General features: G+C 31.3%; 6 protein-coding genes and 1 long non-coding RNA gene across 7 annotated transcripts in view; 4 read left to right on the plus strand and 3 right to left on the minus strand.

The window, feature by feature from the left end:
* LOC122592805 (transcription factor MYB106-like) overlaps nucleotides 1–1,216 on the minus strand; it is a 1,601-nt gene extending 385 nt beyond the window's left edge. Inside the window, exons 1-3 of the mRNA XM_043765123.1 lie at nucleotides 910–1,216; nucleotides 516–645; nucleotides 1–375 (exon numbers count right to left, since the gene is read on the minus strand). The exon at nucleotides 1–375 is cut by the window's left edge and continues 385 nt beyond it. Coding sequence (XP_043621058.1) covers nucleotides 1–375; nucleotides 516–645; nucleotides 910–1,087 — 683 coding nt within the window. The 5' untranslated portion in view covers nucleotides 1,088–1,216. The remainder of the gene's footprint in view (nucleotides 376–515; nucleotides 646–909) is intronic.
* An 11,825-nt stretch (nucleotides 1,217–13,041) lies between these two features.
* Nucleotides 13,042–16,429, minus strand: LOC122584950 (mitochondrial uncoupling protein 3). The gene is made up of 2 exons (XM_043757042.1): nucleotides 15,945–16,429; nucleotides 13,042–13,711 (listed from the first exon to the last, which is right to left on the minus strand). The coding sequence occupies exons 1-2, from the start codon at nucleotides 16,305–16,307 to the stop codon at nucleotides 13,169–13,171; spliced, it is 906 nt and encodes a 301-aa protein (XP_043612977.1). The 5' UTR covers nucleotides 16,308–16,429; the 3' UTR covers nucleotides 13,042–13,168.
* Nucleotides 16,430–17,170: 741 nt separating this feature from the next.
* LOC122578837 (anaphase-promoting complex subunit 2) lies at nucleotides 17,171–25,118 on the plus strand. Its single transcript, XM_043750888.1, has 16 exons — nucleotides 17,171–17,466; nucleotides 18,724–18,813; nucleotides 19,238–19,466; nucleotides 19,550–19,806; nucleotides 19,905–19,976; nucleotides 20,842–21,083; nucleotides 21,161–21,577; nucleotides 21,925–22,126; nucleotides 22,203–22,317; nucleotides 22,403–22,485; nucleotides 22,561–22,680; nucleotides 22,775–22,863; nucleotides 22,945–23,026; nucleotides 23,103–23,282; nucleotides 24,204–24,272; nucleotides 24,676–25,118. The coding sequence occupies exons 1-16, from the start codon at nucleotides 17,191–17,193 to the stop codon at nucleotides 24,796–24,798; spliced, it is 2,646 nt and encodes an 881-aa protein (XP_043606823.1). The 5' UTR covers nucleotides 17,171–17,190; the 3' UTR covers nucleotides 24,799–25,118.
* Nucleotides 25,119–26,657: 1,539 nt separating this feature from the next.
* On the minus strand, nucleotides 26,658–27,684 carry LOC122583376 (mitochondrial import inner membrane translocase subunit TIM23-1-like). Its single transcript, XM_043755791.1, has one exon. The coding sequence runs from the start codon at nucleotides 27,525–27,527 to the stop codon at nucleotides 26,964–26,966; it is 564 nt and encodes a 187-aa protein (XP_043611726.1). The 5' UTR covers nucleotides 27,528–27,684; the 3' UTR covers nucleotides 26,658–26,963.
* Nucleotides 27,685–31,203: 3,519 nt separating this feature from the next.
* On the plus strand, nucleotides 31,204–32,103 carry LOC122585043 (mitochondrial import inner membrane translocase subunit TIM23-2-like). The gene has a single exon (XM_043757143.1). The coding sequence runs from the start codon at nucleotides 31,300–31,302 to the stop codon at nucleotides 31,861–31,863; it is 564 nt and encodes a 187-aa protein (XP_043613078.1). The 5' UTR covers nucleotides 31,204–31,299; the 3' UTR covers nucleotides 31,864–32,103.
* Nucleotides 32,104–34,844: 2,741 nt separating this feature from the next.
* LOC122585044 lies at nucleotides 34,845–37,901 on the plus strand. The gene is made up of 5 exons (XR_006321643.1): nucleotides 34,845–34,892; nucleotides 35,061–35,220; nucleotides 35,366–35,421; nucleotides 36,564–37,292; nucleotides 37,575–37,901. It is a non-coding gene; the product is annotated as an uncharacterized LOC122585044 (long non-coding RNA).
* A 959-nt stretch (nucleotides 37,902–38,860) lies between these two features.
* Nucleotides 38,861–40,745, plus strand: LOC122585042 (methyltransferase FGSG_00040). Its single transcript, XM_043757142.1, has one exon. The coding sequence runs from the start codon at nucleotides 38,973–38,975 to the stop codon at nucleotides 40,560–40,562; it is 1,590 nt and encodes a 529-aa protein (XP_043613077.1). The 5' UTR covers nucleotides 38,861–38,972; the 3' UTR covers nucleotides 40,563–40,745.
* The last annotated feature ends 27,790 nt before the right edge of the window (nucleotides 40,746–68,535 follow it).

Raw genomic sequence — 68,535 nt, forward strand, 5'->3', positions numbered from 1 at the left:
TCATTGTTGATAGAGTAATTTGACCATAAGTTTCCTTGCCATACTTTAAGCACATCAAGGCATTGTGGATGAGGTGGTTTTTGGAGCTCATTGATAATAGAAGAAGAAGAATGTGAAACAAGATAGGGTAGTTGTTGGTTTTGGTTGTTGTTCTTTGGCGGTTTTTGAACAAGTCTAGCTTCTGCCTCGAGTCGAGCAGCCTCCCATTGAGCCATGTGGCTTAGGTTGGCACCCAGGAGTTGGGTGCCACTCTTTGGCTTGTGGGTCATTGGATCAATACCCATTTTGGTCATCCTTTTCTTGATGTGTGAGTTCCAGTGGTTCTTGATCTCGTTATCTGTCCTTCTTGGCAAGTGAGCAGCAATTGTTGACCATCTAAAAAAGAAAAATAGGATGACAACATTATATATATTAGAAATATTAATAATGATGATTAACCATTGATATATTATGTTTACATGCAATTACCAACTCTAGCTGGCTAGGGGATTTATATATATATTTTTAATTATTACCGGTTACCAAGAAGAGCATGAAGTTGAATAATGGTCCTTTCTTCTTCCAAACTAAACTTTCCTCTCTTGATATCTGGCCTCAAGTAATTTGTCCATCTCAATCGGCAACTCTTTCCACATCTTTTTAGTCCTACATATATATATATATATATATTGCATAAAAATTTACACCATATATATATATGCATGAAAATAATAAGGAAGAAGAAAAAATTAAGACTTTGCATGTAAACTACTAATACTTATCGTTCAAAAAGAACGCGCGTAATGTGCACTAAGAATGCCTAGCTAGCTAGCCTATATAATGAACATATATACAGATTAATTATCTTAATTAATGCATGCATCAACATATTGGAAGGAACGATTGTATGGATCTGAGTATATGATTTACCAGCTTTAGCGGGCAAAGAGCGCCAACTTCCATGGCCAAATTGTTGAATGTAGGAGAGTAGCTTCCGGTCTTCCTCAGGTGTCCATGGCCCTTTCTTCACCCCAACGCCTAATCCGGTCAAATTACTATTGTTTTGTTTCTTCATCTTCTTTTCGACACTAGTAACTGATTTTCCCATTGATCTTAATTAATTTCTTAATATATATTACTAGCTAGCTAGTTGTGCAAACTTGATCGAGAAAACCAAACCTATATTTGTACGTACCGGCCGTACGTATTCTTACTATATATATGTGTGTGTGTATATCTTACTTGTAAGGCTGTCTACTCTAGGTATTATGTTAAGACACAAAAAAAGAATACAGATCGATGAGAAAGTAGATAGAAAACAAAGAGAACTAAGTAAGGGAAAATGATAGTTTTGATTATTCGTTTGAAAATAGGAGGGGGGCTATATAAGGGGATCGGAAGCAATGGCATGGGGTCATGTCAATTATGATTGGCTGGCCATATATATCAACAGTTGAATGCACCAAATATTGTGGTTCATAGCCCACCAACTATTTAAACTCAAAACCAATTCGTGCAGCAAAGAATACACGACTCTCCCAACCACTATATTTTCTTCATGCACAAACTCTCATTTAACATGCACGTGTTTGCATGAATGCATCATTATGTTTTAGTTAATGGCATAAACTAAGCAAATTCAACGAATTTATTATTATTGACATAATATATATGATGTACGTACTTACGTGGCAATTCATTCATATATATACAGGATATCTAGGCAAAACGAATTTCGGAGGTTCTAGCTGGCTAGCTAGATCACGAAATACTATACATTGTGATATATATACTCCTAAATTATTATATGTATATGAAAAATAAGGGTAATATATTCAAGTATAGCTAACTACTAGCTAGCTAGTTCAAATTCGCATAATCAAAAATTGATTAATTAAACAATAAAAACTATCCGTATTTAATTTACAAAAAAGTCATCGTCAACAAACTCAAAGCAAAACCACGTACATAAGCTCTTTGATGACATCGTTGTTGCATGCATCATTATTAGAAGCAAGAATTATCATCCAATCATTAATTGTGAAGGGTTTTATTGTACATGCCAAGATCTTTGGCTGGCAAATTATGATAGTGATACTACTAATTAAGTAATAAGGATCTGTTTACTTCTGCTTGTTAATGAATTTGTTCACGTGTAAATGAATTTGTACAGATTTTAATTTATATGTGAACAAACGAGTATATAATGTTTTGTAAAATAAAAGTTATATCCTACTAATATGACACAAGTGATCGAAGAGCAAAATCGATAAGACCGTTGAGACTAATATGATCAAACTATATACAACCAACTAGCTATATAGTAAATAGTAATAAATCATGAGCTACAGAAAATTTTTATACTGATTGATACGGTGTCAGTGTGAATTTGAAATTTCAAACGTGGATTCGTCTCTTTTTATTGGACAATACTGACCAAATACATTCTAAAATATTTACTTCACCGATAACTACTACTGGTACAAATGCATTATGGTAGGTTGTTTTTCACTTCCCCCTTTACTTTTTTGCGCGCGGGGTAATTAATTAAGTTCTCTCTACTTTTTATTTCATTTTTTCAATCTAGTTGTTAAAGTTATGCTGTCATGAGTAGTAATTTATAGTAAAAGTAGTGAAAAATGTAGCAACTACCAAATTTAGAGACGACAATTAGGGGTGTTCTGTGTTCAACTACCAAAGTTAGAGACAACTGGCAACTTATGGAAATTTACCCACACGTTATTCTGGGGAGAAAACTAGTATACCTATATGATACGAAGTTCCAAATTAAAATGAATAAAAATATTAAGTTTAACTTCTTTTTTTCTTTTAAGGAATAACTAGCTAGCTAGATAGGTAAACTTATTTATTTCTCTGTAACAAAGTGTATCTGTATATATGCCTTCAATTCGATCGATATCAAAGGCCTTAAACTCAAGAACTTTCAAGTTACATTACATATTACTAGCACGTTACCCGCGCAATGCGGCGGTGGTCGTGACAATGCCGTTGTAGTGGGGCCGAGTGTTGGTGGTGGAGACGGCGTCGAGTGGTGTGGATAACTGATGTAAATGGTTAATGAAAAAATATATTAAAGAATAAAGAATTGGTAGTGTAAATTAATCATTAATATTATGGGTAGTGTGTTGAAATATTTTAAGGGGTGTTAAGTGAAAATACTACATATTTTCAACACTTCCATAAATAAAAGGGGCTATTTCTTTTATAATAAAGTATAGATATGATACGAGAGATAGTACCCGCGCGTTGCGGTGGTGAGATGGTGGGGTTATAGGTATAGGAGATGATAAGTCATAGAATGTGATAGCTAAAAGTCTTAGTCGTACGGGTTCCGCCCTCGGATTTAAAAATTTGTCAAAAATATATCGAATGACATCTCTAATGAAAGAGCATGAAATTTTTATAACACTCATTCAATTTTTGTAATTTATCAATATACGGTTTTTGAGATAAAGATTTTGAATGAGTTAGAGAAATAAAATGATTTATAGGGGAGGGACAAAAAAATGAATAGTTGAGATTTGAGGAAAGAGAGAAAAATGAATGGTTAAGATTTAAAGTTATTATTATAGGTATATTAAATAGAGATGTTTAAATTCCATGCATCCTCTTAAAAAAAATATATGCATCATCAGAGATAAATATGCTCATAACTATGAGAATTGTTATGCTCATAACTATGAGAGTTGTTATTAAATAAATTTCATGCATCCTCTTAAAAAAATTTATAACCATTTTTTGAAAAATACTCCGTATATGAAATGCTATCTAATACAAAACGGTGATTTTTATATATATTTCTTCAAAGCAATGGCGGATTCAGATCGATATTTACTAGCGTCCAACTTAGTTTAGATGACAAGAAGAACGAATCTTACTTAAAAGTTAGAAAGTTAGAATACAAACTACAGCATTGAGCATACATTAACAACTTTTTAGAAAACGTGGGAACTCTTGGCCCAAACTAATAATTATGGACAGCCTACTGCCTACATATGCTTTTACTTACATTGTAAACCCAAAGCCCATTGGATAGCCCATTGGGTAGCCTGCATATGAACAACCTACCGCCTACGTATGCCTTTACTTACATTGTAAACCCAAAGCCCATTGGGTAGCCTGCATATTTTTAAACCCGAAACCCAGCGTTCCGACATGCATTAAACTAAAGTTTATTAAATTCCTGCTTTAATGACTACTCCAATTTATCAAAGGCACTCTCAGGTTTTAAATGATAAGTCTTGTGGGTTAAGCTACATGCAAGGATTCACCATTATACAGTGAGATTTTCTCTAATGTCGTATCACGACTGAATGTTCGGACAAAAAATTAATAATATAAACTTACAAAAATATATAGATAGATATATAGATAAATAGAACTTTGAACAGACGTACGTGTTGCTCCAAAATTATTTCAATTCTTTATAGTTACATTAGAATGGTACACGCAAGATGCGGCGGTGTAATAAAGACGATGGCGGTGGCGATGATAGGTGGTGCAGCGTACCAGTGGCAGCGGTGATTGGTGGTGGTGGTGGTGGCGGCGGCGGCGATGAGTATTGTAGGTTATTGACGTAATGTAGTTTTGATTAATTGTTGAAAGTTGAAACATAAAAATTAACAAAAACCCAAACTTACTTTATAATATAATATAAATGTTTCATCATAGGTATGTGTGGTTCGAACTCTGCATATTGTCTGATTGGATGTCACTATGGTGTCTCAAATGATAAAAACTACCTAGTAACTCATTCTTTAAAAAAAAAATTGTAGATATATAGAGAGATTATATATATTGTATTGTATTATAATATGTTTAACTGTTTAAACCTATCGTTTATGATGAGGATTCCATCAAGCTGATTCTCCAACTTGAGTCAAGTTGGAAAAATCTCAACCCTTGAATGAAAATCAAAGGCCAAGATTCAAAAATCATTTTTGCATATTGACTCTTAATTTTTATCTAAAGGGCAAGATACTCCTAACTTGACCTCTCAAGAAGTTAAAAGTAAATTGAGGGAATCTCTACTCATCATTTATTCGTTATTTAATAAATATCAAAAATTAGTATATGAGAGTTTCTATATTTAAGCTTAGGTACATGTCACCCTTGTATTCATTTTTTTCATATATATTTTATATTTATGATATGATTAATATATCTATATAATTATTAAAACAGTAAGAAAACGAACGATGCCTTTTAAACTCAAAACCACCTTATAACATTGCCACATAAGATTTAGTCTTATGTGACATCTTTATACTTTTCCTACATTATTTATTTTTATATTAAAATAAAAAATAAGAAAAAAAAAAGTGAAATAGAATTATGATCATTATATTAAACGTGGAATTGATCGAGCAAAACAAATATAATATTATAGATAGATATCTATCTTTCATATATAATTATACTAGTCTTAATACCCGTATGATATACGGATTGACTAAATTTATATGATTTTAAATTTATATTGAAAATCATAGTTTGTGCTCTTAAAAAATCTTTATTAAGCATTTATAAGTATAATAATGAAATAACGATATCTAACACAAGGTGAAATAACTATTTTGTCTAATCAATGGTAACAAAAGTTATAACATATAATAAGAAAAAACATAGTATAAAAGCTAAATCCATCGGCCTAAATATAAAATTTCTAATCATACATTTTTAGCCAAATTAAACATATAACCTAAAACTTCATAAATGCAAAAATCGTACATAATATGAAAAACAACATGATTGTTCTGAAAGAATAATTTTTTAAACCCTAAATCAATTAACTTTGAATACTAAATAACAACAACAACAACAATAATAATAATAATAATAATAATAATAGGCAAAAAATCATCCAAAATATAAATAGTGACATAATTGTTGTGGTAGAGTAATTCTTTATGCCCCAAATCAGTTATTATAATAATAATAATAATAATAATATAATAATAATAATAATAATAATAATAATAATAATAATAATAATAATAATAAATATGTTAGAGGTCTGGAAACCCAGATAGTATTACGGCTCCATTCTTATTTCTTATAATTTTTCTAAAGTTTTAATAAAAGTATTATTTTAATAAAAACTAAAATAATAATAATAATAAACAAAAAATAAATAAACGAAAAGGATTAAAAACTTACCTACATTGGTAGAATGATTCCAAATAAACATATAAACATACATATATATATATATATAGGCATTGGTTTTGTTACTAGATCGTGTATATATATAATTAATAGATAGATATGGGTATCCTATATCCTAGTTTATATAGGAATGACATTCTAATAATTAGGGATGTGCATGGTTTGGTCGAAACCAATAAAACCAGTTAGACCAAACCAATTGTATGGTTTGGTCGGTTTGACATCAAAAATTTAAACCGACGGTTTTTTCTCTCAATAAATCGTTCTTACTGTTTGGTTTGCGGTCTTAAAGATTGAACCAACCATTTAAACCAAACCGGACCATTAGATTAAAAATATGTAATTATAAACATAACTTTATATTTCTACTCAAGTAAATATGTCATCATATTAATTATATCATGATATTGTTTTATATCTTACAAGTATACATATCAAATACTTAATAGTTGTGACATGAAGAAAATATAATTTCACTATATCTTAGTATGTTAGTTAGCAATAACCACATGATTTTATTTATATATTTATAAAAGATAAACCGGCCAAACCAAACTGGTTTAATTGGTTTTGGTTGGTTTGGTTTAAGATACTAATCTGGACGGTTTGGTTTGAAAAAACATTAAACCGTTATTATTGGTTTGGACGAAATTCTTAGTTAAAACCGTCCAATCCGGACCATGCACATCCCTACTAATAATCAAGTTATCGAATAGGATTTTAGTTAATTAATCAAAACTAAAAAGACACATGTCGTTTTAATACAATGTCACATCTCGATTAAAGAATGATATAATCCTATTTTAGTTTATTGGTAGATATGGGTGTCAAATTACACATAATCTCTAATAAAAATAATTTTATATAAATAGAAAAAATTCGGGATCATATTTATCAAATTTGGTGGCCTTCCTATACTACATACCATATTTATCATATTCATATAAAAATAAACTCAAAACCACCTTATAACATTGCCATATAATATTTAGTTTTACGTGACATATTAATACTTTTCCTACAACATTTATCTTTATATTAAAATAAAAAATAAGGAAAAAAAAATGAAATAGAATGATGATCATTATATTAAACGTGGAATTGATCGAGCAAAACAAATCATAATCATAATCATAATATATACTATAAGACAGTTAAACTAATGACTAATTAACCAATCACATCGTTCGATTTCATCAAATTGACTTTTGATGATGTCATCATTTAGATAAACTACAAATTAAAAATCCTAATAATCATTATCCAAATATATTATTATATTAATATTTATATTAATTTGTAGAAAAAGTCTCATTAATTTACACTTTTTTGTTTTCCATCAATAACTTACACTTTTTATCCCTGAATACTTAATTTATATTTATTTTTAGTCATCAACTTGAGAAAATTTTTTAAAATTTACAATCATTTAATTAAATAAAAAAAATTTAACATATAAAATATTTTCTACAAAAAAATATTTATTTGAAAACCTAATGACTTATTAACAAATATTAGAAGAGTCCTAATTGTTATCAAAAAATATAAAAACAATCCTAAGTATTATCATATTATAATACAACAAGTGATTGAAAATAAACATATGCGTGTTATGAACGTGCATCGTGATTAAATACATATACTTGAATGTCAAGTTCGGGATCACAAATATGTTTATATTTTAGTTCTTAATTATTTTTTCTAATAATATCATATTATGAGTACATCTGTTTCACAATATATATTATAATGGAGAAATTATTATATATAGCATGTGCCTTGTGAAATGACTACGGCAAACAATTCCATCAATATGTCTAGGCTAATAATGACAGTGAGGAACCTATGATTATTGTACTACAACTTGTAAAATGTAACACTTAAAACCGTATTTTTTTTAAAATTGTAAGCTTTTATGACTTAAATGTATGAAGATCTAATATTTTTAATATCGTAAATCCCGTATCCAGTATTGGACACAGGTCTAAAATCTAGTATAATATTATAGATAGATATCTATCTTTCATATATAATTATATATGGGTATCAAATTACACATAATCTCTTATAAAAATAATTTCATATAAATAGAAAATATTCGGGATCATATTTATTAAATTTGGTGGCCTTCCTATACTACGTACTATATTTATCATATTCATATAAAAATAAAATAAAAATCCACCAACGGCTATAAACAAACTCTCAAAATTGAACTTGCCTAAAATATAAAGATATTAATTTGTCTTGAACAAAAAGAGATCTAACTTGCTAAAATAACAAAAATCTATAAATATTTTAAAGAACGTATATTCTTTTTCTCATATATTCATCATTTTATTTCATACTCTCACAATTCGATCTCTTCAACTTTAAATGGCTCCAATGTTTAAATATTTATATCCACTTACACCCATCAAATGTTGACATTAAATTTATGGGTTTTATTACATTATAATTTTTTTTTTCATCCCGGTTGATTAGACGTAGATGTTTAAGTTTATATATTCTTCATCAATTTCCACGTTATTTTTTGGGTTTTGATTTGTTTATGATTATATAATTCTATAATGGTTTTACGTATTTGTTATGTTATGTTTTAGGTTGCTATTGTTCATAAATGTGTTTTCGTATGTGTTAACTTTGTCCCATATTTTTTAGACCTTTAATTATAACTCCTCTACCATGAGAAGTATATCATAAATTAGGACAACATTTTTCTTTAAACATTAATGAGTAGTCGTTGATGCAAAGAGTTGCATACAATGGTGCCACAAAATTTTTCATTGTTTACTTACCATTTACTTTCACATCATTATATTTCTTATGAGATTTATGCATGAACTTCTATAATTTTTATGTTTTAATGCATTATTATATATTGATTCATGTTTATTACGTATGATATTTTAAATAACCGCATATCGTACGGGTAAAAAACTTAGTTTGTATATAAATTATTCAATATTAATTTACCAATAAACCAAAATAGGATTGTAGACCTCTTAAACCGACAAGTGACATTATCTTTATGCGACATGTGTTATTTATAAATTAAACTATCTATATTTTATTTTTTTGGAAAATAGATAATAATCAAATTCTATAGTTATCTAGATTCTATACAAATGTAAATAGATAGATATTATAATACGGAGATTGCATTGGTTAGAATATATTTTCGAATTTGTTACCGTCATTAATATAATTTCTTTTTATAGAGATCATCCTAATCCTAAATGGAAACAAAATCTTAGTAACTAAATACTGGCTTAGTTGGTTGTATTTCTATAACTTTATTACTTTATATATTACCATTATAATTTATAAGTTATTTAGTATTTTTTATAAATTATTTTATATTTATAGTATTAACACTAGTTTACATATATACTTTGTACTAAATATATGTATACAGATTTCGGATATGGTAGGATTTAAAAACATGTATGCTTCATAGGATAACATGATTTTCTATTTGTCGTAATCTTATTAAAATGTTTTCTACACATAATGTAAATGTATTAGTATATCAAATATTTTTAACCAAAATAATTTACTTAGGAAAAGTGTAAATAGACCGTAGTTGTAAGGGCATCTTCGATGGTAAAAAAAAATTTTAAAAGCTTTTTATTTTACCAACTAACTAATTTATTAATTAAAAATAAGAAAAAATTATTCACTCTAATGCAAAAGCTTTTTCTAAAGCTTTTTTTGTGTGTGAATTGAGAAAGTTTTTCATCAAAGGGTTATTGTCAACCTTTTGATAAAAAAAATGTCTTTATACTAAATGGTATCAAACTTTTCAAATACTTTTTTTTCTCAAAAAAAGTTTTTCATCAACCTCCATTGGAGATACTCCAAATAACTAGTTCATCACTTCATCAACAATAACCCCATTAGACTACGTATTATTTATTTAAATTGTCTTATTAGAAATGTTATGTTTTGAATACTTAAAGTGTTTATTTTTTAGTCTTAACTTTAATATTTTTATATGTATTATAATATTTTATTAAAATTATATAAAAATTCGTACCACTATGGCTGACCTTAATTCCTTAAATATATTTAACTTTACATGTTCCGCCTAGGGATGAGAAAAAAAACCCAAAACCCGTGACCCGACCCGGAACCGGGTCACGGATCAAGCTTTTATTTTCGGGTCACGGTTTGTGCGGGTTGGGCCGAGCCGGGTCAAGCCAAAAACCGAAAAAAATGAAGGAAAGCCGTGACTCGTCCGCGACCAGCGCGAATCTGACCCGAACCATCATGGGCCGGGTCACGATTCTGATTTTCATGCACTTGCGGGTTGCGAGCTGAGCCGGGTTTTCACGGGTCGGCCGAGTCGGGCCATTTGCACATCTCTAGTTCCGCCTCTCGATCAACCGTTCTATTGCGCTACCACATATGGGCACCACTGTGGCTGATCATGCCAATCATCCACCATTGGGGCATGCTAATCATCCACCATTGGGTCATGTTGTAGTGCTGTACTCGTACAGTCTTACATCATTTCTCGAAACCGTCACAAAAATCCAAAAATTGCAAACATTTAAAAAAAAAAAATTTCGTCACATTACACTGGATGTCGGATGATATGCTACTTAGTACTTTATCATAATTCATATAACTGTATACATATATTCATTGCATAACCATAAATGATATAAATGCACACAACCATCAAGTCATTATGTCTGACTTATACATGATAGATCCATCATCATGTACAAAAAAAAAAAAGATCCATAATGTCCATATTAACTGTTTTTCTTTAACGGCAAATTGTGATCGTATACTAACGGGCTATTAGCCCACCCTTTTTGTGATCATATACTAAAATCTTTCATTAGTGAGAGAAAACCTTTTGACTTGACATAAAACTTTATTTTTTATTACATGTGAAATTAACTTGAACTCATAGCTTCACCATTACACAATAATTTGGACCGAAAGTGACTGATGCGATTCCCATTTTGTGACTATTAAATAATCTTGAAAGTTATTGAATGGTTGGTAGGCATTGTTTATTTTACGTCTATATCTTTTAGAGGTGTGGCCTATTAGAGTTTAAAACATTATGTCACACTCTGAATGTCAATAAATATGTCAATATCTTTTCTGGGTGTTATATATATTCAGTTGTTTTATGCACTCGTTGGTTGTAAATTAATAAATGATACTACTATACAGATACAGAGAAGTTAGAAAATTAAAAATATCATTGTCCTTTTGCCCTAAATTGTATCAGCGATGGATGATAATTGGTGATAAATAGATATGATAAATTGATAATTGATGAGGATCCAATGTAACAAAGAAATTATGAGGTTCCATCAACTTATTGCCCTAAAAATAATGTTGTTTTTTGGATAAAATGCACGGGAGGAAGATGCAAAGGCATGAAGGATCATTTTGGCGTGTGGCCTATCAATTCTAGTTTTAATTTATTGTGCCTTTTAATATAAAGTTTTTAAGATTATTACAAGCTTATGTCTCTACGATTTTAATCTTTATTTGCTTGAATGATGCTATAAGCGTATAAATCTCCCATAGTATACAATGAGGAAAATAAAGCCACTTTATCGAATTATAGAGGTGAAGGATTGAGGACTTCCTCCCAATAACACATCTACTCAAATTATATCTTGTCTTTAAAAGATACCTAAGAAAAATTTTCACTACGGATTGATAATGCATGAATATTCCCCGCCAAAACTCGAGTGCCAAAAAGCACCCAGGGATAATAATAAATATTTCCTTATTAGTAGCGGTGAGTGAGAGCGGATTGAAGCTTTGAAGGATAACAAAGACGAAATTCACCAAAGTATTTATTTCCTTTTCGCAAGGTTTTATTCTATCTTTTTCTTATTGGATGATGAAAAAACCATCAAGCTACGGCTTGAAAGCTCAGAATGAACTTTTCACCAAATTTCCACAACAAAGTGTGTATATATTTAACAAATGGGATCACTATCATCTTTCAAAATTTCCACAACTAAGTGTCTCTATGTAACAAATGGGATCACTATCATATTTCAGATGGAAAATTATCAAAACCACCATCAACGTGACCTAGTAGTTAGGACATCATGTTTCTTCATAAAACATTTAATCTTCGAAGCCTCTATAGATAATTATCTTTGAAGGTGGTCAGCAGAATACTCGAAAACAATCATAGGTATACCCAAATTAGGCCAGATAAATTGAATTAGAAATAATTATCATCCAGGATAACCTAATCAAGTTCCTACTCCCTTTACACTTTTTTTTTTTTTGAGCATTCAAAACTTTTATTAATATAAAGCTAACAAGATGCTAGCAGAAACATACAGAGCAGAGATACAAGAGACCGGGAGCCCTTTACTCATCTACTTATCTTTTTAACAAACACAAATACACATTACATTTAGACCATCTCCAATGTATGATAATATGGTATAATATTTGGTTCAATACTCCTCCGATCAAGGCATCAAAGTATTATAAAAATTTGGTGCAACACTATCCATTCATCATGACAAATTAATTTTTGTTAAGATTTAATGAATAACGAATACTTAAATTGATGTTGAAATAATGAAGTTTTTGATATAAATTAACATAATAATCTAATTCAAATAAAGTTAATGTAATAATCCTTAGTTTTAAGTCTACAAAATGTTTTGAAATTTATTTGGTGACTTGGTGTAAGAATTGTATTATACATACGAGATAAATCTGATTTTTGTGTCAAAAAGATGCTCTTTGTGCAAAAGTTTGATGCATACATTTAAATTACCCTTAAGTCTGTATTTTCTATAGTGGAATTATATATATATATAAAATATGGATAGCCCATCCATTATCGGACAAATCTCACGGTCAACATGAGAAAAAATAAATCACGTAAAATTATAATTTAAAAGAACATTGGCGTGATTTGAACTCCTAGCGAAGAACTATTAGGAATCATACTAACAAATGTAACACTATATATATCTACAAACAAAAAATGTCAAAAAGGAGGAAGACCTGCAATTAGCCGAAACTTTTCATAAGTTACCCAAAACACAAATTGCCATGGGCCAAGCCTAGCCCAGGTAGGAAAGAAACCTTTCCATAATGCTCTCAATCCTTCAATTCTAACAGTTTTCACAAGACAGTCATAAGAATTCTTATACTTACTCTTACCTTCTTCATTGACCCGCTGATTCATCATTCTTGTCTTGACCACGTCTGCAGGGCAGCTTATAGTGGTAGCTGAAAGGCCGGACATCATAGAGGCCAAAGTGTGTGCATATATGTTATCATTAGCAATTTGGTTGCTTATAACAAAATGTTTTGCATGATCATAACAAGCTAATTCTCCCATGTTCACTAGAAATGCTCTTTGAACATTTGGAACGACTCCTCTCCAAAGTCCTTTAAAGCCTTCGGATTGAAGGATCTTAAGTAGAGCATCTAGTGGGCCTGTGTACCTTGGCTGGAGCCCTTGGCTGACCATACGACCGTCTGCTTGCATCCTGACTTTAACCAGATCAGCAGGGCTGGCAACTACCTGCACTTTTAGGGTGAAAAAAAGGATTTGTCATACTATTTTAAAAGATAAATGAAGGTAATTTGCTCTGAGTCACTACTATGCAGCAAACTAGGATGACTGCTAACGGAATTAACAATCAAAGACTTTGTAGGGGAGCTTCTTGTCAAGCAAATTGACAATTACATTTTATAAGTACAAGAAAATGCTGAAAAATAATCAATTTGCAAGTTATTAAATCCTTCTTCAAGGCCAAATGTATCAAGTTAATTCTCTTGCTTTTCCATCACAAGACACCTAACTCATTCTTTGGGCATCTCTATCTCATTGGTTGGTCATTACCAAGTACATCACCAAAAATTCCATTTAGTGAGCAAGAACTTTACCTTTCAATTTTCAAATATACACTTGGCAAGCAAAGTCAATGACGATAACTTATAAATGTGGTAAAAGATCTAAAATCACCATGTGTTGTACATTTAAAGTAGTTTTAGAAAGATAATTTAATTCAGATGTGGCAAAATGGGCGGGTCAGGTGGGTCGAATAACTGATCAAAGGAGTTTGGTTCAAAAAGGGTAGTTTTAATGCGGGTCAATGCTATATGTAAATTTCATCTTATGAGAAAATTTGAAATGAGGTTACTAGTTGTTTATCTGATACAGTAAAGAATTCGGGCTTAAGACCATTGACTTTTCAAATCAAAATCCCAGGAAAATAAAAAATATTTATAATTATCTTGTTAAGAGCCTGCAAGGCTACAATATCTAAACAACATTCCAAAAAGTAGTTTGATCTAGGCGATCAACTAAATAAGCAGTGCCTAGTTTGTCAATCAAATGCGATAAGCAGTGCACTTCTAACGTTAAAATAACCTCTGGTGTTTTTGGTCCCTTTTTGTTTCTTGCAATCATCAAAAAACAATAGTCAGAGTTCAGCCGTTGCCTAGACCTAAAGCAGCATTATCAAAGTCGTAATTGTGGTGGACAGTTTGTTATTTGTTTAATAAAATGTGTGTTGTAATATATGGGCATATTGGACAGGGTACTTTTGTCGTTGTTCATCATTTTAATCCCGTCAGGGATATTCATCGGTTCATCCATAGCATATAAAACAGTTAGAAACTTCAAATGATCTAGTGGCCAACCGAAGACAGTTCATCCTGACATTATTCAATTCTACCAAACCAACAAAGCATACCTCCCACCTATTTCACAGGGACATGTAAAGAAAAAAGAACAAGAACAAAACACACACACAGTCGCAAACAAATCTTTTGTAAAAATCACATTTCTGATCCAATGGGTATAGGCCAACTAAAAACAACAGTTACTTATTTACAATGGAATGACCCGTTTCTGTTTTACTCTAAAGTTGTTACCTTTGTTTAAAACAAATTCTAAAAGGTATGCCTTTGTTACAAGATTGTTATATAGGCCATAATTTACTCCCTACAGGTAGAAGAGTACTCTCATGACACTCAAACTAGTCATGTAAGGCCAAAAAAGTTGCAGTATATATGAAGTCTTACATACTACTTCCCGGCTATATCACACCAATCTTGTATGGAACCGAGCAAGTGATCACTCTCAAACTTTCACCCAACTTAAAGACACTTCATTTAGAGTTAATATGAACAAAGTTTATCTATTTTACATACTTTGAAAAACCAATAATAATCCCGAAGTTGTTGCTCTCATTTAGTGCCTAATAAAAACTTGAGTGTGACTTTGAATTCTCTGATTGTAAGTTGTAACCCTACAAGTGTTGGGTGATTGAATATAAATACTACTTGTTGTAAGTATTCTCTGAGCAATTTAGTCATCTAAGTCTATAAACACCTCCAGATTACTTTGTTTTCCATCCAAAACAAACCAACATAACTTACACATTTTCTATCCATCGCTTCCGCTGCACCCAAACACAAGTCATCATATGATACACTAATTAATCACCCTCTACTTACACTTTACGATTTATATGCTTATAGCTTTCAAATGCCTTTTATATTCCCATATGCAGGTATGTTTTTATTTCTTGGAACATACAATATTTTCTTATATCCATACATACACATACTAATGCCACATATTTCTAACACACACTTTAGCCGCACGTCTTTTTGAAAGCAGTCTCTCGGCCTACGGTCAGATGTATGACTATCTACGTCTCACCTCCCTAATCCATTGACTTTCTATGTATCTAACCATAGCCAAATCCAAAAAATTTAAATAAAATTGGGGGTTTGAAAATTACCTGAGCTATAACGCCGGAAAGCCCGCCAATGAGAGCTTTACTTGGTAAAGAAAGAGAATTACTAGTGTCAGTAACAAAGAAATGACGTAAATGTTCATAACCAACAGTTCGAATAGGGGTGTAAAAAATGTGTCTAATAACAGCAGGTGATAAACCCTTGTACAGTCCTGTCACGCCTTCGTTGCGAACGATACCGGTCACGACCCGGAATGCAGAGACAGGGTGGGTTGTAGTAGTGTGTAATTGCAGTCTGGTTTTGGTTATATCGATTGGGAAAGTGGTGGTTTCTGCCACCATTGCGGATACTGATGCTAATGCGATCTTGTTTATGGTTTTGGATTTGGATCTTGGTTCTGTATCCATGGAAAGAAATTGCAATTCACACGGGGATCTGATTATTGATTGTTGATTTAGATAGACAGACAGACAGAGGCATACCACGTTATTGTTAAAAATAAATTGTGTTGTTCAGTTGTTGTGGTGTTTGTCTGGTCTCCAGAGTTTTATTTTGGGCTGAGTGAAATTTTTACTTCTTTATATAATTTGTATAGATTAACAATTTAACATAATAGCCAATTAGTATAATCTATTAATTATTTTTTCCTAATTTCATCCTTAAGTTCCGTGATATGATTGTATTATTATAACTTTTTTAAATAAATATACTAAAAGAATTAATCATCCTCCGTTTAATATATTATTAAAGATGTATTTTGTATATTTAACAGATTCCGGAATTAATAACCGGATAAAAACACCTAAATAGATGGCAACGGTCTAAGTATAGACTGGGTTTGTATTAAAATCAAATTTCTAACTGTATGGGTCAAGTTTAAACTTTAAATCATAACTAGATTTCAAATTTATTTTTGTCACACAAAGATTAAAACTACCCCTATACCCAGCCTTAAACCCGTACACTCGGACTCGAACCCGATGTTGGTTTTTGGCTTGATATGGATGAGATCCGTCAAAAGGATAACAAGTGCGACAAAACAAAGTTTTGGACCAATTTTGAAGAGGGGTGGAACATGTTTAACTGAACAAACCACAGTAAAAAAAAATACAATGATATATAGGTCACACTGCAGATACAAAAAACCACTGTTTTGAATGACAAAAAGTAGCGGCAAAATCACATTATTTTGTTTCCATCTTGTAAAAAAAACTAACCCACCCAAAATAACTAGGGTTTATCAATCTCAATCTGAAATTAGGGTTTAGATATACTGATATAATTCATCAAATGGCGATGGACGCTTTATTGTCAGTTTGTAATTTGGGGGTTTTGGAATCGCTATCCGAAACTTCAATCTCAGAGATTTTAGATAGCTGGAACAGCTTCTGTTTGATTACAGAAACCATCATTAACAGTTATCATAATAATAATAATAATGATGACGCAAATTTGTTAACTTTTTCTTCTTCTTATATTTCCAAGTTTCGATCCAATGTTTCGAGTCTATGCAGATACGGCGGTCTTTGTTCGTTAGTCGAACAACATTTCCTTCAATCCCTTCAGGTATATTGTTGAAAAAAGGGGTCTTTTTTATAAATTTAATTTCAACTTGCTTAGAGGGGTTTGCTTATTTTATGGTGCATTATGTTTACTTATTCAATATTAGAGAATTAGATGATGTGATATAATCGGATAAGTTGCCACATTCACAAGTCGTATGAGGTTAGAATGTTAGATACATGAAACTGAAGGCTAGATCGATACATACATACGAAGACGGATATTAAAGTATACATTTTTATAGTGTATTGTGTAAAGTTTGATACACCCACATACATTTTAAAGAATTGGTTGTGTACCACTTGGTTCATTTTGTGATGGGTAATTTTAATAGGGGAAGTCAAATTTTGTAATTAACTTATGTGTATTGTCTGTTTTGGTTAGTATTACTTTAGTAATTGTAACTTTAGGTGATTGACAAGTTTGTCGAGAATATTGATTTTCACTTTTTGCAATAGGTGGTGTGGATTAAACCCAAAAGTTATAATTATCCGGGACCTCTTTGCAAGAGGTCTTGTGTTTGAATCTCGCTAGGTACAATATTGGAGGTGGCCTGGGAAAGGTTTGGAAACGGTCATGGGATACTTTGGTTAGGCCATGTACATCTGAGTCATAAAAGACCCGCCTTCTCTGGGTAACTGTATAACGAAAACCTCATCCTGGCTAGTTTGCCTACGTGCAGTACTTTTTAAACGTTGCATGTCGATGTGTTAAGCTACCTCAATGAAATTGTTGGTTCAGCTATGTTTCCTGTAAAGATTAAAATGAATGGATTTGTTAAGTGGTTATCTAAAGCTTTATATACCCTAATGGACCTTAAAAAGTTAACTATCTAGACGGCAATCTGCTAAAGTTTATTGGTACTATGTCATTTGCCACTAATTCATATAAAAGGTTAAGTTTACATGTTACAAAAGGATCCAAACGGTACATGAAACTATCTTTTAATGGCTCATATGTGAATGGGAAAAAACGCATGAGCTTCTGTTGTCATCCGTGTCATTAGACCGCATTTCATACCTTAGAGGTCTATGTTTGAACAAGGATTACTTTTACTTTAATGACAGACACAATGAAAAGGTAGATTGGTGTTTTTGAAGGGGAAAAACCCCCTAGACTACCCCGAGTTAGGAATACTAGATTTTACTGACGCTGCTCTTTATAGTGTGTCTAGATATGCATTTGTTGGATTTATTGCTTTAATGTGTTTTGAATGTTAATCTTTATACTGAATTATTCAATGTTGTTTGATGTGAGCAGGACGTTTTTGAGAAAAATAGTGCTCCAAAGTTTTGGAAGAATTTTGATGCTTATAGCAATGTCCTGGACCATGAAATGAATGGCGGAGATGTATGTCAACACTCGCTAGAATTTACATTCTGATGATGTGGCATTGCCTCATATTCGGTTTTTATAGTTCAATACACTTCTCTGAAAGTCCTTTATGGGCATTAATATGTTTGCACGGCTCTTCTTCACAATGCATGGCTTTAACTATTTTGTTTGTGTATATATCAAGATGTTTGGGATAAATAAACTTTCAGCACTTTTTTGTGGCTCATTTTACATTTTTGTCATAGACCATCCACCTAGATAAAATCCCTGGGGGTAACATGGTCAAAGTAAAAATGGAATATGATATTACTAAGTTCAAAAATGAATAAATAAATACTTTTGTGGTAAACTTCAATCACATCGGTAGTTATGATGGTCGACGGATTATTAGTAGTCAATCCATGTATTTTCTTCATGACTTTGGTGTGTCTTCAAACAGATGCAAGAAGATGAGGTTGAATTACTACTTTGTAAAGCTTTGGAAGAAATATCACTGGAAAAACAGTACCAAGAGAAGTGCTTAGTGATGCTGGTTAACTGTTTACAACCATGCCATGATAATGCACCAATGGAAGGGCACCCCTTAGATGTTGAAAAGGTCCTCTTTTCTAAGTATCGGTTAATTGTCTCTTCTGTTCTCATGACCACTCTGCCACGCGAATTTACTGGTATTTTTTTGAGATTCTGTTTATACACTCTACTACAGACAATGAGTTAGAGTTCTGATTTTTTGCTATTGACATGTTTGTAGAGGTACTCCACCGGTACTTCAAAGGAAGGTTAGAGGAGTTGAGTACAATCATGACTGGAGATTATGAAGACAGTAATGAATTCCAAGACAATAATCGACCTGGAAAAATGGATATTGATGGAACTTATGTTAAGAATAAAACTTTGGAAAACAAGTTAGTGAGGAACATAGGAATGGTTGTTCATAATCTAAGAAATCTTGGATTCACATCTATGACGGAAGACGCCTATGCGTCTGCAATTTTTTTGCTTTTAAAGGTCCGTACTTATTCCATTCATATTATATGATGTACTTAATAAATGCCATATGTTAGCTTCTGCAATTTATCTTACTTTACATATATGAATCATGGCAGGCTAAAGTTTATGATCTAGCTGGCGACGATTATAGGAATTCTGTTTTGGAGTCTATCAAGGGTTGGATACAGGTTGATTTATATTTTCATGCTTATATAATGATGAAGGTGGCAAGATGGTGAATTTGGTAATGGGTCAATATGGATTTAGATCATAATGTGCCTTTTCTAGTAAAGGTTGGGTTGGGTTGACCCACAAACACTTCTATGTTCATTTTTTTTAAAACACGTGTTCATTAGCTATAATTACAAACACAATATTATCACAAAAATAATCCAAATCTTCAAATTATGTGATTTAAATGGATGTCTACACTAAAAAATAACCTTGTAGACTTTTACCCTGGTTGAGCTGTTCGATTATTTGACATGTTCCACTTTTAGCTAATTCTGTTTTTACTCCTAGTCAGTAACGGAGTTAATGCTCCCACATCCCTAGCATGAAATCATTGCACCTACGGTCCTTACCAATTGGGAGAGAATCAATAGTTTCCTTTTTGGGAGTGGTTCATCCTTCCTGAACACACCATACAACTTTCCATTGTACTGCGCTCTCCAAGTGTGCCTGTTCCCCCATTCTTTCTTACCATGGCAAGTGTTTGTGAAATAACTCCAATGAGAAGAAAAAAGAAGGCGTTAAAAGACCCTCTTGGCTCAACCCTAGACACTCTAAGATCCTTTTTGCTGAAAGAGCAGTAATTGCTCCAACAGCTTCTTCTTGCATACGCATGTCACCGCCCCTTTCTCGAAAAAGAAGGCATTTTCGCTGCTGAGATAATACACAAGCTAAATGTACCCAGACCTAGATAAATGGGTTGAAAATCTGTATACTTTCTAAGCCTGTGTAAAATTTATTTTGCTGTGGAATTTACATCCTTTTATAAAAAACTAAATGACATCTTTGATCAAAGCTAACTTAGGAAGATACTTTTTTCAGGCTGTACCTCTGCAGTTTTTGCATGCACTTCTTGATTATCTTGGTGATTCTATGAGCTGTCTTAGCCCTTCCAGTACAAAATCACCTCTAGCATCAACCCCTTCATCATGCTATTCAGAAACCGGTAAACTCTCTGAAGGAATCATTAGATGGCAGTTACGATTGGAGTATTTTGCTTATGAAACTTTGCAAGATTTAAGAATAGCCAAACTTTTTGAGATTATTGTGGATTACCCAGACAGGTTGAGTTTTCAACAATTCATTAAATATATACAATGAGCTCATAATCTTTTAACAATGTTAAATATTGTATTTGCAGTGCTCCTGCCATTGAAGACTTGAAACAATGTCTGGAGTACACTGGGCAACATTCAAAACTTGTTGATTCGTTCATTTCTGCACTGCGATACCGGTTATTGACGGCTGGAGCTTCAACGAATGATATATTGCACCAATATGTTTCAACTATAAAAGCACTTCGAACAATAGACCCAGCAGGAGTGTTTCTGGAAGCAGTTGGTGAACCAATCAGGGAATATTTAAGAGGAAGGAAAGATACTATAAAATGTATTGTGACTATGCTTACTGATGGTACTGGTGGGAATAACAGTGGGCCTGGAAACACCGGGGATAGCCTGCTTGAAGAATTAAATAGAGATGAAGAAAATCAAGAAAGTACGCCTCTGGATGATGATATTACTACGGACGACAAGCAAGCATGGATTGATGTGCAACGGTAGGAAAATGTTACACAAATGATAATATTAGGGGTATCACACTTTGTTTGCGACTTTGCGCTCACGTTAAGTCTCTAGCTTCCTTAAAAGTTTTCATTTAGGTTGATCATTAAGGTAACTGGTTTCCAGGTGCCAAGTCAGATTACCTACATTTGCAATTGATGATAGTTGAGGCCCTCTTTCTTTTTTAATGGCTTGAGCCTTTCTATGCAAGCAAAGTGTCACCTAAAATAGAAATGAGACTTAAGTTTGTAATCTGTATATACAATAACCCCTTATAAAATCTTGTGATGTATTCTTCTTTTATACATTATATCTCTAATATTGATTTCCGAACCATTTTCAGCTGGGAACCCGATCCTGTCGAGGCTGATCCTTTGAAGGGGAGCCGGTATGGAAGGAAAGTTGATGTACTTGGAATGGTTGTTGGGATAATTGGTTCAAAGGATCAGTTAATAAATGAATATCGTGTTATGTTAGCTGAAAAGCTTCTGAACAAAACTGATTATGACATCGACACGGAAATACGAACGCTGGAGCTTCTCAAGGTAGGTGATTTGCAAATGGATTTTCTGATTTCAATAGTTAACATCAAGTTGATTAAAGTTTTGTCATCATATCCAGATACATTTTGGTGAAAGCAGCATGCAGAAATGTGAGATCATGCTCAATGATCTGATTGATTCAAAAAGGACAAACACAAATGTTAAAACCACCATTAATCAGTTATCTCAAACAGGTAAATACAGCAAACTAACAGTTCGTGTTATTACAAGAAATATCATCTGCAGTCCATTTTTTATGATCTTGTGATCATTTTGTAGGTGTTGAGCCTCTGGAGCATGAGATTTCGTTTGATATTCTTGATGCTACTATCATATCTTCAAATTTCTGGCCACCTATCCAGGTATGAATTATAACTTATAACTATTTCTATTTAGTATTTACTCTCTGCGTAACTTTGCTCTGTTTATAACCGCAGGATGAGGCTGTCAACATACCTGAGCCTGTGGAACGGCTTTTAAGTGACTATGCTAAGAGATTTCATGAAATTAAAACTCCTCGCAAGCTATTATGGAAGAAAAATCTTGGTACCGTGAAGGTCAGTTACATGATTTTTCTTCCCTTTATCCATGTAATGTTACTAACATGATTATATCTCAAACTGAAAAAGAATTGTCACTTGTTTGTTTCAGTTAGACTTGGAATTTGAGGATAGAACTTTGCAGTTCACGGTCACTCCTGTACATGCTTCAATCATTATGCAATTTCAAGATCAAAAAAGGTAAATCTTGAATTTAATCTTACCACAGTAAATAAGTGCTTTACCCCCTTTTAATATACATTAAAAATGCTGTAATCACAGTTGGACTTCCAAGAATCTTGCATCTGCTATTGGGGTGCCTGTAGACACACTTCAAAGAAGAATAAACTTCTGGATAAGCAAGGTTGGTCCAACTAATTAGTGTAAAAATTATGTAGTTATTAATTCTTAGTCTGGCCTTGATTTTTTTCCGGGTGTAGGGGATCATTGCAGAGTCTTCAGATGGTGACTCTAGTGATCACATGTATACTCTGGTGGATGGCACAGATGATGGTGGTAAGACTGCCATTAACAATGAGGAGTTGGTAGCTGATGATGATGCCGATAGATCAGTGGCTTCAGTTGAGGATCAGTTACGAAAAGAAATGACTGTATACGAGGTATGCTATATATTTCTGCTTATTTAATTTCTAAATTAACTGCACCAAAGTTTGGTATTACTGTATTAGAAGCCTTCTGCATGACAAGTATTGAATGGTGTTAAGGACATTTAATTAATTGTCAAACATTTGTCCTAAACTATGTATCAAGTAAAATGTTGCAATTTACATGACACAAAAGGTATATATGTTTGTCTGTGGGGCTGTTTGAATGTGTCTTATAGTATCTTTATGATTGTGAAAAATCAGAATAAAAAATTCATCTATAATGACATAGGTGATAAATATGGAGTATGGATTTGGTTGTGTTGTTTTATTTGTAGTGATGAGATAATGAAATGTTTGAAAGTTTTGATTATTTTAGAAATTAAGGTTGTCTTATTTCTGTTCCTGCAATCCTGCCTACCAAACATGGTTTATAATGTATTAAATAGAATAACTCAAACCGATAATATGTGAAAAAAGAGATGGTTTGCTATATATTTATATATATAGGGAAATGTGAATAAAAGGTTGTCCGGCACCTAAGCTTAGGTGTGGATGTGGAACCCCTCACATACAAATTTTTTAATATATCTTGATTAATGAATAAATACTTGGGCCCCCATGAATTTTATGGTTTTAAAAAAAATATGTGAGTGTTTCACACCTAAGCTTAGGTACCTAACAGCCTTATATTCCCATCCCCCCTATATATATATATATATATATATAGAAAAGTGAATATGCATAAACTGTTTGCCCTAAAATTGTACTGATTATCGCATCCAAGATAATCTGGTCCACAACACAAGTATGCTAAGAATTAATAAAAGCAAGAACATTATTTGTGGGCATTATCATGACAAATCCTTCGAGCATCATTGACATGATTGGCAAATTCTGCTGCATACTTATATAGAATGTTTCCAACTTTTGCAGAAATTCATCTTGGGGATGCTTACAAATTTTGGCAGCATGGCGTTGGATCGAATTCATAATACTCTCAAGGTAAACAGTATTTGTTATGATAAGAAACCACTATTATGAAAAGAAGTTCAGTTGATTAAAGTGGTGACAATTTCAACCTTTTGCATCAGAAAGGGTCAATTTGGGTTGTCTTTGATTAATAACAGGTCACATGTTGAATAACAAAAAATGATACGGGTCAAATTTGTTGATAAGTCAAATGTCAGAATGGACTATAACATGCATTAAAATGTCTACAAATGGTAGTTTTGTATAGTAAGTAATTACAAAAGAGTAATTCAAACGACAGCAAGTGTAACCTGACCAGGTCTGACCGCAGAAAATTTGCCCATTTTGATCTGCTAGCCAAACTCTTTTTTTGCTAGTGAGATAAGTAAGATTAAATTTGAAAAATATAACAAACAATGTGTGACGTATATTTCAGATGTTTTGCATTACTGATCCCACTTACGACAAGTCACTCCAACAACTGCAAAGCTTTTTGTCGGGCCTAGTTGTAGAAGAGAAGTTAGAACTTAGAGACGGGATGTACTTTCTAAAGAAATGATCAACCATGGGAAAAGCATTTTCACATATTGTTATAGGAATCTATTGGTAAGTGTCAATGGTGAGATCTTCATGGAAGCTGCAGCAAAACCCTGGTGGAGCATACCAGGGGTCTAAAGATTCTATTTATGGCAGCTTTTCCAACCTGTATATATGTAACTTTTTGGCTGTTGTCGCTATGTTAATTTAGCCGTTTAAACTTCTATCTACAAGCAAACAGTTTAAACCTCTGATGTCTGTCCAAGCATCAAGTAAACCCCATCAAAGTTGCATACCCCGTAACAATAACCTAAGCTAATATATCATTAACATCTAGCTTGATGTCTGTCTGTTTTAACCTTTGAATATATCTCCTAAACATGTGAGTGTGAAAGTATCTTCCTTGCAAGTCTGTCCGACTTTGTCTAAATTTGGGACCCTTCACATCTGTGTCAACTTATTTGAAAACCATTGGTAACTATGCCAGAATGATTGAAGTCTTTATGTAAAGAAAATTGATTTATTCTCATAACTACATCTCCTATCAATCACCTTCTAAAATCATATATACTAAAAATAGTGTATTATTTTGTATGGATTGGCACCTAACGTCATGTATATTGTGAAATGAATTCATTATTCTCTGAAGTGCAAGGTAAGACGATCTGTCAATAAATGAAAAACGAGAAGGAACAACTTTTTTTAAAAAACATGTGAACATACTCAATCGTACTCCATTAAACTTTTTTCTCCAAAGTGTATAAAAGATAGACACCTTAAGGACTGTGGTATATGTTGTATCCATAATGTTATTATTAATAATGCATTTTACAGTTTGATAAAACATCAAAGAGGTTGCGAGTTATCATGTCCTGTATGACTACTGCCCAAACATTTACACGCCTTAGCCACAATCCGACTTTCATAAATTAGAATGCATATGAAAATCATGGAAAATTGCAACTTTACCATCTTACAACCAGATTGATATGTCGACAAACAGCCAGGCAAGAAGCATGTATATACAAATTTTGACAAAAAGCAGCCATAAATAGATTTTAGACCCTGAAATTGCAATGTTGACAGCAGCGTATCTCTCTGTTGCCGCACCAAACTTGCAGCCAAAACAAGCTTTAAAAAAATGCAAAACCAACCATTGATTCATACAATCATATACATTGAGACAGGACGGAACTATAGAATAAACATTCCACTCAGGTAATTTTCCATCACACAAAAACACCACACGGCAGCTGCAAACATTGAAAAATTCTGTGTGCTTAAGAGTTAATACCCCGTTAAAGACAAGGGAAGAAGCAGTCAACAGTTACCAATTCCGGATTAGCAAGCAGTACTCGAGAAACAGGCTTAGTCAGAGATTCAAAGAGTTGGGTTAGCGATCCTCCTTAACAGAGTCAGTAAAGGGATAGATAAACAGAGTCGTCAAACATAAAAGCAGACAAGCTATGTAGTAAGGAGGATATCATGTCCCTGGATTAATTTTGCAATGTCAAGCACGCGCAGGGTGCAAATTAAAAATGGACATAATTTGTCAAAGTTGGGATCAGATGAAATAAAACAGAATGTGTACCTGTAAGATATAAGACGTGTTCTGCTAACGAACGACAGTAATTGCATACACTCAAAACATCTGATCAAAAGTTCATATAATAAGAAGAAGATGATGATATCTTTGAATCATCATTATAATGATAGTTTATGTAATTATACAGACATTGTTCCAGCCATTCAATATCTCAGAGATTGAAGCTTCAGGGAAGAGAATATAAAACCCCCCAACGTTACAAGTCTAAATCTTTTTGCTCAACCAAAATTAACATAACACAAAAAACCATACACACTTATCAAACAACAAGCACATTTTCATAAATTAGTAGGTATTATTATCACTATAAGCAGACCAATATTCAACATTTCAACAAGGCAACATTACTAAGAAAAGAATGAGTTATACAATTCCCATATCAAAGAGCCAACAATAACAATTTATTCGTAACAAACCACTGATACATTCCGTATCATCATCACAAACATAAAGGGAATCATCATCACAATTATCTACTATTTTTTTCTTTTCCTATTGTTCCAATATCGTCGATCAAAAATATCGTAAAAAACCACTACATAACATATAATGATCAAAATTTTAAAACTTTAAGTAATCCGTCAAATGGGAATGTATCTTTTTGCAACCTGTTTACCAGAAACAGCCAATCCAGCAAGGACACCACCAATAGCACCAGCAATGGCAGCAGACCGCACGCCTTGCGCCGCCTTATAAACCGCCCCGGTGCAGAGCCCAGCGACAACGCTGTTAACGTTATCATCGGTATCTCGAACAGCAACCATTCCACTCTCAATACCTGCATACAACAAACCTAAAACACCAGTTTTGTTCCCAAATTCACCACCTTTTTGTCCACATTTATTTAATATTCTATTCAATTTCAGTTTCCTAGAATCACTAGGTTCGAATTCTTTTCTAGCTAATGGTAACCCTTTTACTCCGCCGTAAATTGAGCCGCCGAGGTAACCGATTCCGGTATAGTAGGTTAGGTTTTCGCCCCATGAACGTCGTTGTGCGACTGATTCTTCTTGGAATAGAAATTCCGGCGAGGTTGGGAGTTTGTATAGCGTTCTGGCTGGAATGTTGAGATCTTGGTATGGGTTGTATAGACGGCGGCCGACGCCGTCGTCTGATTGATCGGGTGATTGTGGTTGGTAGGACATGGTGGGTTGAAATTAAATTAGGGTTTTGATGATTTGGGGGAAAATAAAAGGCGGTGAGTTGTATGTGTTGAATGAATGAAAGAGAGAACAAATGAGAGAAGTTTTGGGAAGGTTCCTCTTCTTAATATTTTTCTTCCTCGTTTCCTTTTGATGATGTGTAATTGTGTAGAGTAGAAATGAAAATAAAGTGTTTTATATATATATATATATATATATAAAATATTAAATGAAGCTTTTAGGTTTCATTTAACATGCATGAAAAGATTTTACGTTTTTATATCAAAAGTCCACCCTTGATTTTTATGGTAGACGTACAAATATTTAATGCATCTTAACGAAAGCCTTTAAGGCTTCGTTTAGTAAAAAAAACTTATAATAAATTATAACTATTTTTTACACATTAACATAAACTTATAATACTATAAGTAAGAAGACAATCTTATCTATATAATGTTTGCATTTATTTTTTCCAGCCAAATATGTGAAGTTTTGATAGAATGTTTCAATTTTTTAGAAACAATAAATCTATAATATAACTAAAAGAGGGGGTTAGGGGTACACTTGGTACCCATAATCCCCCTCCTTGAGCCTAATACTCTCTTCTCATTAATCATCTATTTTTTATAATATATTTTATCTATTATTTATAGATGACCGACCCTTTTATTATTTTTAATTAAACAAACTTTATTATTTTTATCTATATCTATAAATACATGGAAACCCAAAAAACCCCAAATAACTATCACACAAAAAAAATCCTATCGTTCGGGGAAAAAAAAACAATCGACTATTGTTCGACTATTAAGGTACGTATTCATATTATAATTCCATGTTAATCATTATTATAAACTTAGAGTCTTTGTATGGTTTTTTGTAAGTTTTATATGGAAGTTCGACTTTATACGTTGGACTAACATGTGGTTTCTCTAATTCATATTATAATTTCATACTAATCAATATTATAAACTTGAGTCGTTGTATGGTTTTTTGTAAGTTTATGTAGAAGTTCGAGTTTTAATTTGTTCAATTTATAAGTTACATCCGACTTTTTAGTTTGTTGTTTATTATAAGTTCGTTATGGCTTTTTTTTAACAATAAAAAATAAAACCACATTAGTTTATCTTGAAGAGCTTAAACCAACACATGTTAACCATCATCTACGACTCCGTGTTATGCATGTATGGACTGTTCCGGAGTGAAACAATCCAAAGAAAATCAAAACGTTCGAGATGGTCTTTGTCGATGAATTGGTATGTACTTTTTTTCCAAGTTATATTGTTTACACTTTTATAGAATATATATGAAATTGCCAATTTGTATTTAACTATAGCTGGAAAAAAAAGGGGTAAACTAAAATCAACATATGTATGAAGTTAATTTTCGTATGTTTCTTTTTTAGTTTTCGTTTTAATTGAGTTTTATATGACTTGGGTAATCTAAATAGTTGGAAAAAAAAAGGGTAAACTAGAATCAACATATATATAAAGTTAATTTTCGTATATTTAGTTTTAAGTTTTTGTATTGATTAAGTTTAATTTGATGATACATATAATGAGTTTGTAATATAACTAATGTTATAAAAAAAGGGTAAAATATAATCAATATATGGATTTATTTTTCATATGTTTCGTTTATAGTTTTGGAAATCGGTTATTTAACTAAAGTTGGAAAAAAATGGGTAAACTAAAATCAACATATATATGAAGTTAATTTTCGTATGTTTCTTTTTTCGTTTTCGTTTTAATTGAGTTTTATATGACTTGGGTAATCTAAATAGTTAATTTTTTGATGTCACTAAGTTGCGTCAAACCGTCAGTCTGGGTCAATCACCGTCTATAAAGAATAATGCATATGGTTCTTTAGGCATCAACACAAGGAGTTGAAAGCTGATTTAGTTGTTGTACATGTTTACTTCTTATTCTATGTGGCTAAATTAGTGTGTTGGGCAACATGTCAAGCTTGACAAATTTCTGATATGAGCTGGTTAGGTTGGCGGTGACCTGTAGGCACCTCTTCATTCTTAAATTTAGTAAAGATTTAAGTGTTTCTGGAATTTTTTTTATAGAATATAATGTTGTTTGGATTCAAGTTGTTTTGTTTTACATTCGGTTGGTTCCCCTTTGGTTTTGGTGAATTTGGTTTGGTCGGTTGAGGTCTTTTAAGATTGAGTAAATTACTAAATATGAGACGATAATCAAGCATCCAGGTTTTGATCAAACATCATATAAAGAATAGAGTATTCACTATGGCATGCACTAAGTAACATCTTTTCACCTTTGCACTAAGGCATGCACCTTAACAACCATGAGTCACATATTTGAAGAAATAATCATTACTTTATGTTCAATTCTGAATTTTTATGCAACTTCAGAGTGCTTGCCTTTAGTATTAAGTTTTATTAATCTTATTAATTAATTAAATTCCTTATTATTTTTTTTAATCATATTTTTCCATGATTTTGATTAATATAGTTTGGGACTACCCGTCCAAATGGACGAGTCTAAACGCTAATAAATAAATATAGACTTTCATACGAAACTATAGCTTCAATTAAATGTATTCAACTTACATTACAATTACATGCTAACCTATCTCCCTAACTAAATGCTTAAGTCATCAAAATGTTTTTTTTTCATACAGTAATATCTTGCCAAATTAACAAATAAAGAGTCATCCTTAATCCTCTTATAGTTGGGAAGAGAGATACTAATAGAAAATTAATGTTCTTTTTTTAAATTCATCCTCTCATGTATTTTTATATACAATATACAATATACAATATGGTATATTAGAACAAAGAGTTTCACTAATTTATTTGTTTTATTTATATAATATTTTAATTTAAATGGTAGATTTTAAATTACCATTAACATTATAATGTTTACTTTATTATAAAATAAATCACCATTCCCTATTCGATTTTTCAGTATTTAAAATGCTTAAATTACGCCCAACTTTTAACTCTTTCTTAATCCACACACCGTATCTACACAATATACCTTAAAAATATTTTCGACCCCAATCTACTCAAACTATTTCTTATTTATTCACTAACTTAAATATTTTCACATAATATACTTATATAGTAATACTTTTATTAAAATTATTTACAACATAAATCACTTTTATACATTAACAATCACATCGTTTTATCACTGTCACCGGTATCCATGCGCTGTAGTGCTCGAGTACCTGTAAACAATGTTGAATGGGTTTAATATTAAATCAACATCTTACTCTAAAACACTTATTAAATTTAAAGGTTATCGATTTAACATAATTTATATATAGATTAAGATCTTTTAAAGTTATTATTAACTTCACAAGTGAATTGAAAGAATCTTGACTTTTGAATCAAATCAAAGGTTAAGATTTAAAATTGATATTTAAATCTCGACCCTTGATTTTAATCTAAAAGTCATCAACTTTACTTATAAAGTTAATAATATATATTTGTAGTATATTTATTTGTATACAGCACTTTGCACTAGTTACATTATTTTTTTTATATATTATATATATGTGGAAGAGAATATGAGACTGTTAAGCATTTAAGTTGGGTGAAAAACCATTCACATATTTTTTTTACGGCATAACAATTTCATTCTAACTTTTCTTTATATATAATTATACATTTACGTATTTATATTTATATTTCTTTCTTTCAAGACACCCCCCTCTCTCTCACACGCACATTGTATGTATTCTTTCTCCCCAAATCAAAAACCCTAAATTTCTCTATAAACCCTAATTCAATTTCAACCCCACCATGTCATACGAACCACGATCACCTGATCAATCAGACGACAGTAGCGGCCGGCGTCTATACAATCCATACCAAGATCTCAACATTCCGTCCAGAACGCTATACAAACTTCCAACCTCGCCGGAATTTCTATTCCAAGAAGAATCAGTCGCACAACGACGTTCATGGGGCGAAAACCTAACCTACTATACCGGAATCGGTTACCTCGGCGGCTCAATTTACGGCGGAGCAAAAGGGTTACCGTTAGCCAGAAAAGAATTCGAACCTAGTGATTCTAGGAAACTGAAATTGAATAGAATATTAAATAAATGTGGACAAAAAGGTGGTGAATTTGGAAACAAAACTGGTGTTTTAGGTTTGTTGTATGCAGGTATTGAGAGTGGAATGGTTGCTGTTCGAGATACCGATGATAACGTTAACAGCGTTGTCGCTGGGCTCTGCACTGGGGCGGTTTATAAGGCGGCGCAAGGCGTTCGGTCTGCTGCCATTGCTGGTGCTATTGGTGGTGTTCTTGCTGGATTGGCTGTTTCTGGTAAACAGGTTGCAAAGAGATATGTTCCCATTTGACTGATCACTTGACGACATTTCGCTTTTAAATTTTGATCATCGTATTTTATGTAGTACTAAGTAGTGTTTTTACAATATTGTTGAGTAATGGTATTGTAACAATGGAAAAATGCATAATTTTGATGATGATTCCCTTTATGTTTGGTTGATGATGCGGTATGTGTCAGTGCTTTGTTATGAATAATTTGTTGACATTGATATGCCATATGGGAATTGTATCACATATTTTTTTCTTATTAATGTAGTTTTGCTTGTAGATAATATTTATCTGTTTATATATGGTCTTGTTGAATATTGTTTGGCTTATTGTTTGTGTAGTATGTATGGTCTTTTTGTGCTATGTTAATTGCTTAAGCAAAAAATTTTAGACTTGTAATTTGGGGGTTGTAAATTTTCTCCTCAAAGCTTCATCTTTGAAATATTGGATACCTGGAACAGCTTATGTTGATTACAGGAACTATCATCAAAGTTTATAAAATGATTTCAAAATAGCACCAGCTTCGATCAAATGATTTGAGGCTTCGATCGAATATCTCAAGGTTATGCAAATTCGGCCTTTGTTCGCTAGTGGAACGACACTTATATCTTTACGGGTACTTTTTTTACTTAATTATCTGATGCAACGTAGGGTTAAGTGTTTTTATTGTATCTAAGATTGTACATAACATTATATTATAGCCCTTGAAGACTTGCTTTTTCGATGCGTTGAACTTTAAGTCGTTGCTATTGTGTGTATGATCTTTTTATTGGATAACCCTTCTTTTTGACATGATAGCTATACAAGTTTCCATGTCAAAGGTTCACAAGTGTTATTATATATAAAACAATAAAAATTGAGAGTGGATACATACAATAACAATTTCAAAATTTTGATACATAATGTAACTGTTTGTATAATGTTGCATAGTCATTTGACAACATATAATGTAATCTTTATTCTTTATTTATTAATATCCCAGCCACTTATATTGCTTTGTGTGAGGTTTTTCAGATATTTCTTTGTGTAATAGTTTGGGTCATATTGTTTTTTTTTTATATAAAGGTGAATTATATGTGTTACAAAAGGATCCGACATTTGAATATTACTCTTAATTAGCTTGTAAGGACTCAAATATGAAGGGATAAAAAAGTATAGTGACTTTTAAGGTATAATGAAAAAGTACATTGGTGTTTATGTAGGAAAAAAACCCTTCAAAGTTACATATAGGAAAATTAGATTTTGTTGATGGTGCTGTTGTCCTAGTATGTCTAGTTGTCTAGATGTGTGTTTGTTGGTTTTGTTGCAGTATGTGTATAATCTGAAATGTTCGATTTGAGCAGGATGTGTTCGAGAAACACAGTGCTCCAACGTTTTGGAAGAGTTTTGATGCTTATACAGCAGTTTGCTTTTGTAGTTTAATTTACAATTTGTCATAGATTATCAGAAAATGTTGTCATTTTGGATTTGACCCTGTGCATGTTTGACATTGCAATTGCAAGATAAATTATAGGACATGCTATTCAACTTATTAGTTTTCGAATTTGTATATATTTTTTCTCACATTAGTCTTGTTTTGTTCTATGGTGTAAGGGATTTTTAATGATCACATGTATACACTGGTGGTGGGCATGGGTGATGAACTGAAGGTGGACTGGTGCTAACTGCTAAGACCACCATTAACAATGTAGAGTTTGTGGCTGATGATGCCGAAAGCTCAGTGGCCTCAGTTGAGGATCATTTACGAAAAGAAATGACTGTATATGAGGTATGCTCTTTTTCTATGCTTGTGTAGGGTCTTAATTAATGGCATGCACCAAAATCTGGTATTAGAAGACCTCTGCATGGCTAGTATCAGAGGATGTTTAGGACATTTGATTAACGATCAAACACTTCTTATAAAGTATTTGTCAAATAAGATATTGCCCGACAGTCTACTTGAGCAATTTTGCATTCTCCCATTGATTTCTAATAAAGATAAATGTTGATATATACACGATACAAAAGGAGTATATGTTTGTCTTTGGGAGTGTTTGGATGTGTCTAATAGCAATAATGTGATTGTGAGCAATCGGAATAAAAATTGTATTATAATAGAACAGGTGATAACTATAGAGTATCGTTGTGCTTGCATTGATAGGTCTATTGATGATATAATGATTAATTGAGAAATAAAGGATCTGCTGGACTGAACGAATGGGCGATCGAAGTGGTCTATTGCAGTTCTATATCGATTCATGGCTACCAAAGTTGGTGTATTATATTGAAAGATTGAATGACCCAAAATAATACTTTTGGGTTTGCAGAATATATATTATGCTTTAAAGTTAGGCTTTAAAAAGGGGTAAATAAGCTATTATGTTTGAATCGTGTATAGCTAAATGAATAAGACTTATTTTCTTAACGTTGAACTGATTATGGCAACTCCGATAATATGGTCGAAAATACAAGTAGGCTAAGAAAAACAATTAATAGCAAGAAATATGATTTATGGACATTATCATGACATCCTGTAAGCAATGGATCTGCATTTGAAATGGTTTGCAAAATTTTGTTGCATACTTATTTTGAATGTTTCTAACTTCTGCTGCAGAGATTCATCTTGGGGATGCCTATATATATGTCAGCATGATATTGGATTGAATTCATTATAATACTCTCAACTTAACGCGCCTCGTTATGATAATAAAACCATTATTTGTATATAACAGTTAAGGGAGGCTTGGCTACAGTAGCCTCCCTTAAAGTTACTATTTTGTCCTTTTTTATTTACATAATCATCAACCGACCGTACCTTCTACAGCTTTCTAATTAGATTCTTATTCCCTCTTCAATCTCTTTTTCCCTTTACTCCATTCTCTTCTTTCTTTTATTTTGGTTGGTGATATTGCTTGCTGTTATAATCACCTATAAAGAGTGTTATTACTGTCTTGTGTATATTTAGGGCTTTGCTAATTTGGGTGATTATATACACAAGATAGTAATAACACTTTCTTTTATTTAGTGGACAATCTGAACCTATGTGATGCTTCCTTAATCTGATTGAAAGAAGGTATGTATACCTTTTATTGCTTGCACCGTTAAAATTAATTGCCACTTTTCTTTGATTATCATGTAATTTTAATCAAATGGAGATTCATTCAAATTGAAAATATTCTTTATGATTATTGTGTAGTGTTAGTATTGATTTTATGTTGGTTTTGCTATGATTTTTAATTAGTGTTAGGAGTTTAGGTGATTTTGGAGTAGATATGGCTGGAAAATCGACGGCAGCACACCAATGCGACTATGCAAGTACGGTGGTGGTTGCATCGAATGATCATCCAAACAAAAAGGTGAAAGCTGAGAACAAAAAGTCAACGCTAATGGGATGAAGCAAGGTATGTACCATCCAAAAAATTCAACTCTAGCTCTTAGGAATCACTTTACCAATTGAGCTTTATCATAATCCAATCATGTAAGAATTTACTCATATAAACCTAAATGGATATGGTTATGTACTTATGTATAACATACAAATACCAGGTCTGAACGTCCGAATAAGGAAGTGAATGGTTTGGATGTCCTGAAAAGTCTCCTAGGTAGAGTCTGACACTTCGTTATTTTCGTTTTTGTTTTATCCTCTTTTAAGCCACTGTAAGTACTTTATATATGTATGTGTGTACATTATTGTTGCTTTATGGTTCTTTGTTCATGATTACGGGCATGGGGCATTAGTATAGTCCTAGCTAATAAATTAGATATTAAACTTAAGCTAACAATGGTCCTACCAGACTTAATGGCGGGCATGTATTATATGTTCATGTGGCAACTTGCAATATTAGACACAACAAGTGGCTAGATCGAATAGTTTCAATTTCAATTGGGCTTGAGCGGAGGATCTTATATGTAGTGGTACGCATTTTATAACTCTGTTTCAACTTCTCTTCCTATATCGTACACATATATACTAACCCGTACACATGTGAAAAGATAGGAAGAAAAGCTGGTCGATTAGGTTGAAACAAGTTATAAAGTTGATATTGTACAAATCATCTGACTTATACTGTAATAAAGTAGATAAGGAGTTTATGTGATATGTGTTTGGATAGACGTTTTCTTGGTTTCTTAAATTGTTCGGACTTAGGCCAGAAAGTGATTTATGGATGATAAATTCAGTATATATGTGTTTAAAGTTTTATGAAAAATTGTTTATAATTTTAACCACTTAAGATAAACAAGGATTCGCCGTCAAATTAAACAAGTTATGGAAATACCGATTCATGTTTCAAACGGGTTGTTACCGGCTATTTTAGAGAATTCATGAAATACGCTAGTGTGAAAGGTAAAATCCATACCTGGTCCAAACATACTATATTTTCTAAGAAAGTGTGTCAACTACTAATGTACCATTCCAAAAAATTTACGTGAACGGGTGAACCCTCACAGTAATTTTCTTCGTATGGTAATAAGTCAGATACATGGGTTAATTGAGTTTTGGTTGAAATTTGGATCAATTGACGTATTTAGTCCTGAAAGTTTATAATTGGATGCATTTTGTTAGTTAGTTCACAAATTATAGTCTTGGATATTTTCATCAATGAAGCGGCCAAATCCAGCTTCTACGAACTTATTTGATCATGTGCCAGCTACTTGCTTGCATCAGGAGCCAAATTGTATAAGACCAATAGCTGGTGCTATTTTGCAAGATGTCTTTTTCTTTATTCAGTTTATGATATATCAGGTTTGTCACTTTGGTGGGCTTAGAGAAAGTATCACTTCATTCTCATGATATGCAATGTACGGGCGGGAACCATTTGCTCTAGATTTCTGATGTGAATGATATCAGGGGAAACTTCTTTGGTATACTCTCATGTAAAGTTTTCTTTTATGTCGGTAAATAGGATCACAGAATAACATCACATATTTCATTTTTTGTGGCCTTTGCAGCAGGGTGAACCAAGACTCATTCATTTAGTTATATCTGCACGGGATTGGTCTTTTAGAATGTAGTATAACTCCAAATTACCACCTTTAAAAACTTAGGATCACATTTTATGTTTATTATTTCTGAAACGTTAATATCATTTATAATATCTTAAAAGCTTAATTTGCATAAACCAACATGATAGGCTCTTTTCATTATGTTTTTTGCCATTTTTCCATGTCGAGTTTCTCTACAAAAAAAATAAAATACCAAGTGGTAAGCTCCTTCCAATAAGTTACAAAGTGGAACTGATTGCAACAGAATAGTAGATGATATATTGCCATGAGTTACTTATTCTTTGTTCTTTTCGTAGGCCTCAGTTTTTGGTCCTAAATGTGGGTGTATTTGATTGTACTACATTTTCAATGTGATGCAAGAAAGAAAATATTCTAGAAAGTTGAAGCTTCTAATAAAAAATATCAGAGGCTAGAGACATCGTGCAGCATCTGTGGACATAGCCGATATCGAATGTAGACGTAGTACAAGGTAGCTGCTAACCACATTGACCGCTAGAGTGAATTTAGTAGCGTTACTATTGATTATTTAATCTCGCAGATTATATGTTAACTATCCAGAGTGAATTGCTTAAGCCCCGCAGCGAAGCGCGGGCATCCCCACTAGTTATTATCAAAATACAATCCAGTTTCTTGAAATGGTGACAATCTCACCCTTTGCATAGGAAGGGGCCAACTTGGTTTGAATTTGCTTGATAATGGGTCACGTTAGATATGAAAGAAATAATGACTAATGAGATGTTTGCTTTTGTAGATGTTTCGTGTACCGATCCTGCTTGTGGCAAGTCACTCCGACTACTGCAAAGTTTTTTGTTGGGCCTAGTAGATGAGAAGTTAGAACTTAGAGATGGGATTCACTTTCTGAATAAGTAGCTAACTGTAGGAAACACACTTCCACATTTTGTTTTAGAAATTTGTTGGGAAGTTTCAATGGTAAGATATCCGCAGAAGCTGCAGCAAAGTCTGATGGAGTCATACATCGGGGATCTAAAGAATCTCTATATGGGAGTTTGTTACAATTTGTATAACATGCTAATTTGGTTGTAAAATCTTCAGCAATTAATAACCCATGATTTTCAGACGCACTTGGGTTGATGAAAGCCAGATTGTGACTAATGTGTATGTTTGTGGCACTGAGATGAAAACTGGGCATGAGTCGAACAGAAAATTATCACACCCAAAAACTTGAACACTTGTCTTCCACCTTAAGCCCATGGAGTGTGGTCATGGCCTATATGGCTTCTCGGCCCTGACTGGGCCACCATGTGTTGCTTTGCGAAGTGTTCCCCTTATCTACCCCTACTGCTTATTGAGTTACTTCCTCTCTCTTAATTTTTGCCTCTTCTTTCTTTGAGACAACCAATCAAAATTAATAATAAAAAGTCACTCCGATGAGTGGCCATTATGTATGAGTTACTCTTAGAGTGTTTGTAATGGTGTTTGTGTGGACAAGGTGGAAGGCTTCCACCTCGGTTTCGGTGTCGTCTTGGATTCTCAGCATGGTTGCAAGTAATATTTACATACATAAAAAGTAGTTTTGCTACTTGTGACATACACTTTTTCTTTTATATATGCATACACATTAATACTTTAATGACTCTTATTCTTATAACATAAGAATATGAGTATTTTACTCGTATATAACATATAATTTTTTACCAACACAACAACAGTTGTACCCTAAGTCCGTAACAATTAAGAGTAGTTGTTATACTACTTGTGACATATACTTTTCTTATATACATGCACATTAATACTTGAATGCCTCTTATTTTCTGAAAGTATTTTTTTTCCCCTTCAAATAGAGAGATGGTTTTGTATATCTCATCTTCCTTCATGTCTCGTCTTTGATGACATTGGATAAATTATTGTTGTTGACTTTGTTGTATTAAACTTTACTATTTTTGATACATTTAAAAACATATTAGCAAACTCTTGCTAGAATCCTATAAATATCGAGTAACAGATTGTTTTCATGTTTCCAAATGGGTCCAAAGTGAGAAATATTTAATATGAACTCAACCGTTAGATTTACTAACATCTTAAAATCAGATATTTAGTAATATAGCCGTTGCCCGTTATATTTCCTTTCCATTTCAAATTTACATATTTCCCCCAAAACACACACACAGTTTGAACCACCATTGAAAACATGAAAGAAACAGAACAACAAATCACAGAAGAGGAAAAAATGCAACATCTTCGATTCAAAGCCAATCAATTTTTTCTTAGAGAAGACTGGGAACAATCAATACAAACATATTCTCAATATATATCTCTATGCCAAACCCACATTTCAAATCCCCAAAATCAACCCGACCCGAAACTCCAAGAATCTCTCTGTTTAGCCTTTTCAAAGCGGGCCGAAACAAGATCGAAAATCCGGGATTTTGATGAAGCCCTTAAAGATTGTGATGAATCGTTGAAGATTGAAAATACCCATTTCAAAACCCTAATGTGTAAAGGTAAGATCTTGCTGAATCTTGATAGATATAGTATGGCTTTAAATTGTTTCAAGATTGCGAATCTTGATCACCCCATTAATAAAGATTCTAAAATCTTAAATGGGTATTTGGAAAATTGTAAAAAGCTTGAATCTTTATCAAGATCTGGTGCATTTGATTTTACTAGTTGGATTACAAATGGGTTTAAAGGTAAGCTTCCTGAGTTAGCAGAGTACATTGGGGCTATTGAAATCAAAAAATCTGAAATTAGTGGTAGAGGATTGGTTGCAACTAAGAATATTGATGTTGGTTCTTTGTTGTTGGTCACTAAAGCTATTGCAACCGAAAGAGGGATATTGTCGAAAAATGAAGATTTGGATCACAATGCTCAAATGGTAATGTGGAAGAATTTTATAGATAAAGTTGTTAAATCAAGTTCAAGTTGCAAAAGAACACAATATATGATCTCAAAGTTATCTGTTGGTGAAAATGAGGAAGCTCTTGAGGTTCCTGATATCGGTATTTTTAGGCCTGAATCAGAGCAAGATTGTAGGTTATTGAATGAAAAGATGGATATGGATTTTTTGTTGAGTATATTGGATGTGAATTCGCTTGTTGAAGAGACATTTTCAAGTAAATTTTTGGGGAAAAATGGCGATTATCATGGAGTTGGGCTATGGGTTTTAGCTTCTTTTATTAATCATTCATGTAATCCTAATGCCAGGAGATTTCACATTGGAGATCATGTAATTGTTCATGCTTCTAGAGATATAAAAGAAGGTGAAGAGATCACTTTTGGCTATTTTGATGTGTTTTCACCATTAAAAGCCCGAAAACAAATGGCAAACAATTGGGGGTTTGATTGTCATTGCAAGAGGTGCAAATTTGAGAACGAAATTTGGTTAAAACACGAGATGGGAGAAATTGAAATTGGGCATGAAAATGGGGCAGATGTCGGAACAACGATTTATAAGTTAGAGGAGTGTATGAGGAAATGGATGGTGAGAGGTAAAATGAAAGGTTACTTGAGGGCTTCATTTTGGAAGGTTTATTCGGAACTTTTTGTATCGGAGAAGTTATTGAGGAAGTGGGGGAGGAAAATTCCGACAATAGAGATGGTCGTGGAGAGTATCGTGGAGGCGGTTGGGGGCGATGAGCGTGTTTTAAGGGTGGTCATTGAAGGGATGAAGAGGAATGGTGGTGGTGGAGTGGTGGAAATGGAGAAGGTAATGAAGTTAGGGAGAGGAGTTTATGGGAAAGTAATGAAGAAACAAGCAATGAGAAGTCTACTTAGTTGATCAAAATTGGGCTTAATCTGATACATTTGATGTTCTTGTTCCTTTAGTATTTTTTTTAGAGTAAATTCTCTTTGCAATTCTTAGGTAAATCACTAAATCTAGAGTTCTAACTTGAGATATTCAATTTGTTCTTCATGTTTGATTCCAAATTATGTTGGAATACAAAAACGATTTTTTTTTATAGTAAATTATCTTTGCAATTCTTAAAGGTAAGTTCTAACTTGAGATATTCAATTTGTTCTTCATGTTTGATTCCAAATTACGTTGTAATACAAAACCAATTTTAAAACAAAAAAAACAAAAAAACCTATCTTTGTTAATAAGAGTAGTTGTAAAAATAATTACCAACATATATCTATGCTACTTTTCTTTGGCATTAGCTCCTCACTAGTAGCTTCTTTTATATATATATATATATATATATATTTTGTTGTTTAAAAAAATAAATAAATAATAATTACCAATAAGAGTTTTGTTTGTTCAAAATAATTACCAAATAAGAGTTTTATATGTTTCATTGTTTCTAGCTCTTCATAGAGTTTTATATGTTTCATTGTTTCTAGCTCTTCATTACGACTGTACTTCCCTTATCTTTTTTTTTTCTTCTTTTAATATTTTCTTTTATAATTTTTGATTATCATGCATTTTCTTATTATATGTTCATTTAACTTGCATCATATTGGTATTTGGTGTAACAATAATACAGACAAATCTACAGGTTTTTGAGCAAAGTTTTGTGTTATGACTTATGGGTACCAATTGGGTTTTCTTTAAGATTCAAAGGTTAGTATTAACTTGCTATCTCTAACATATATAGTCTTAAGGCTTAACATGAGGCAGATCAGTGGTTTTTTTTTTTTTTATGATTGCAACATTGACAAATCCAATACCGATGGTTTAATTTGATGACCATTTTTCTACATATGCTGAAATATGAAATACATGATCATTTGCAACATTTACGTATGCTGCTCTTATTTTTGTAAGAAAAAAAAAAGTGAGTAAAAAAGGGGTTTAGAAGAAAGAATGTCTAAAAAAAAGGAGTTTACACCACTTTGATAAATATTTTAAAAAGACACCATTTTGGTTAAAAACTCTGAAAACTTGCAACTTAAAAACAGTATAGATGTAGATGTTTGGTATAAATCCAAATCATAGTATTTCTCTCAATTTTTCAAGATAAAGTAGCTTTTAATTAGTTGCTTAATTTCAAATTGAGAGATATAATACAGTACATGTGTTTCTCTTTTAAGTAATACTTTTAATCTCCGTTCTTTCTTGCTTTCCTTATTCGGAATCATCACGAAACTTATGACAACTCAGTTAATACAGTTTATGGTCAACACTCCACAAACTTTCACCTTTGATTTTCTATTGAAAGATAATATTCTACTCTTATCTAAGAGCCAAACAATAATAATAAGAAAACTGAACAAATCATTATCAAAAACACATATTAAAATGCAAATAGAAATGATAATCAGCATGTCAATTAAGTATCTAGATGTTGCATTTGATGGTGGAGAATTAGCTTTGAAACATTTTTTGACTGCTATTGTGGAGTCTTCTGAAATATCACTTAACATGAACTATATGTGGAAATGGAAGAAAAAAAAAAGCCTAGAAAAACATAAAAAACAAAACTATCAATTTCATAAACTTTTATAGTTTGTCATTGTTCAACATTATAGATAAAATGGAACCTTAATAATAGAGGGGCATTTGTATTGATGTTATAGGATAAACTAAATTCATTGAACATGAACTTCACATCTCATTTTCTCATGTAATCTCATCTTTTTTGAGATGTGGATTGCAAAGAAAAACACTCCATATTGATCATGGATTTTCTATTATTGAATTAAAATGACATTACTATTTTTAATCCGATTCAATTAGATGAATTTGATTGATTTTAAATTGCTACAACAGTACAACGTATGGATCTTAGCCCACCTAAATTACTCTAAGTCCGAACCAAACGAATCAAACCAAATAACTATTCATTTTGTTCCGTTTTACTATTATTATATATATATATGTTGGATGGAGATCCTCTAAAGTTGTTTTCAACTTTATAGATAAAGTTGAGCACATCTTGACCTTTAGATTAAAATCAAAGGTCAAGATTCAAATATTTTTGAATCTTTACATTTGATTTTAATTCAATGGTCAAGATACCAATTTTACTAATAAAGTTGGGTTTTAACTTTAGAGGATCTCCATCCTATTATGTTTCTTTGTTGACGTTATGAGAGTATCAAACAAACTCGTAATGGGAAACTATCAATAAAACTTGGATATAACTTTAAGCTTCACAAGTTATTGTTTACTTGATACAAATTAGTTTACAGAAATTTATATATACAAGATAACAAAACATAGTACTCGTACTATCTATACTATATTGGGAATAAATAGAAAAGTAGTTCCAACCAAAAAAAGCCAAATTTAAACAAAATTGTCTAATCTAAATAGTCTTATTGCATTATCCAAATATCCACTTATCCAAAATCCAATTTAGTAAACATTTCCAGAATGGGATAAAGGTATCCTTTAAAGGATCTGCGAAGGTTATAAACTAAGAAAAAATATATAAAAAAATAACCTATTTACACAAATTTCTTATTAAAGGTAACCTATTTTGTTTTGGTCTATTTAAAGGACCCTATTTCCAAAATTTTCCTAATTTAGAGTATCTCGTTAGTTTTTGACAGACGACGCCCGTTAAGTGTCACGTCACCGCTGTCACGTCATCAGATTTGCTGACGTGAAAGTTGACTTTGACTAACTTACATATGTTCATTTTGGATAAGTTAGTCAAAGTCAACTGCCACGTCGTGGCATCGGTGATATGGCACTTAACGGGCGTCGTCTGTCAAAAACTAATGAGATACCCTTTATTAGGAAATTTTGGAGATAGGCTCCTTTAAATAGACGAAAACAAGATAGGTTATCTTTAATAGGAAATTTGTGTAAATAGGTTACTTCTTTATGAATTTTTCCCTATAAACTTTTAAGATGAATGAAATCTCAATGACAGGATTAAACCATGAAAAAGCAAACCCTTTAGGGTATTGTCAGGATTCGAATCCGGTATGGACACACTAAAATTGGGGTTATTAGCCATTTATATGCTCGGTTTTTCAAAAAAAAATTACTAAGGTTAAACTCTTGATCATTATGTCAATAAATTGCTACATAATATAGTCATGTTCACGCAATTCGCGCCTGTAGATCATGTTATAATTCTTTTAGCGAGAATAATTGCTTGATTAGGATGATGGCAGTCGGCTTTGTTAATCAACAAATCTTTGTGATGCTCAGTAGTGTGTGTTAGCTTCTCTTTTATTTGGCAAAATATATAATATTCCAGAACAAAATAAGAATGAAAGTTATTCTTCTCTCATTCCATAACCAAACTGATGCAGGAGACCCGTGACCCAGATTATATTCTATTTTAATAAGTTCTATTTTATTTTTATAAGTTATCTTTTTATTTATTTGGATAATTATGAGTTGATTTTTTTCGTATTATAATAATTTTAGAATTAGTATAAATTATAGGATGGAGAATGTTTAGAAATAGTTTTTTTGTGATATTAAAAAAATACAGAACTTGTGTTCTTAGCCGTTTAATTGCGTTTTTTTTTATCCGTTGGTATCAAAGCTTAGGTTGATTCAAATGGCTTTTTGTGATGAGAATAACCTTTTTATTTGTTGAATCGCTGATGGAGGCAGCGATGAAATCGTGTTCGATTCACAAGATCGCAAGATCCAGGAAACTTACCCAAAGAATGTCATCTGGGATGAGATCATTTGAAAAGAGGAGCATCTTGGTGACGACGATAGTTACAAGTTTCAAGAAACCCACTCAGTGTTTTTCATTCGGGACGAGACCTATGAGAAAGAGGAGTATCTTGAGAATTGTTGCACCCTCTATCTGTTAGAATATGACATATATAAAACATATAATCACGAGTATGCAGCGAAAAGAAACGTATATGTAATCAAATTAATTAACAAAGAGAGAATCGAAACGTGTACCTTTGCGCAAAGCTTGCAATAATATTATTAATAATAAGATTATTATTATTGTAGGGTTTAAAGTAAAACTCCTCTACGATCGCACACTAAACACCCCTTATACCGTATGCTAGTACCCCGATCACGAACCAAACAAACCCGTTTGTTTAATATTCTCTTCATACGAAATCCTTGTAATCAAAACCAATTTTTTTTGTTGTCGACAAACAAACAACATCACATGAATTAATGCCAAAGCATTAATTATATGGAGACTTCATGGTAATTGGAAGATTACAAAGAAACCGAAAACTCCTTGGTATACTTGTTTTCGGCCGAACCCAAAGAAAAGAGGAGAGGAGGATTTTTGTTGTGTGTATTGATATATAAAACCCTTAATTTAACCCTCTATTTATAAGCTAGATTAAGGCTTACAAAGCCCTAATTAGGACCGGCCCCCTTTAGATTTAGGGTCCAAATCCATTTTCTAATTTTCACATTTCAATCCTCCTCTTTAATTAATTAAATATAATTAACCCCTTAATATATTTAAATTAATCATTTCGTGATCTAATTAATTAATATATTATTTTAATATACTAATTAATAATATAGAGTTACCGTGTCATTTTGTGTGACCCCGTAGGCTTAAATTATTTTCGGACATGCGATTTATTAAAACATGATCACATTCCAACACTATCAAACACTTCATGTGTTTGATGAATATGGGGATGAAGAATGGTATTTTTGGGCAACCAAGAGTTCAATCGTTAAAGATGAAGCTTTCGACAAGAAGCCGGGGAAAGAAGAAGACCTAAAAAAAAATATAATGTTTCTATTTTCAAACATAAAGATCCAAGTTTTACCTTGCTATGTTTATTATTGCTACATTCGTACCATATGCGAAAGGCAAAGAAAGTGAATTTTAGGGTGGTTAAGGGATGTTATCAAGTGGCTAAAATGACGGCTAAGAGTATGAAATTTTATTATAATGAGACATGTCAGTATGGTGAATGAGATGCTATGTCAATCTTTTTCTACAATAAAATTTCAAGATATTTTTATTAATAAGGTTGGCCATAATGTTATTAAACATATTGAAAAGATGATATCTTTTCCAGTTATAGGGTACGAACAAGAGGTTATATTAGGCATCATTGTTGGTAATTCCATGGGGTTGAAGTTTACACCTGATCATCATGATTTATCTAAATTGGTTTTTGGTGGACCTATTGAAAAACTAGAAAAGTATGTGGATGGGCCGAATAAACAAATCCAATTTGGCTCCATTTTTGTGAATCTTAAAGCTGTGTTTCTTGATACTAAAAACTAAAAAGTCAAAGGAAGCTACAGAGTCGGTCGATACCTATGTTCCTTTTGATCCGGGTGGACGTTGTTTGAAGTCAAAACTCGAGGACGAGTTTTTTCGAAGAGGGAGATAATGATGCAGGAGATCTGTGACCCAGATTATCTTCTACTTTAATAAGTTATATTGTATTTTTATAAGTTATCTTTTTATTTATTTGGATAATTATGAGTTGATTTTTTTTCCTATTTTAATAATTTTAGAATTAGTATAAATAATAGGATGGAGAATGTTTAGAATCAGTTTTTTGTGATATTAAAAAAATACAGAACTTGTGTTCTTAGAACCCTTTAATTCAATTATATCTTTGATTCATCATAAGTTCTCTGAAAATCATTTGATTGCTCTTCTTTTTGCATCACAAACACACATTAAGGGTCCATTTATTATTTTAGTCGTTACGTTCTGAATGTATTAAGTGACTGAATATATAAAGAATGTCTGTATGCATTAATTAAAAAATAAGTAATTAATGGGGTTTTTTTTTAAGTAAAAAAAGATACATATATTTTAACTGAATGTATTAAATTCTTAACTATTAAGTTAAGTAATAAATAAACATGTCAAGTTTTCTTATGATATATATCTTTGTATGAATTGAATAAAAATAACAACTGAAGTTTAATCATAATATACGATGGTGGTAGTATGTAATTTCATATAGCATGCAATTTGTTGCCTTACTTGCTAAGGATGATGAATCATTGTGGCCTTGTGGGGCTTCAAAACTCCTGTACGTATTGGTTTCAATTATTTATGCTCCAAAGGATTAAAGAGATTTTGTCTTTATATTCGTTATTGTTTTTGGAATGGGACATCAAGAAATGTTTTCACTCGACCTCAGTCCTCAACAGACGACATATAAATTTCATTCATTATCTTAGTTAATCTTCATTTTAATTTATCATTTATCGACAAACAATTTTCTGAACGCATTAATAAATCTATCAAGTTAATTATTCATTAGTAATGGAAATTAGTCACTAATTACTAACTCGCTGATAAAAAATAAAAAAGATATTACAAAATATATATATATATATATATATGAGGGGTTATTTGAGAACTCCTAAAAAAAGAACTCAATAACTCATCTACACCCTTGGATCAAAGAAAATGGATGAACAAGATTAAAAATAAAAAATCCCTCTCAACACTAGGGGGTATTTTCGTCAGCTCTTTTTTTTTTCTATCTCTTACTTTATTAGAATTCTATCTAATTCACTAAAAAACTTTTATCTCACAAACCGTAAATAGTTAGACGAAAAGAAAAGCGTGGGTAGTCTTAAAATTTCGTCCTCTTTCATTAGAGATGCGATTCGATATACTTTTGACGACTTTTTAATTTTTTTTTTTATCACGTTCATCTTACACACGTGTAAGTTATACTTACCCATGGGCAAGTTGTACTTACCCCTAATACATCCCGCTCTAGGGTTTAGGGTTTGAAGGTCGAGGGTTAGCTGGCTAACCCTCGGACTTCAAACTGTCACACCCCACCTTAGGCGGAATCGTAGGATATGACGAAAAGATATAGCAATAGCACATGGACTTTATAATAGAGTCATACTAAATGAAATTCAAATAAATGTAATTCCACAAACGGAAAGTCTAGGCAACACGCCTCAAATAGCAAAGAAGTAACAATTTCAAATAGCGTTCAATGTTTTACATGCAATCTAGGAGTCCATGAAGGATCTCTTTATTGGTCTTCCTAAAGTCCATAAGCTCAATCTTCTTAAGCATTGTTATTACCTGAAAATGAATGCTCCAAAATGTCAACATAACGTTGGTGAGTTCGTAGGTTTAAAGGAATACAAATGAGTTGGTTGTGCATGATATATCAAATTTTGGACAATAGTGTAAATATAAACATGTAGTAGCGTACTAAATACTGATCAATGCCATCATAGTTATTCAACAACACAATCCCCATCACTCCTGTTAACAACTCAATCATGCTTTAAATACCAACAACTACCAGCTGGAGTATCAAGTTGGTCGATAGTTTTCCAATAGTCTTCAATAGATATCAAAAGACATCTATTGCATCAAAGAAATCAATACAAGCAAGCTAACATACACATTTCATAAGTACACGTATATGTCCAATAAAACAAACTAGTTTTGGCACAGCTAGTAAAGAAATAAAAATATTTTGAGCATCATTTTCCCCCAAAGAAATAATATAAAAAGGGGCCACGAAACTCACCTCAACAAGCAAGTAGTTATGCAAATCCAACAAGGTCGCTAGAATCTACACAACATATAAATATGAACAAATTACAATTATGGACATGGTCAAGAACCGTCCATTGTAACCCGTATTTAATGGAATACACATATGGCTACTTTCAAAATATTCACAACTGATTTTTCATATATTATTAAGTTACAAGTCACATAACTTAATATATAATATTTGTTTTAATGATTTAAGATTAAATTCTACAAGTTCATATTAACTGAAATTTTTGGTAACTTTATCTATTTTTTATTAGGATGAAACGAACGATTCAAGATTTCAAGTCTTAACTACTGTTACCTTAGAGTGTTATATACTTACATGAATTTTTACATAATTTATTTGGCACGTTAACTATTTTTAAAAATTCAATGATTACAGACTAGTCAGAAAAATCACTGTTTGCGCACAGAAAAGTTTTATAAAAGTTAAGGGCCTTCGAAGCTTCAAAAAAATCCAATTTTTTTACTGTACAATCTTAACATCTCAAAAACGTTTCTGGAGAAAAATAATTTTCCAGTTCATAAAATCGACCAAGATATGACTATTTGAAGTCGACCAAAATCTGTTCGGAAAACTCAGTTTTGTGCAGTTTTGTTATAAAATTCGTTTGACAACCTTAAACTTCATATTTTGACACGAAAACACTTCCACCAGAAAGTAGACTTCCTGAAATTAATTTTAGACACCAAAAACGTGACTTAACCATCTTCCATGACCAAGATACGACCCCTTAAAGTTAACAAACTGAATCTGTCCAGATTCTGAAATAACTCAAACTTACCGTTTTAAAGACTACTACAATTAAATACTTATATACAAACTTTCAAATCCTTCCAATACCTATTTACATCTGTTATTATGATTTCCATGCCCTCATAATTGTATTTCTTTAATTACATTAATTATTATGCTACAATAAATACGTAAACTTTTAACATTAATATGATTTATACTTCAAGCTTTTGATTTAACCCTAAAAAAACCCTTTCATTCATTATTATAAATTTGCCATAATATATATTCATCAAATAGGTTACTTATAAATAAAGATTAATAAATAAAAAGATATGCTTATATATATATATATATATTAATAAATAAAAAGACTAATATATATGAAAAGAGAAGACAAGTGATTTTACCCCAAGATTGATGATCTTCTTCTTAGATACCTTGAAAAAAAGAATAGAATATAATCTTTAAGAATTTATTATTAATTGTAATTTAAATCAAGATTCAATACAATTATAATTAAACTTACCAAAGTTTGCTTTGACAATGAGATGATTAATAATAATAAAAAAAATATTTGATGTTGTGATGTTTTGTTGGTTGGTCGACAAAAGAGAAAAAAGAATCAAAAAGGGTTTTGGTTTTTTTTTATTTATTTATTTAGGGTATAGTTATTATATATATATATAGAGATAAGTGTTTTAGTTAGTTTATGATTAGACTTAATGCATCATAAGAATTCTAATGGAATTAAAATTCCTTGCTCACCATAAATTGTTGTAATATATATATGACCGAAATTTTTTTACTAAACATATGATATTTTACTATTACTATTACCATCTTACTACTTAGACTGATTATATATTATTTTTATAATTATTGATTTTGTTCACCACTAAATAGCGTATACTAATTTATCAATGTCTAGAAATAAATATGACTAACAACTACAAGTCTAGAAATTACGGGAATAGTTATAGTCATCTACGTTTAGGAAGATCAAATATCTCAATCCTAAACTATTGAAATTCAAGTAATAGAAATCCCATATTGGAAATGATCACCACATTTCTATGCTTGTTATACTATATAGGCATATTGACTAGTCAAGAAATTTGGAATGTAAGTTAGAGACTATAATAAATTACCAATTTTGGTGACGGATGTCACACAAACCCTAAACCCTGTAGTGGGAACCCTCATCCTTTTTAGGTTTTTAGGGTTTAGCATTTAGGGTTTAGATTTTCCAGGGTTTTTAGAATGTAGCTTCCCCCTCATATTAGCAATTAAGCTTTAGGGTTTAGGGTTTGAAGTTGTAGGGTTACGGCTAACCCTGCAACTTCAAACCCTAAACCCTAGAATTGGAACCCTCATCCGTTTTAGGTTTTTAGGGTTTAGATTTTCCTGGATTTTTAGAAAGTAGCCTCCCCCTCGGATTAGAAGTTAAGCTTTAGGGTTTAGTATTTAGGGTTTTACAATGCGTCCTCATCATTTTTGAACTTTATAAGTAACTTACCCATGTATAGATTGTACTTACCCATGGGCAGTTTATATAACTCACCAGTTCCAGGTCTTTCCTACACATGTGTAGATTGTACTTACACATGTGTAGGATGAACGTGATTGGAAAAAAAAAACGAAATTTTAAAAAGTCGTCAAAAGTATATCGAATCGCATCTCTAATGAAAGAGGACGAAATTTCAAGACTACCCATGTTTTTTTTTCATCTAACGATCTACGGTTTGTAAGATAAAAGTTTTTTAATGATTTAGATATTTTTTGATTTAATTAGAGGGTAGAGAAAAAGAGTGTTGGACAACTTATTTAGTAATAACAAACATGCCCTTCCTGATTTTGATGAATGGAGGACTGAGATTGGTTCTCGCGTTCTTTTTTTTTTAGTGGTTCTCAAAATAACTCACCTAGGGGTGAGTTATTTTGAGAACTCATAGAATAAAAAGAACTCAAGAACTATTTTGGACCACACATTCTTTTCCTCTTTCTCTCTCTTCACTTAAATAATAAAATTCACCCAAATCATTCAAAATGCTTTATCTCACAAACCGTAAATCGTTAAACGAAACAAAAAGCACGGGTGGTCTTAAAATTTCGTCCTCTTTCATTAGAGATTCAATTCGATATACTTTTGACGACTTTTTAATTTTTGTTTTTTTTTTGTTATACTTACACTAACTTACACATGTGTAGATTGAATTTACACATGTGTAGGTTGAACTTACACATGTGTAGGTTCAACAAAAAATTACGATTCGGAACGGGCTTCGCCCTTAAGGATATTCATAAACCAATGCTAGTGGAGGTGATAGGTCATAGAAGGTGATAGGTCATAGGGTGATAGCTCATAGAGGGTGATTAGGTCATAGGGGGTGACCGGTGATGAGTGATCTACCTGACGGGCTCCGCCCTTAACCTTCATTGTTGTGTACATATGTTCGTTTACTAATTTACATGTGAAAACAATGATCCTACACATGTGTAGGTACACATGTACAAGAGGAAAAGTCATCAAAAGTATATCGAATTGGATCTCTAATGAAAGAGGACAAAATTTTAAGACTACCCATGCTTTTTATTTCGTCTAATGATTTACGCTTTGTGAAATAAAGCATTTTTAATGATTTGGGTGAATTTTATTATTTAATTGAAGAGAGAGAAAGAGAAAAAAAATAAGTGGTCTATAATGGTTCTTGAGTTCTTTTTTATTTGTGGGTTCTTAAATAACCCTTTCTCTCTCTCTCTCTCTCTCTCTATATATATATATATATATATATATATATATAGGGTAACAAACAAATGAGAACCAACTTAAAATGAGAACAAATGAGAACACTTAATAAACTACATTTTGATGCATTAAAAGTCCATAAAACTAACATAATGCATAACTAATTATCATTATTTAAGTGTTTAACAACACATGGATCCGTCAAAATCGAAAAAATCACGTTTTTTGTTGGATGCATCATTTTGATAATATGCATCCAAGATGTATGCACAAAACAAAAAACGTGATTTTTTCGAATTTAAAGGATCAATGTGTTGTTAAACATTTAAATAATGATAATTAGTTATGCACTATGTTAGTTTTATGGACTTTTAATGTATCAAAATGATGATTTCAAATGTTCTCACCGTTCTTATTTTAAAAGTGTTCTCATCGGAGTGTTACTATATATATATATATATATATATATATATATAATTGAAGTTGTCAACTCGTACTCGGATTATCTATAATATAACTAAAAGAAGGAGTTGGGAGTACACTTGACACCCCTAATTTCCCTTTTTTAGCCTAATATCCCCTTCTTATTATTTCTCTATTTTTTTAATATTTATTTAATAAAAATGACCGACCTTTAATAAAAAAAATCTTATAAAATTTTTATTATTATCATTAAATACTATATATATCACCTAGAAAAATCCTTGACATGTTCTCAACCCTAAGAAAAAACATATGACAAAAAAAAACTACGATCGACTACCAAAAAGGTTTTTTATTTATATACTTTGTTCATATTTAATCATTATTATTATTATTATTTAACTTAGAATTCTTATGTTACTGTTATTATTATCTTTTTTAATTTAGTTTGTTGTTCATTATAAATTCATTATGATTTCTTTTTAAACAAAAAAAAATAAGACCACATGTGGCTTATTCTTCAACAACAAAAAGTAAGACCACATTAGTTCATCCTGAAGATCTTAAGTCAACACATGTTAACCATCATCTACGACTCCGTGTTGTGCATGTATGGACTGTTTCAGAGTGGAACAACCTGAAGAACATCAAAACAATCGAGATGGTCTTTATTGATGAATTGGTATGTATTTTTCAAATTATATACTCTACACTTTTTTCTCTATTTATTTAATTAAAGTTAGAAGAAAAAAAAGATAAACTGGAATCAATATTTATATGAAATTAATTTTTATATGTTTCTTATTTAGCTTTCGTATTAATTAAGTTGTGATATTGTTCATACACTTTTTATTTCTCTTTTTATTTAACAAAAGTTGGGAGAAAAAAAAAAGGTAAACTGGAATCAATATTTATATGAAGTTATTTTTCATATGTTTGTTCTTTAGCTTTTGTATTCATCAAGTTGTGATATTGTCCTACAATTTTTGTTTCACAATTATTATTAGATTTATATATCTTGAAACTATTCGTCCAATAGACGGGCCTAAGCGCTAGTAAATTTATAATTAGAAGGATTTGAACTGTACTTATTTATATTCGGTGACCATCACATATTTTAAATAGCAAATGCTTTTACAGTTTATTAGTTAAACTAGTGGGTGTATAAACCCGCATTGCGGGCTTCAACTATCGTGTTTACGTACACGATTATGTTCAAATTTTTGAGATATATGATAAAAAGATCCAACAGGTTGGCAGACAACTAAAAATATAAAAAAAACAATATAAATATAAATATAAATATATATATATATATATATATATATATATGTCTATGTTTGTTATCTCAAACATTAATAAATATGATAAACCCGCTTAAAAGTTTGCATATTAAACCCATATGTTTTATTTAATTAAAAAAAGCAAACTGAGACTCTGAGAGGCATTTGTGTAAGAAAAATGATGGCGACGTGGCAAATCCGAAAGGTAATACATAGTGAGACGTAAAAATGAAATTTGAAAAAAAAACCCATTAAAAACAATAAAATAACCCTACTTAAAATTTTGTCATCTTAAATACATAAATTTATTTTTTAAAAGAATCTAAAATACAAAACAAATAAAACCATATAATTAAGTAAGTAAGCTACCAGACAGCTGCACAGCTGCATACAAGCTTGCTTCACTGTTCATCACTTTAATTCTCTTAATAGAGTATATAATTAAGTTGTTTATAGGTATATATATGGAATGAAAAAAAATCGACCCGCTAAAATATATTTTTCAAACATGAAATTTCTTTGGGCTAGCTAGTTAATCTTTTTGAAGAGAGCTTTAAATGGATAAGTTTTATATTATCGTGAGTTTGAGCTCTGCAAATTAGTGGACCAATTCATGTGAATTACCTATCAAAGAGTTCAATTTTTTGTTTCACCATTTGGTTTGAATCTCAACGAGGATTCTATAAGCAAGTCGTCTAGGACGTACTCAAATCATTTTTCAAGAGCATTGTTTAAAGACGCATAATGACTCATGACACCATTTTAGAGCTACATAAGAGCCCAACGAGTGGTTGGGTTGAATTTATTAACCCTTACAAAATCAACCAATAAAAATCATACAAGTCATCTTAACTTTTCAACTCTCAAACCAATTTTTTCAATCATAGACGTTCTATAAATTTTCAACGTTCTTAAATTATATTTTCTTTCTTTTTCTTAGATTAAACTAAACATTTAATATAAAAACTTAACATTTTATTAAATATATAACATTATGTTAAAATATATATTTTATAATAGAAAATTAGCGTGTATATCTAAAATTTTCAAATTAGAATAATAATTTTGTAAACAAGTGCTTTAAGGGCTAAAATGAAATATAAAAATTAGAATATTGATCTACCCTACACTTTCTTCTACATATACAGATACTGCTGCTATTACATGAAAAAACAAACACACACACACACATATATATATATACAAAAAAAAATTTTAATCTCCAAACTGTTCAAAATTCAAGTAGGCCCTATCTACACAGTTATTTTTTCTCTCTCTCCATTTATGCTTCACGGGTATATTACCCTCTCACCATACCGTTGAGCTAGCCGATGGCACCGGCAGTGGTGTTATTGGCGGTATGGGGGTTACCCGACGTCCACTTTGTGTGCCCTAAGTAGGTTTCACGTAATTAGAAGAACAAGGTACAAAACAAAAGACAAAAATTTATTTATTTTAAATATTTTTAAATTTAAAAATTACATCATTATTACTAATAAGGATTGATGATTCATTTGTAAAGTTTTTGACTTTAAGTCAAGGTATTCAAGTTTCACTCTTTACATATGTGAGAGTAGATTATTGGGGTATTTAGAAATCAAGGGATATATCTTAGATATTCGTGTAGTTTAAGAGTAAGATATTTTGACGTTTTAAATTAATTTACACAATTATTCTTTAAAGTATTTCTTATTGATTGAACAAAAACTCAAATACATATTTATATACTTTTTTATTTTTAAAAGAAGAAATTTAGTAACTGTAAATGAATGAATAATTGTATATAACTTACTCTCTTGATTGTAAGGGACCATGATTATTGACACTCTTCATGTAAATGGAGTTGGGCGAAAGAAAAATTGATTCGGCTGGATGTATCTAGATTGGGTTGAAGAAGAATATAAAATTGAAAAGGTGATAACAAATCTCCGTGAGAGAAAAGGAAATAAATAACTTAACTATGGTTAAATAATACTCGTATATTGTAAATAAGAGTAAACCCTAGTAAATACAGTACAAATGGTTAATGGAAAGAAAATATGAAATATGTAAAAATTATAAAATATGTTAAAAAGCTTTCTTTGTTAAAAAGCTTACACGTAGCAGCAACACACTAATCTCTCGTATGATGATGCGAGCAGTACATTCAATACAAATAAAATTATAAAATTTCTGAAAAGCCAAAAAAAAAGGGTGAGATTCGAAACTATGTTTATTTATATTAAATAAGAACTGAAAACCAACTGAGCTAATCAAAACTTTATTAAATTTCAAGCATTAAAAATATTTAAGCTGATGCAAGATGAGCAGTTGTTAACATATAAAAAAAAGGTAATTGTATGACATGAAATGTAAAGCTAGTCATATGACATGTCAGTTAATATTCAAGATATTGGGAAAAATTGTTAGTCATTATATCATTTCTCAGAAAATTTTGATATATATTAATGAAATTTTGGTATTGTCATTTTAAAATGAATAAGTCTGCATTTAAAAAATAAGTACTTCATTCATTATATGTTTAATATTCAAACATATGTTATTGATAAATGCTAGGTTTAGAATACTTTTATGTAGAAACCATTAATTTAATATATGGTCATGTGTGAATAAGTGTGATCAAACTACGGTCTTAATCAACTTGCCATGCAATGTCCACACATCCTGTGGATAATTACGAATACAATTATCATTTACTTTAGTTTATGCAAATAGAATTTGACCATATACTAATTGAGATGTAGTAAAACGTTGTTCATTTAAATCTCATTAGTTAATACAAGAACAACAAGATTCAATCTTTACATACGGAGTATGAGGAGGTGAGATGTAGACAGTTTTGCCTCTATTTAGAGATAGAAAGACTATTTTCATAAGTACTTTCGGCCAAACGTGATGCGATAGCAGTAGAATGTAAAGAGTTTATTAACTATACTTGTCGGTCGAGTATCAACTGACTACATGTCTACATTAAGTGTATAAAAGAATAAAAAAATACAACAAAATACACTTTAACGCAAAATCCAACGATACATAGTAAATAAGACATTTGAACATATTAATCATCAACATCAAAACTTAATGAACATAACCGCCTGCATACCAAGCATGTGCAAAAACTCTCATTAACCCCCTTCCAACCAATTATAGAATTAAACAAATATAAATGGTATCGTCCAGGCATACCTACGTATAATTATTATATATATATATATATACTAAAAACTAAAGTTGGAATGTGAGGGGGAGTTACTGTAGCTAAAAGTACTCCCCCTTTAGCATAAGGTACAAGCCTTTAAAGCATCCAACATAATTAACGAACTTAACGAAGGTTAGGTAACATACTTAATGACTGTTAGGTGACGGACTTAACGACCCTTATTTTCTTTTTTTTACTGTAGCTAAAAGTACTCCCCCTTTAGCATAAGGTACAAGCCTTAAAAGCATCCAAAATAATTAACGGACTTAACGATGGTTAGGTAACAGACCTAACAACTGTTAGGTGACGGACTTAACGACCCTTATTTTCTTTTTTTTTACTACATAACTTTTACTTTTTAAACTTTCCACCAATTTTTTTTTTTTACATTTCTCCTTTTACCTTTTGTCACATAGCTCTTGCTTTTTAAACTTTCAACATACAAACTTTGTTTTTAGGTATAAAGTTTATTAACTTTTGTACTTTTTTTCATATAACTTTGTTTTTAAACTTTGCTTTGAAGTTTTCTTTTATTTTCTTTTACGATATAACTTTTGATTTCTAAATTTTATTACCAAAGTTTCATTTTCTTTACTTTGAACCACAACTTTTATTTTCTTAACTTTTGTCACGCAAATTTTGTTTTTCGGCTTAATGTTTTTGTAACTTTTATCACCAGAGTTATGTCTTTCTCCCAGGGCAACGCCCGGGTAGAAATACTAGTTGTAAATTAACTAGGAAGGCCTCATGAACCCGATGAGCCTAAGAATAATAATAAATACTAATCAACTTATGAAACAGGGTAGCTAGGTCGTCTAGCTAGCAAGATTTTCCTTAAACCCCAAAAAGATACAATTAAGTACTCATAAGAGCATATAATAAATATATCATGCATGACATTCCTATATATATAAGTAGATAAACTATCCTAAAACCTCTTAAAAAAATACTTATCTACCATAAATCTCATTAGTTGATGTGAGGCGGAGAAAATTATGTATTCTTGAAAGCTCGTCTTAAGGGGTAATTGGATAAAAACATTGTGTTAGGTTGTTCGGGGAGACGGGATTTGATTTGATTTGTGGTCTAATATACATATCTTTGTAAGTAATTAATTAAGTTCACTTATAAGTCGTTTTCTACGGGTTCAGAATACAAGAGAAATGTTTTTTTTTAATGATAAAGAGATGATATTATTAATTAACACCAATCTAGCAATCACTTGATCTTCACTTATGTTTTCTTTTAACAATCTTCAAAATGTTTATTTAATAAAATTCTAAGAACTTTCATAATTGTGCATTACGAGTTTGTACAGTGAGTTATACCATTTATGCATTGTGATACATTAATCATAAATGTTGATATTAATTATAAATGTTGATATATCACTTCCCATTAGGAAAATACTAAAACACATGATACGTCATAACCAAATATAATGTGTGATATTAATAGATACATTTATTCCCATAGGGTAAGGTTTATATTAATATTAAATACAACTCAATCTCTTCATATGAATGAATTTGCTTACAAATACATTATCACATGAAAATAAGTTATAATTGCATGATTATCATGGAGTCATAGTTTTTTCAAGGGTTGAGATCTTCTAAAGTCAAAACCCAACTTTATTGGTAAAGTTGGTATCTTGATCATTGGATTAAAATCAAAGGCCAAGATATAAAAATCATATTTGAATTTTAACCCTTGATTTTAATCCAAAGGTTAAGATGTGTTCAACTTTACCTATAAAGTTGAAAATAACTTTAGAGGATCTCCATCTTTTTTTCAATCAAAATAGTTCTCTCGAAAAACTTTCTTATTCGCATATATATATATATATATATATATACGAGCATGGTACTCGCGGAATGCGACGGCGACCTGACGATGACGGTGATGTGATGGTGGCGACAGATGTTGACAATGGTGGCGACATCAATTGGTGTACGTAAAGATATTTTATTTAAAAGGGGTTATAAGAGATATTTTATAATATAATGGACTAATGGTGTAATTTAATATTAATGGTTGATGGTGATTTAATTCATTAAGGGTAAATTGGTAATTTCGCATGTCCCGAAAATGTAAACTTTTCAACATGGGGATTATAATTTTTATATAGAAGTATAGATATATAAAGCATATGATAATGCAGAAAGAAAAGAAAATGCAAGCTTAGTCGTCGTTCATCCCCCTTGATTAAAAGCATAATTCTAGCGTATATACTATAAGCATCAATATAATATACTTCGTTTTCACAGAAAAGTATGAATTTGAGTTTGATTTTATTCTATTTTTGTTTTTCCCATTTCCATATGTTATTATTTTCTTCTTCAAAATTTAAATTTCATACTCTTTGTTTCTACTCATTAGGGCTATTTTATTCTTGATCTATTACTAATATTGAAATTTTACCCCTACGTTTAAATCAAGTCTTTTACTCTTTTCTGTGGATTATAAATCAGAAAAGATGAATTGTATCGTAAGTGGTATAAGTTCATACATAAATATTACCAAATTATGAAAAGCAAAATATATCGATAATCAAAAGTCTTCACGATGAATATTTTTAGTAATACATATTCCTTTGTCCATTATAAGTGTTTAGTTTACTATTTTTATGGTTTTTTCATACGATCTGTTAGGTCCAGATTTACTGGACTCGCTCCAGACATAACTACTAGAGCCCTCTGAAGATTTGTACAGAAATTATGTGAAGACCAGTGAACAACCTACTTGTATAGAAATCTGGATTTCACCAGATTTGTTCACTGGACTTCACTCCAGTCAAGATCTGTCCACTGAAGAACATTCTCACTGAAGTCGAAGACTGAAGTCTGAAGAAAGAAGTCTGACAAATAGCGGAGCTCACTGGAAGACTTACCAGATCTCCTGACTGGAGTCCTTGTCAGTGTTCTAGACCTTACAAGTCTGAACACTGATTACGAGGAATTGACTTTATGCCTTTACATGCCTTTAACCAGACAATCCATTTGTCATTTTTTAAAAGCCTTACACGCATGTAAAGGTGGTTGGTTAATTAGAAGACAAGTCACTGTCATGTGACTTTATTCTTGTACTTTAATCAATGCTTTTAAGGAATTAATGTAATTTCCTTAAATGCATGTAACCATATTTGTACGGCAAAAAGAATATTATATTTATTCTTTTTGCCTATAAATACCAAGTCACTTCCTCGTCCAAATAAGATACTTTTTGCAACTTGGTGCCTTTGTTCAAATACTCTCGATCTAAATAGTTATACTTCACAACTTTAAGTATTTCGATCAAAGAGTTTATTTAGCAAAGATTAGATCACTTGTAATTCATAGGTTGTTTAGATACTTACTTTGTAATATCTTGTTCCGCAACAACCTTGAATTTTATTTAATATCAATAAATAAAATACATTTGAAAATTACATTGTGTCTCACCATTTACTTACTTGCTTATCTTTATATTGCTTAAGTACGTATTACGTTATATATATTCTTGCATTTATATTAATCGTAATACTAGTCCAATCTAGTGCTTACTTGATATTTAATACTAGTCATCTCTAATGATTACTTGACTTGTTATTCTACACTTGTGGGTTAAACCATTGAGTGAGGGACTTCACACGATCATCTATAACCATTCAGTTTGTTTCTATTCTATTTTCATTATAATCACAAATTTAATAACTCATTGTATCTAGGATATCCACAATATACCAATTAAAATTTAAAAAACAAACACACAAAAGACTAATATCAAAATATAAAGTAGACCCACACTTTAACGTTTCACCTCAAGTAAATAGTCTCATCTATTCCTATTCCATCTTCATTGTACCATTTCATTTTACCTACCTTTTCCGTTCATCTCATTATTTTTTGTCTTACTTATTTTATTTTTCTATAGAACAATTTTGTAATGAGTATTCAGCTTACTGTTTCAATTTGGGAAAAAAGTATGGTTGCATCAAGTTATAAGAAGGTTTATTTTCAATTTAAGACAAAAAATTATTTCAAAGAATAATTAATGCAAATTTAGTTAAAACAATATATGTAATAAATTTTATCATTCATGAGTAACTAACATTTAAAAAAACCTAACCGCTATCATAAATTAAAATAAGATAAAAATAATTTGGGTTTCGCTGATGATAGTCCATACCAAAATTTTAACGAATGAACCTTTTGATATAAAAAGAGAAAGGGATGTTTTAAAGTTGTTTTTAACTTTACCAGTAAAGGTGAGACATTTTGACTATTAGATTAATGACAAAAATCAAATTTTAAAAATTATCTTTAAATTTTAATTATTAATTCTAATTGATAATCAAGATTGAACTTTACTACGAGTAGTAAAATTGTAGAAATGTTCAAAAAAAAAGTAAGATTGTAGAAATTAAATCCATAAAATATATGTTCACAACCCAACAATCTAAATAATTTTCGTAGGTCGTTGGTATGGTCAATAAAGACAAGCCGCCCACAAACTGAAATCCAACGGCCTATATTTTACTGGAATATTCTGTTTTGTCTATCTATCTTATTCATTTTCCTAGAGATAAACAATTCAATCACGCCACGTGGAAATCCAAATCAGGTGCGCCATCACGTAGACACGTGGCATTGGACCACGTGATGTTATTTAAGCTGATAGTTAATCGTCCAATAAGATCTCAAGATCATGAGGTGGCAGGATAACAACCACCCATATTTTTATCTCTTTTACTTTTTATTTTACTCAATGTTTATCTACTCAATATTACCCCATATCTATAAAACTATATAAAAATTATAACCTCTATATGTTCAATGTTTACATAAATTGGATATGCAAATTGACCAAAATTTTCTTAATGAATTAAATCACTATCAACCATTAATATTAAATCATACCATTAGTCAATTATATTATAAAATATCTCTACTAACCCCTTTAAATCAAATACTTTTACCTACACCAATAGATGTCGCCACCACCGTCATTGCCGACTTGTTGCCGCATTGCGCGAGTACCATGCTCGGATACGAGTATTTTCTTAAAGCTTTTATTTTTTTTACTTGAAATTTAAGAGTAACATAAAAAACTTTTTAACTATAAAATGATTACAAGTAGTAAAATAAAAAAATACTCGCACATGCCTGGCGGAAATAGGTGCCGGTGGTGTTAATGAATGGTGTTAAGTAGTGTTGAGTGTTGGTGTAAAAAGTATAATATAAATATATCAAAAGTTAAGTGTAAACGTTGCAGAAGCGGATGTAGTATAGAATCAAGAGGGGGGGGGGGGGTAACGCCCCCTATTACCTGAAAATTTCTTTTGTTAACTAGCATAACTTTTTCCGCTAATTCCCATTAGTTATTAAGTTTGCCCCCGACTTAATTTTTTAGTGTGATGTGACTAATTTATACCCATCGCCCACATAATTATTGGCTATTTATTTAAGTGTTTTAAGTCGATTTTATGTGCATTTGGCGCGTTTATGGTGTTTGTTAAAGTTTTTAGGCTCTAAACAGGTTACGGGTTCATTTGGTACATTTTCGAAAGATTTCTTGGCCTAGAAGTTGATTTGTGTTATCGAAAGTTGATTCAAGTGGAAAAGATGGCGAAGCTCAGCATGTATTCGAGAGCAAAAGAAGAATGTTCGACATAAGCATTGACTGCGCCGCAGTGGGTATGTTACATGGCCACTGCGCCGCAGCCATTATCCACGGACCTTGAAGTGAATTAACCCCACTGCATCGCAGTTGGGGTTACAAGGGTTGACAACGCTGCAGTCATTGGATGAAGAACTTTGGACGTGGATTCGGACTACGCCGCAGTGGAGGTATCCATAGCCACTGCACCGCAGTCATAAGATCAAAGTCAAACTCAGGAGGCTGCGCCGCAGTGGGGAGCAGCACGGGAGCTGAAGCCCTTGGACGATTTTTGCATCATATTTTGAGAAGTATAAATAAGAAACAAAACCTAATTTTCCATCTTATCAAAATTCTTTCTAGGAGCTGCTCTACAAGGGATTATTTCAAGGATCAAAGCAAGGATTTCTTCCATCGATTCATTGAAGATTCACGAGCACCCATCTAGATCGTATCTACTTTTATTGTCTTGCAATTTCAATTTCTGAAATGATTGGTACATCATGTTTCTCTTTTATTTTAATTATTATTTTGAATTGATCATGAGTGGCTAAACGTTTAATCATCCATCTTGATGAAAACTAGACGAATGATGTGATTGATATATTTTTAATTCAAATAGTTGATTTTAATTATCATTGTGTCGAGATCTTGATGATTTTTATATATATTATTTTGATATTTGTGATTTTCAAATGGTTGTTTGTCTATAAGTAATTATCACTAGTTCATGGTATGATAGTGAATATCATTTTAATGAAAGGAATATGTTGCCAATGTGTTTTATAACGGTTGGTGGTACTACGTTATCCTCACATAGATACAATTGTTAATTAGATAATCAAGCAAACTAAATGTTGGTAAGGTTGTCTAGGCATTGGTGGTACCAGTTTGAGTAATTTAACTAGCAATTTAGGTGATCGAGTAATTTGTTCATGGTTGGTGGTACCACGTGAGCACCTTAATTCTTTTACGATTATCTTTTCAACTCAAATGAATTTGACCTTAATTGAATGCAATCATGTTTAAAGTCTAGTGAATTCAAGGTGGATGATCCTTATTATTATTGTTTGAAGTTTTTCTTTACTTTTATGCAAATTGTCTTTTAAATTTTCTTTTAATTTAATTGTCAAGAGAGAATTGAAGCAACACCCCTTTTTCCAAACCATTTCATCAAACAACTAATCAATCCAATCCTTAAGAACGAACACGGTCTTACCTTTTAACTATATTACAAACGGTTGGGTCCACTGCCCGTAAATACGTAGTAGTGTAGGAGGTTATAGTTTAAAAATTTAAAGCTCGATTTGGCACATCATCGTGCCCCCGACTTCAAATGTTTTTAATTGTGTAGACTTGAAATTGTGTATTAGTGGTGATGGACTGATAATGATGATCTGATTGATGATGGTGGTTTGACTACTTTGAGAAAGAAGATGATTAGATGCAGATGTACAGATTTATTTATGTAGATATAGAGGAGAGAGATGGTAAAGTTTCTTTGCTTTGCATCCTGCTTATATTTTTTAAAATTTAACCCTTAAAGTTTATATTTTTGCCAATTTCACCCAATAATTTATATTCCCATTTACATCTATATTTATATTTATTTAGGAGTGTTTTTTTATCGTTAAATAAAAATCATACACAATTACAAACTTTATTATTTTTCATATAATAAATTTGTTATGTTTATAATTTATTTTTATACTTATAATTTAATAGATTATTATTTTTCTATATATAAATATTAATTCCGATATCTCTGACTTTTCAAAAAAAACTTGTCTCCCCACCTCGTTGATCCGATCTAGATCCACAAGTTCTAGAACCTTAAATATAAGTGTGTTGTTCGTTAACGAAATTTTAGGGCATTTTCAAAATGTTTCGTTTTGGGCATCAAAAATCTCATGATTGAACCAGCTCATAAATCATTGTATTCGTGTAACCACCTTTGTCAACGTGCCCCCTGCATATAAAAATCATACATCCGCCACTGAAATGTTGTAAGTTATTTTTATTAACGGTATTATAAGTATTTCAAATATGTATGGTTTTCAAGTGGGATGTTTAAAATAGTAAATATAGAAGGTATTGGCATTATAAGATTATCAATTTCTTAGTTAAAAGAAAAACAAATATTTTATAATATAGTATATCACGATACTCGCGCAATGAGGCGTTGGTTGTGACGACGACGATGTGATGGTGAGGCGATTGTTGGTGGACAACGTCGAGTGATATAGGCAATTAATGTAAAAATAATTGATTTAAAGGGTTAATGGAGATACTTTAATAGATAAAAGGATTGATAGTGTAATTTAATGATTAATTTTAAGATGGTAGTGTAGATGAAAATATTTTAAGAGGTGTTAGGTGAAAATATTACACTCCTTTTCTATACTTTCAAAATAACTTTTTTAAAAAAAAATTATTATATAGTATAGATAAGTAGGTTTTAGGTAAAATAAAACAAGTATTAATGTAAAACAAATAAAACAATAGGTTTTTCTATAGTGATAATCACCGTGCATCAAAAAAATCATAGTATATCAATTGTTTCGTGAATCTTCATGCATCAATTTAACCATGATCTAAGGGTCAAGATCGTATCCTATTTGTTTTACTTTAATACTTATTTTACAATACCCAACCGCTAGATAAGTATTAAGAATATAACGGTCAGTATACCATAAATTGTTCTTATGAGCCAATCTTTTTTAAACAAATAAATGCCATATCGCATCATGCAAAGTTTCATTTCTAATGTGTTATTTATATATGATGAGGATCGAATTAAAGTTAAAGTTAGACAATCTTTTAACTTTTAAAATGAAATCAAGGATATAGATTTAAAAATTAAGTTTGTTTGTTAATTTTAATCCAAATGTTAAGATTTTTTTTCCAATTTTAGCTATAAAGATCCAACTTTAAAAGATCTTTACGGACTTATATATCGTTATAATGAACTTTTAATATCGATTGTCATTTTACTAGTTCACTTTTAGCATTATTGTGCTAATATTATCTTTCATATTAATTGAGCAAAATAATGGATATATGATCAAGTTGATTTTATTTTCAAATAAGTTAGAGCAAAATAATGAATTGTGTCTTATGTATAGGTTGTAACAAGTATTTCTATATGGGCGTTATCCTGGGAGAAAAACAAAACTCTAACGACAAAAACATTAAGTCGAACAACAAAATATGTGTGACAAAAGTTAAGAAAACAGAAGTTATGGTCAAAAGTAAATGAAAATAAAACTTTGGTAACAAAATTTAGCAACCAAAGTTATGTCATAAAAAACAAATAAAATAAAACTTTCAGAGCGACACTTAAAAAAACAAAGTTATGTGGAAAAAAGTACAAAAGTTAAGAACTTATACTTGAAAACAAAGTTTGTCTGGCGAAAGTTTAAAAAACAAAAGTTATGTAACAAAAAATAAAAAGAAAAATGTTAAAAAAAAAGAAAAGAAAAAAAGTTTTCGTGTCAAAAGTTTAAAAAGAAAAAGTTATGTGCTAAAAATAAGAAACAAATAAAGTTTTGATGGGAAAAACTTAAAAACCAAAAGTTATGTGTCAAAAAGAAATTAAAGCAAAATTTGGTGGCAAAAGTTAAAAAACTTAAACTTGAAAACAAACTCCGTTAGATACCCTTTTGTAACTATCGTTAGTTAGCCAAACAACACTTAACGGTCGTTATGACCGTTACTAAAATTGGCTGTACAACAACAACTTGTTCCTTATGTATTGGGGGAGTACTTTTAGCTACAATACTTCCGCTCCACATAGGCAAGTTGCTTTTTAGTATTTATAGATAATGTAGGCTTAATTTTAATTATATAATTGAGTTTTTCAATTGTTTCGATTATTTTCTAAAAAAAATAAAAATCTAAAATAAATATGAAATATAATATTAAAGTATGTGGGGGTACGGGCACTAACCTAGACCTTATATACATTTATTAAGGGTAATGGTGTAATCGATTTTTTTCATCAGCATATTTTGGCATCTTGTTTTCCTTACATCCCATTTTTCAGCACAAAACGACAAGTAGCATCGGTTATATGTATCAGTTCTATGGTGTCGATCATTGTTTATACTGGCAGCATGCCATGTGACCAGATTTTTCTTGGTTGTAGTGCCAAGTTATGTTTGACGCCGGAAACCAAATTGTTAATTAATGGTTTTCGATTTTAAGGCTATTATTGTGTTTTTCTTGGCTTCTATTGCTGAAAACGATGCCGAACCGATGTGTCGATGTTCCTTAACGTTCACCTTATTATTCTGGCTGGATCTGAAATCCTTTTTTTACTTTTCAGATGATCCTTGTTTTCTCCGTTTAAGGGTTTTCAAGGCTGTCGAGTTTGAGGATTTGCATCTCCATGTATGAGGGTTTCCATGTCTTTCTCTTGAGTTTATTTTCATCGTTGACCATATGATTTTAGTTTCCGGCAACTCCTTTTTGGAGTTTCCGATCTTTGCTGATGCTATATGTTACCGTTGTTGCTTTATATGTTTATATAATTACCGTTTATGGATATTCATTAATCAATATTATTTTTAATTACTATGTGCTTAGCTTGGTATTGTTGTTATTGCGGCAGTGTAGTCGGAATCTTTATTTCGATTTTATGTTGTTGCTTTCTAATTGGTTGTCGGTGGTGATATCGTTGAACTAGTTTAGGTTGCTAGCTCTACATTAAATGGGTGATGATGTTAACAATGTTCGTAAAAATGGACTCGGATGATCTGGAGCTTATTGGAAACAAATGTATTAACATTTTTATAATATTTATTGAAATTGAACATTATTTTTTAAGTTTTCCAGGTACATTTATCAAAATTTGATGCTTTAAGCCACGGTTTGTTTACATATAATATATTTTAGCATGTGCACCCACCATTATTACTTTAATGGATAAGCCTTGGACTTGATCTCGATAGACCATAGAAGTCTTTGAATGATCCATTCAGAATATTTGCAATTATTTAACACATGAATTAAAGTAATCCATGCCTTAATCCACATTCCACAAGACTATTTTATAAGTAAGCTTATATCGATTCACATTATTAAAAGGTTTTCTAAAATTCTGATTAGCATCTAGTCTAGTAGACAATATTCAAACATTACCTCGTATGCTATAATAAAGTGTAGCCTTTGTTATAATAATCATAATTAACCATAATGTATACTCCGTACAACATTTTGTTAGAATGTCTTTTTTTTTATTTTATTTTAACAGCTATGAGTTTTATTGCTACAATGTTTCGACAAGACGCCATACATGAACAAAACGATTACAATTCCAATGTAAAAAATGGACTAATTGCCCATAAGGGCCATGGGTAACTACCCTTTCTATCTCGACTAGAAATCCAAAAATGCGATAATGAAACAATATCGTGGAAAACATCACTAACTGAATTATCGTCTGCATGATAGAATAGCTAAGAGCGCGTTTAGTTGGAGAAAATGTTTTTAAGTTTTTCATTTTTAGTTTTCTAGAAAATGAAAAGGTTTTTCATTTTTAAAAAACCCTTGAAAATTTTGAAAACGCGTTCAAAATAAAAGATGGAGTTTTCATTTTTTCATTTTAGAAAACTAGAAAACATGTTCAATCTCACTTGTTTTCTAATTTTAGGTTTAGAAAATAGAAAAGTGAAAACAAAAACTGAAAAAAACAGTTCTCTAATTTTAGTGCAAAAGTTGAAAAAAGGAATTTTCATTTTCTAAGAAAATTTTTCTAAAAAATTACAATTTGAATGCGTTTTCTGTTTTCCATGTTTTCATGGAAAATGAAAATGGAAAACAAAAGAGTTTTCTTAAACTAAATGCACCCTAAGAGTCTTGTTAGAATGCCTTGACAGAAGTTGTTTATTGTTATATATATATATATATATATTCAAAACACAAGTTGGTATTTAGGTTTACTTGTATAAAATATATAATTTTGTTAGTTAATAAGTTGAATAATTAAACTCTTTGAAAGAAACACACCCCATAACCACGACGGCTTCAAAAGTATTAACAAAGACAAAATTGAAAATTTGTCAAAATCAGTTGTTATCTAATTAAGTAATGACACCACAAACAAACAATAAAGATTGAAGACTTATTTGACAAAGAAACTCATTATTTTACCAATTAAATTACGAACAAATTAATAATACTATGAATCAATATCAATACAAATATAATGTAATGTTAGTGCTTAAAATTTAATTTTGCAACAAATATTGGATCTCAAAAATCAAGATAATTGTCAATTGAGTGTGCCCACATATAAAGTTTG

This window comes from Erigeron canadensis, chromosome 1 (assembly GCF_010389155.1).
Source record: "Erigeron canadensis isolate Cc75 chromosome 1, C_canadensis_v1, whole genome shotgun sequence".
Classification (NCBI taxonomy): domain Eukaryota; kingdom Viridiplantae; phylum Streptophyta; class Magnoliopsida; order Asterales; family Asteraceae; genus Erigeron; species Erigeron canadensis.

Bases quoted from the DNA above. Each gene is read 5' to 3' on its own strand.
- LOC122583376 (XM_043755791.1), bottom strand. From the start codon at position 27,527: ATGTCCTACCAACCACAATCACCCGATCAATCAGACGACGGCGTCGGC.
- LOC122578837 (XM_043750888.1), top strand. From the start codon at position 17,191: ATGGCGATGGACGCTTTATTGTCAGTTTGTAATTTGGGGGTTTTGGAA. The intron at 22,318-22,402 runs GTAAATACAGCA...ATCATTTTGTAG, and splicing joins TAATCAGTTATCTCAAACAG to GTGTTGAGCCTCTGGAGCAT. The intron at 23,027-23,102 runs GTTGGTCCAACT...TTCCGGGTGTAG, and splicing joins TAAACTTCTGGATAAGCAAG to GGGATCATTGCAGAGTCTTC.
- LOC122584950 (XM_043757042.1), bottom strand. From the start codon at position 16,307: ATGGATACAGAACCAAGATCCAAATCCAAAACCATAAACAAGATCGCA. The intron at 13,712-15,944 runs GTAATTTTCAAA...CTAAAAGTGCAG, and splicing joins TTTCCGGCGTTATAGCTCAG to GTAGTTGCCAGCCCTGCTGA.
- LOC122585042 (XM_043757142.1), top strand. From the start codon at position 38,973: ATGAAAGAAACAGAACAACAAATCACAGAAGAGGAAAAAATGCAACAT.
- LOC122585043 (XM_043757143.1), top strand. From the start codon at position 31,300: ATGTCATACGAACCACGATCACCTGATCAATCAGACGACAGTAGCGGC.